The sequence below is a fragment of the Gadus morhua genome, chromosome 2, assembly GCF_902167405.1.
Source record: "Gadus morhua chromosome 2, gadMor3.0, whole genome shotgun sequence".
NCBI lineage: Eukaryota > Metazoa > Chordata > Actinopteri > Gadiformes > Gadidae > Gadus > Gadus morhua.
In genome coordinates this window covers 26,100,937-26,173,025 of record NC_044049.1, presented here as the reverse complement: position 1 = coordinate 26,173,025, position 72,089 = coordinate 26,100,937, and the positions used below count along the sequence as shown (strand labels likewise).

General features: G+C 43.1%; 3 protein-coding genes and 1 long non-coding RNA gene across 8 annotated transcripts in view; 2 read left to right on the top strand and 2 right to left on the bottom strand.

The window, feature by feature from the left end:
• Positions 1 to 42,305: 42,305 nt before the first annotated feature.
• Positions 42,306 to 44,355, bottom strand: LOC115559629 (uncharacterized). Its single transcript, XM_030378596.1, has 3 exons — positions 44,065 to 44,355; positions 43,409 to 43,587; positions 42,306 to 42,819 (listed from the first exon to the last, which is right to left on the bottom strand). The coding sequence occupies exons 1-3, from the start codon at positions 44,216 to 44,218 to the stop codon at positions 42,391 to 42,393; spliced, it is 762 nt and encodes a 253-aa protein (XP_030234456.1). The 5' UTR covers positions 44,219 to 44,355; the 3' UTR covers positions 42,306 to 42,390.
• Positions 44,356 to 48,083: 3,728 nt separating this feature from the next.
• Positions 48,084 to 50,692, top strand: dusp3b (dual specificity phosphatase 3b). The gene is made up of 3 exons (XM_030378607.1): positions 48,084 to 48,615; positions 49,630 to 49,862; positions 50,231 to 50,692. Exons 1-3 carry the CDS (start codon positions 48,494 to 48,496, stop codon positions 50,428 to 50,430), a joined length of 555 nt encoding a protein of 184 aa, XP_030234467.1. The 5' UTR covers positions 48,084 to 48,493; the 3' UTR covers positions 50,431 to 50,692.
• A 32-nt stretch (positions 50,693 to 50,724) lies between these two features.
• LOC115559650 (uncharacterized) lies at positions 50,725 to 57,312 on the top strand. The gene is made up of 4 exons (XR_003979622.1): positions 50,725 to 51,911; positions 52,013 to 52,244; positions 56,075 to 56,224; positions 57,253 to 57,312. It is a non-coding gene; the product is annotated as an uncharacterized LOC115559650 (long non-coding RNA).
• Positions 57,313 to 68,304: 10,992 nt separating this feature from the next.
• The window catches only part of LOC115559564 (cytosolic phospholipase A2 gamma), a 13,361-nt gene continuing 9,576 nt past the window's right edge, over positions 68,305 to 72,089 (bottom strand). For 4 of the 5 annotated variants that reach the window (XM_030378454.1, XM_030378427.1, XM_030378436.1 and 1 more), the window contains 2 exons: positions 71,944 to 72,089; positions 68,305 to 68,625 (listed from right to left, as the gene is read on the bottom strand). The exon at positions 71,944 to 72,089 is cut by the window's right edge and continues 23 nt beyond it. In XM_030378454.1, the coding sequence (XP_030234314.1) occupies positions 68,547 to 68,625; positions 71,944 to 72,089 (225 nt within the window). In that variant the 3' untranslated portion in view covers positions 68,305 to 68,546. Of the gene's footprint in view, positions 68,626 to 71,173; positions 71,396 to 71,943 lie in introns of those variants that run through there. The other variant, XM_030378445.1, reaches the window with a different exon arrangement.

Here is a 72,089-nt window from a genome sequence, read left to right as displayed (position 1 = left end):
CCATTGGTACGGCCAGAGGAGGAGCTGTTTGACAATGCCTCAATTTGCCATGCTCACCGCATCACTTCTGTTGAGAAAACACACGCACACACACACATATAATCCACTCATGCATACACACTACTGATTTACTGACTTCCACATCCCATATTTTGAATCATGATTTGAACCCTTAAATTGGTTTATTTAATAAATACTTAATTTGTTTGGAAAACTGTCTCCCATCTTTTTTGTTGTGTAGCCTGGCGCCCCTAGGCCAGGTGCATAACAAAATCAGACACAAGATTTCTGTGTCTGTGACATCAATTTTCTTGGACAAGTTGAACATCCAAAACTTGGTCAATTTGATCCTCAATAAAGCAGTATGTTAGAGGTTAACGTCTTAAGATCAAGCCTATTTTTTTGGTTTATGCTCGGAAATGACAACCAAAATGAATAGAGAATTTCTCTGCATCTACAAGGTCCATTTGAATAATTGTGGTGTCATTATAAAGGGAACACAATGTGTTCAGATGTTTAGGTATCAGTTTGTCACTGGCTCAGAATAAATGAAGTTGGCATACCAGCATAAATGACATTTCATTTCCGCCTAAAAGGAATCACACTTTTTCTATGAATATCTCTTGCAAATGATGCTGATGAAGCTAAATCAAAATTCGAAATCTAATCATAGCACAATATTTGACCATTATCTCTGCAAAGTTTGATCACAAAAAAGTGAAGCAGAGCAAAATTAGAGGTTTTAGTAAAGACTATTTAGGCGGACTCTCCAAAATGGTCATTTTGGCAAACTTTGGCACCATCTGTGCCATTTGAAGTTTATGATGCACTGAACTATATATTTCACTTTGTCATTATCTGTGATCATCACATACATTACACTTTTTTTTGCATAACCAACCTAACCTGTGTACACTTATCAAAGAAAACCATAAAAAGCTTCTGAAGTTTGAATCAAAATGAAACATTTATTTATCAACAATGATAAAAAACAAGCGCACTCACAACTATTTACACTGGCTGTAAAGTCCAAACTAAAAACGGCCCCTCCCAAGTTTCCTTTTCCCCTCAACTGGTTGTCGTGCCAGAGCTTGAAACAGTTATTTTTTGCACTGAGACACGGTGGCAGCTGACATTTTCTGCAATACACGGCAGTCTTCACCCTCGGTATCCCAGCATTGAGACACCTCTTGCAATGCTTGCGAATTTGCTTGTCCTCACTTGCATAGTAGATGGGCATGCACGTGGTGGGCGCAGAGGCAGGCGGTGGAGTAGCTGCTGCGGTTTTTGTGCTCATACAAAACATATCCCAAATCCATTGTATACTGGAATTATCCTTTAAGATGAGTACTGCCTTGTTTGGAGGTGAATTAGTTTGCCGTTTTCGATTACTGTCAGCCGGTCAGTGGTGGTGGTGGTGGTGCTGCTATGTACCCTACGGGGAAATGGAAGGTCCCCAGACACATCGAGCCTGCTCTGGCTCGACACCATCACGTCAAAGCCCCCTGGATTGCTGTGGCCTACGTAAACAAAAAGAAAAGAAATGCGTGCTTAACACCTGGCCGTAACGCACGGGCTGCCAGTAACTACTCATTAATGGGATCGGTCGCTGAATCTAAACGACAAATAAAAAATGTATACAGTCAGGTCCATAAATATTGGTTAATCGACACAATTCTAATCTTTTTGGCGCTATACACCACCACAATGGATTTGAAATGAAACAAACAAGATGTGCTTTAACTGCTGACTTTCAGCTTTAATTTGAGGGTATTTACATCCACGCTGGATACAACCCGATACGAAAGTCCATGAGCCAGCCAGTACACATAGATGAGGACTTCGAGTTCCTGACCCCAACCATGGTCCTGGTCCCTCTGTAGAAGCCTCTGCAGACCATGCATGGCTCGTCTGCTGAGGCGGAAGTCCCGCTTCTGGGACTTCTGGAAGTCCCTCCCTGGCCATATTGTCCCTGTCCCTCTCTGCTCTCTCTTCTTTCCTCCCTTTGCCTCGCATCCATCCATTCTCGCCACTCTCTCTCTCTCCTGTCTTCCTCCCTCTTTTCTCTCTCCTTCCTCTCTTCTCTCTGTAGTTCCTCTCTCTTTCTGCTCCTCTCTCTCGTCCGCTCTTCTTTCCTTTTCCTCTTCCTTCTCTTCCATTTTCCTAACATAGGAGAGCCACTCAGGCTCCCTCTTTCGTTTGGAGCACGGAGTGGACTCCCCCTCTTTCATTACGGAGATGGGGTTTGGTGGAGTGATCGCTGGGCGGTGCCCCATCACCTCATCCATGAGTACAAACCACTTCCAGTTTGCTGCAGTGGCCTCTCCTCCCTCTGTGCTTATGCCTGTCCTTGGGGCTTTCAATTCCTAAAACAAAGAAACATTTGATAACTGATTCACAGGTTACATTAGTTCGCTGTGGACTTTTTTTTTATTCATCAGATACGTATGTGGTTTACTGGGATCTGAAATGCACTATACAAGCCTCCAGATTTTCTTTTGAAGAGATTACGAATAAACAGTTTTGCTTTTCAGGAGCATTTTTTTTTTTACTATTTTTTTTTTTAAGGTAAAATATGATACCTGGACTCACCTTGTATTTCTGTTTTAAGTTCTCCCACTTCTTTTTTGCCCAGAGGGCCTCTACTTTCCCCTCCAGCTCCATGTCCTTTATATAGGTCCTACACCAATAACATTGGTCAAATTAGCATAAACTTATGAAAGGGGCAACTAAACTAACTCGTCTCATCCAATAGCCTATGTTTACAAACACACTTCTCATGAGAGCACAAAGGTAACCCTCAACCCTTTTGATATATTTTCGTGCCTCTATATTAGGGGTTTGACTTTTGGCCAAAAATCATATTAGAAGTTTGTTTGGTTTATTAATATTAGTATTCGAATATATTCGAATATTTATTAAAAATATTTTGACCATTAAATGCCTTCAGTAATACCTGGGCTGAATCTGAATACTTAGTACACACTATTTATGTTCAGTGTCTACTACTTGACCGTACTACACTTGACAATGTAGTACGGTCTACAGCTATGCGTAGAACGCCTAGAACGGTCTACAGCTATGCGTAGAACGCCTCTGAACTCTTCCGAACACCGCCGTAACTCCACCGGATGTTTGGAGAGGACGTGTCTCCCCTCAGATGCCGGCAAAATTACCTTGATAAGTTACCTGTTTTCCGTCTTGTCATTGTTGCTATTAAATAAAAAATGTCTCTTTTTACTTACTTTACTTTATTACTCTTTTTAATGTCTCTTTTTTTCGCCGCTTTCTATGACGTCTTTCTAAGCCGCTGTTGGTAGTGTCGGGTCAGCCATCTCTTCTTCGTTCGTTACCAGACTCGTAGTCTGGTAACGAACGAAGAAGAGATGGCTGACTCGTAGTCTGGTAACGTAGTGACCTACCGTTGTATACTGTGGCGGTAGTACGCTTTCGGAAACGTTTTCCGTACGCCACAATGCACACTGAGCATTCGGACGCACTATATTTGTGGCGTACTACAAAATGCATACTATAAGTATGAGTATTCGGATTCAGCCCTGGATTGGGCTTTGCGAGGTTTGTTTACAGGTGTTGCTATGGTTACCGGTCTTGCGTGTTCCAACGGTTTATTATGTTTCTAATAAATCGCTGTCTAATCAATACTTATTTCACTGCCTCTTCCGTGGTCATTACAATATTATGAATAGACTGCATGGGTTCTCCGACGTCTCTCCGTCTTGGCCTGCCCATAACGGGTTCGAATATTAAGGGCTGCCTAATATTCGTTCGAATTTTGATTATTTTTTGATATTCGAATTATATTCGAATCACGAAGTTCGAAGTCAAAGCCCTACTCTATATAAAACGTAAGATGACACATAGAAATAACACAATTGAAAAGTGAGTGTCTTACTGAAATCCGGTCACGGAGGCATTGCGCCTCCCCGTGAAGAAGACATCATTGGCCCCTCTCCATCTGATTAGCGCCTCCGGGTCTTCATCAGTCCCTTAAACGATCAATAACGCACATACTTTTTATCGATGGTAGCAGGGGGATAGAAACGCAGCTGGTGACGTTAATTAATTACAACTACGGTGATATCACTTGCATTACTGTTACCCGTGTATTTACATGCTATATAGCTATCAACAGGCTGACCCTTTAGTCATCAAGAACGGTAACTTTAAACACATGTTGGACTACAACAAAGCTACGTTCATCCTAAAAAATCTAATAAATCAAATACATTTTGACCACATACGATCGGTAATAGACGATTCACTTACATCGGTATGGCTGTGGGCTCTGCTGCTGCGGCTCCCCGTTTAGCGCCATTGCTTCCACTGTTCTTTTGAATAGACGCAGTGCATTCTGGGGCGGTTGAGTACGTCTAGTAAGCTAGTGATGCTTACACAAAATCTTTCCGGAAGTAGAAGACATTCGGATACTACTCGCTTCCCTAAAACTCGCTTATTTTAGTCATGCAGGATTAGCACATGGGCATAAAGCCTGCATGTATTTTTATAACCACTGACAGTCATTTAAAAGAAGGTGTACCTCCGTTCCCGTTCTCGTCCATGCAGTCATCGTCATCGATTCTCGTTGAACACAATCTCTGATGCGGGGAATCAGTATCTGATGGGAGGAAAGATCGTTTCCTTTATTTTTCACAATTGGCTAATAGGTGTTATCAAATCCATATTTGAAGACAATCTCTGATCGGAGGAATCGGTATCTGATGACAAATCAAATCCATATTTACAGCTTCTATTGTTATACCTTGGGAGGCGGTCATGCAGTGGAGGTTGTCCAGTTCTAGATAGGAAAGAAAGCAAATGTTAATATTAATTAGTAATTTGGATTGGTATGCATTTTTGTTTGCTTGTGTAAGCGAGGTTAATTTGTAGAGTATAGTCTAATGGGTAAAATCATAAGACTTGAAATCTCTAACCAAATTAAAACACAAAGCCATAATATAAATATGTCTGTTAGTCTACTGATGCTACAAACTCCTTTTGAGATTTCTGTAGGTGGGAGTTGGCTGAAGGCCTCCATGTGATTAAGTTGTTTTCACATGTTGTTGGGTAATTTGCATTTTTTATCAATATTAACACCATGTATTGTCATACCTTGGGAGGCGTTCATGCAGTGGAGGTCATCCAGGTCTAGATAGGAATGAAAGCAAATGTTAATATTCCATTTGTAATCTTCATTTGGATTGGGATGCACATTTTTAGTTGCGTGTGTAAGCTAGGTTAATAAATGAAAATAGAACTGCAAGCAGTTATGCAGGGGTCCAAGAAATGTGAATTTCGCCGGCACAACACGATGCATGTGTTCAAAACGCTACCGTGAACCTGTGGATATGAAGGATTTGACTGTGGGAGGAGTAGCGAGAAGTCAGTGTAGCGTTTCTCGCGATTGGTTTGCTTTACCAGAGCCCCGTTGGCCAGCATGTTTCCAGGTCCATTCAGACAGCGGCTTGGATGGACCTGGAATACAGACGCACTGTTTCCGCCTCTCACGACGTGGACGAGGGGTTGGGTTTTGAGAGACAAAAATATTTGGGTATTCAAATCAAAATGGGATTTTAAAGATTGAATAAAAAGGTAACCTAAATCCATGGTTAACACACTACAATGAGGGTACATCATATATCTGTGGATTAATTCTTACGTAATGTTATCAATGGTTTGTTAATGCGAATTTAACCCTATTAAATAAGTAAAGATTGGTTAGGCATTAAGTATGCTTAGTTAAGGCAAGGCAAGGCAACTTTATTTATATAGCACTTTTCATACACAAGGCAGACTCAAAGTGCTTCACATATAAACATTGTCATAAAATAAAATAAAATAATAGATAAGTAAAAGAAAAACATATGCAAAGAAATGGTTAATATAGAAAAAGGCATTTTAGTATTAAAATAGAAAATAAAGGCAAAGTTAAAAAAGCTTTTTAGAAAGTGCAATGTATTTAAGATTTTAGCAGAAAGCTATAGCAAACATAAAAGTCTTCAGTCTTGTTTTAAAGGTGCTCAGAGTTGGGGCAAGTCTTAAATCCTCTGGGAGTTTATTCCAGCTATTTGTTGCATAGTAACTAAATCCTGCTTTCCCATGTTTTGTGTTTACTCTGGGGATAATTAACAGATTGGTCTCAGAGGATCTTAGTGGTCTAGAAGGCTGATGTAGTGGAAGCATATCAGTTAAATATTTTGGGCCTAAACCATGTAGGGATTTATAGGTTAGCAACATGATTTTAAAATCAATTCTCTGACCTACAGGAAGCCAATGTAACGATTTCAGAATTGGTGTAATATGATCAAATCTTTTGGTCTTTGTTAGAACTCTAGCAGCAGCATTCTGAACAAGCTGAAGCTTCCTCAGAGTTTGTTTTGGAAGACCTGTGAGGAGACCATTGCAGTAATCAAGCTTACTAGTGATAAAGGCATGTACAAGTTTTTGTAAGTCTTCGGTGGACATGAGCCCTCTAAGTCTTGCTACATTTTTAAGGTGATAATATGCCGATTTTGTAACTGATTTGATGTGACTGTCAAAATGTAAATCTGAATCCATGATAACCCCTAGATTTCTGGCTTTGATTGAGGTTTTCAGGGACAGAGAGTGAAGGTGTTGGGTTACTTTAAGCCTTTCCGTTTTAGGACCAAATACAATTATCTCTGTTTTGTCCTCATTTAGTTGAAGGAAATTTCGGCACATCCATTCCTTCACTTGCTCAATGCACTGGCACAGCAGATCTATGGGCCGATAGTCATTTGGTGATAGCGATACATAGATTTGCGTGTCATCAGCATAGCAATGATGGTCAATATTGTTATTTTGCATGATTTGCCCTAGTGGGAGCATGTAGATGTTGAATAAAGAGGGTCCTAAGATCGAACCTTGTGGGACTCCACATGTCACGTTGGTTGATTCTGATACAAAGTCGCCAATGGAAACAAAGTAGTTCCTATTTTGTAGGTAGGACCTGAACCAATTTAAGACAGTGCCTGAAAGCCCCACCCAGTTTTCTAACCTTTCCAGAAGTAATGTATGGTCTACAGTGTCGAATGCAGCACTGAGGTCAAGTAGCATTAGTATTGAGGTTTTGCCAGAGTCTGTGTTAAGACGGATGTCGTTTACAACTTTAATAAGGGCGGTCTCAGTGCTGTGCAGGGGTCGAAATCCTGATTGGAAGGTGTCATAGCAACCAGTTGATGCCAGGAAGTGATTTAGTTGCTGGAGGACAACTTTCTCAATGATTTTACTTATGAAGGGTAGATTTGATATTGGTCTGTAGTTGTTAATAATAGAGGCATCTAGGCTCCGCTTTTTTAAAAGGGGTTTAATAACTGCAGTTTTCAAAGCTTTTGGGAACTTGCCTGACTGGAGAGAGTTGTTAACTATCTGCAATATGTCTACTGCTAGGCAGTCGAAAACATTCTTAAAGAGGTTGGTAGGTATAGTATCAAGGCAACAGGTGGATGGCTTTAGTTGTGTCACAGTTTCCACAAGATTTTGAGAGTCTATAACATTAAAGCATGCCATCCTTGCCACGTAATTTTTGCCTGAACAGGGTGGTAGTCCAACATTTTTGTTTGACGTGGAGATATTGATGGCGCGTCTGATACCTTCAATTTTATCAATATAAAAAGCTGCAAACTCATTGCATTTCTGCGTGGAATGGAGATCAGGTGGAATTTCTGTTGGGGGGTTGGTCAGTCTGTCAACAGTTGCAAATAGGGTTTTTGCATTATTAGTGTTGGTTTTAATGATATTGGAGAAAAATGTTTCTCTAGCATTTTTTAAGTCTAAATTGTAGGCACGGAGGCTCTCTTTATAGATATCATGGTGAATATGAAGTTTTGTTTTACGCCAGATGCGTTCAACCTTCCTGCATTCCTTTTTCTGTGCTGTTACAGAAGCAGCTTTTCTCCAGGGTGCCTTTTGCTTTCCAGAAATCGTTTTAACCTTATAAGGTGCAATGACATCTATGACTTTCAAAATTTTCAAATTAAAGTTTTCTAGAAGATCATCAGCAGTACATGGGTTTAGAGGTGGTAGCAAGGAGATGGCCTTTTTAAAAAGTACATTAGAATCTTCATTGATATACCGTTTTTTGACAGTGTTTGATTTTGTCTGTATGTCGGGAATAAAAGATATGTTAAAGATAGAGATGCACCGATTGCAAAATTCTTGGCCGATACCGATTTCCGGTTTTTAAGGAGGTCTGACCTGCCAAAACCGGTTTTTCCGATACCGATTTTCTAAGAAATAATTATAATCATATAATATGTTGATAGGTTTTCAATGTAGTGAGTCCCCGGGACCCACAGGTGGCGAGTTGGGTGGGTCCCTGAGAAATTCAATGGGTCCCGACTCCCCAGTTTAAAAAATGTGTTTCTTTTTTATTATTATTCTATTTCTTAAATGAAATTAATAGTGTTAAACTCAATACATGAAATTGTCATCTGAAAAGCGCAGCCATTTGTATGTGGTGAGCCACTGCTTCAGAAAAGTTCGCTTTTTTTGGGAGGAACATGTAGAAGGTTGAGGCAATTCTTCTGCAGTGGGCTCATCAGGCTCAGTAGAGGGGGAGGCAGAAGTAGGTACAGGCAATGTTGAGGTACTCTCTCTAGGCTGATCAGAGTCAGGGAGGAGTGCAGAGGTAGTGGGGACAGAAAATGCAGCTGCAATAGTTTGCTGACCTGCAATAGGTTTCATCTTTTTCTTTGGTGGTATTTTTGCGTTCTCTCTTCTCTGCCTGTTTCTCGAGAAAAACGGGATCTCGTTGGAAGCGCGATGTATGCGCAGGCGCCGTTTGGGCATAACAATATGTAGGCTGCCGTTCAATGTAGTTTTCATCACCACCACCGGATTATGTTTCATTTATTTCATTACAGCACGTCCCCTAAACGTTACAACATAATCGACACGAATGAGCACAGCATCGAGCAGTGGAAACGTGGGTTTATTTACTATGAAGTTTGTATTTTTAATTGTTGAAATGAAATCAGCGGTGACGAGCTAGTTGTTTTGGTAGCGGCTAAATTAGCATGTCGCGATACTTTGAACAGGGGATCACGTCTGCGCCGAGTAGATGCGCAGAGGGTTGAAACAGTGCTTGTCTGGTCTGCTCACAAGAAGGTTTCTTTGGCCAGTTACTGTGATTAAACACGAGTTGTTTAATGTTCACAATGTATCGTTTTTCATGGGGAAAATTAGATGCGTCCCCGGGACGCATGGATAGTGAGTTTAGTGCGTCCTTTCAGATTTGAATGCGTCAGGGACGCAGGACGCGTACCTAGCAACATGATCCCCCACGGCTTATTTTTGACTTGCAAGCATTACAAACAGCGTGTTTTGGGTCGTCCTGGCACACAGTGAAATAAGTCCAAATCAGCGACATGTTTTTCTTCCCGCGCTCTGGGCGCCTTGAGCTGCTACGCACCGCGCATGCGGGTGAGTTTGATCGGCCGAAAACCGGAAATTACGACAGTGACCGGCAGGTCACCGATTGTGGCCGATTGGATACAAAACCGGCTTTTTTAATCGGCGGCCGGTTGATCGGTGCATCTCTAGTTAAAGAAAACACAAAAGTGGTCAGACAAGGAAGGATCAGTCACAGAGAGATCAGAAACATTGAGGCCCTTTGTGATAACCAGGTCTAGAGTGTGCCCCTTGCAATGAGTAGCCTCTTTCACATGTTGAGACAGTTCAAATGTGTCCAAAATGGTAAAAAGTTTTTTTGCACACTTGTCATTCAAATCATCAGTATGAAAATTGAAGTCACCAGTTATAACTAGACAGTCAAATTCTGTGGAGATGCTAGACAATAATTCTGTGAATTCATCGAAAAAATTTGCAGAATATGTGGGTGGCCTGTAAATAATTAATAGGAGAACTCTGGGGGAGCATTTCAATACAGCACTAAGGTATTCGAACGATGGAAAATCCCCAAATAACATCTGTTTCCCCTGAAATACATTTTTAAATATAGCAGCAACCCCTCCACCTCTTTTTCCAGATCTACATGCATCAAAAAAGTTATAGTCGGGAGGAGCTGTCTCTATCAGAATGGTTGCACTGTTATTTTGTTCCAGCCATGTTTCAATTAAAAACATAAAATCCAGTTTGGAAGTGTTAATAAAATCATTAACTAAAAATGATTTGTTATTAAGAGACCTCACATTAAGTAGAGCCATCCTGATGGTGCTGTTGATAGGCTTTAAGGTTGTTTTTGGTTTGGAGGCAATAGATATGAGATTTGTGAGGTTAGCAGTGTGACTAAGTTTCCCTTTGTTTACTCTCTTAGTGGTGACAGCATGAATGCGAAAGTTGCCCTGCTTTGACGTAGGCAACCTTGGGTTCAGCAGATTATGAGAAACTTCCTTTATACTGTGTCTACGGCTGAACCCTTTTTTGTCTCAGTAATACTCAGGACTACTATCGGGGCGGGGGCGGGGCGCCGTCCTCCTGGGTGTTAGCAGTGTTAGCAGCCTGCGGCCATGACGTGGCGATGCTATCATTGACACAGATGCAAGTTTGATGCCAGCATGTTCCAGTTTCTTAAATTCGGCTGGAAAATCGCAAAGGGAGACATCGGAGCTGGAGTTGTTGTTGTGGCTATGGGAGAGATGAGGCTGGAGGTCATCATCGATGGGGGAATGCAGAGGAGGGGGGTGGCCGTTCCTCGCCAAGCCAGCATCAGCGATGGGGGAGGGCACAGTGTTGATGGCGTCGGGCGGGCTGTTGTCTCTCTTCAAGGTCTGTGGGCTGTCTGCTATATGTGTGTCCGATAGTGGCAGAGTAGTTGTGTGGGGGAGGCTGTAGTCTCGCTTCTTCTCAACCTGTGCTCTGATTGTGGCCTGTGCGTCAGACCATGGCAAGATTGTGGCCTGTGCGTAAAGCGAGAAGAGTAGATTGTCACTCAACAGTTTTGAGCCTAACCTGTTTGGGTGTAGGCCATCTGCTCTGAAAAGATATTTGCGCCCCCAGAATAAGTTGAAATTGTCAATAAAGTCCCTTCCTCTTTCATTGCAGACTCTGGAAAGCCATGTATTCAGTGCAAGTAGACGACTGAATCTGTTTATTCCCCTGTCAACAGTTGGTATGGGTCCACTGATGGAAGACTTGATGTGTATTTTGTCCAGTGTATCCAATAGATCAGTGTAATCCCTCTTCAGAAGTTCTGACTGTTCTCTTTGAATATCATTAAATCCTGCATGCACAACAATCTGTGAGATTTTGGGGTTTTCCAATATGATTTTGGCTAGTTTATGGTTGATATTACTAACCATTCCATATGGGAAGATGCATGTTTTGATCTTCTTACCGGTTATATCCTTGATAGTTGAGTCTCCTATAATCAGAGTGTCTGGTTCATCTGCTTTCTCTGAGATGGGCCCTTGTTGGACGGTGGCAGACACATGCGCAGCCCGCCTCCGTGGCGACTGGTTGTTCCGTTTCTGTCCGCACTGTCCGTCCGGACGCATCTCGGGGCTCAGGGGTGCATCGGTGGCAGGCGCGTTCGTGGACTCTTGAAGTGGCAGGAACCGGTTCTTCAGTGGCAGGGTTGATTTGAGTAACGGGCTAATCCGGCTGATAACTTTAGCTTTGGGTAGCTTAGCATTTGGTGTTGAGTGAACTTGTTGATTTACTTTGGTATGTTGCTTTGGCTTAGCGCCGACTCTGTTCCAGTGAGACGCAGCTGGAACTGTCTCTCTCATGTCCAGCTTCGGGAAGGATACAGTGTAGCTTTGATCATCTTGCTGTATCTGAGTGAGCTCAGCGAACTCACCCATCGGCACTGTATCCTGTGATAGTCCTTTGCATTTTTCTACTGCTGCTAGTCTCGTTTCAATTAAAGCCAATGTCTGTTTCAGTTTGGAGATATCCGAATACAGAGGCATGTTGCCGATAGGAAAGTCCAAGGCTTTTTCTGCGGTCTGATCCGGGAGTAAAAAGTGCCAAAATGTATTGTTGAATCGAGCGATTGAGGACGACGGAAACAAACTATATACTGTTAGGTAAATAAAATAAGATAAAGTAGATCTGAACGATGAATTAAGTAGTTCTTTCCAATGCCCAGCGGAGCTTCGGGAAACATGACCTCTCTCTCCAAAAGATTAGCAGCGGTCTCTAGGGCCTCCGTGGGCCTCTAGTCTCTCGCGGATCACAGCGCTACCTTCTTCCTAGCTCCTGTCCCTGGTTTACTTACCTTAACTATACTTACCTTAGCATTAACCAAGCATAACATACAGTTTTACTCAGTTAATACTTATCTTAGCATTAATTAAGCATTAGTTAGTTTTACTTGGTTAATGCTTAGATTATCATTAACTAAGGAAAACAGTTAGTTTGACTTAGTTAATGCTTATCAAGCATTACCTAAGTATTTAGGAATGGTTAGTTAGCTATGAGTTATTAACTAAGCATTAACAAATAGTTGATCAATGTACCCTTATTGTAAATTGTAAGTTATAGATGAATAGGGAAAAAATGCTGAAAAAGGGACAACATGACTTTGATTAGAGGGTCAATTCCGTGAAAAAAAAAATGGGGAGAAAAGTTAGAGTTAAAATCAAAAAAGTTAAAAATTGACAATATTTATTAAGTATAATATTTATTTATATTAAAAATAGAAAAGACAAAACATTTAAAACATTGGGTAGTGCTAAAAAACACCGCGCTAACCAGATAGAGAAGGCTCTAGTCGGCATAGAGGAAATCTAAACAGAGGCATTCATGATCGCTGTAGTACGTGGACAGAATTTGTACTTTGATATCTGTAGGATTAATGTCACAAATGTATACGTGATCAATTGTTGTGTCGTTTTCTGTTGTTGGCGAAGAGACAATTTGGGTGTAACCTTGCTGTTGCATGAAATCTTCTGCAGATTTAGAAACAAGGGCGTTGTCGTTGAAGTCGCCCATAATTACCTTTCCTCCTGAAAGTTGGTTAAAGTGTTGCATTACCAAAGCGAGATTTTGTTTGAATAAGGAGTTTGTACAGCACAATGTAATTGTAATTCAAAGGCTGAACATTAAACATGATGGCTTCCAAGTCACTGCATGGCATGTGTATAATGTTACAAGTGATGTGGTCTTTGTGATAGTAGCCCACTCCACCGTGCCGTTTGTTTACCAAGTCTTGGAATTGGGTCATGTTATGGTAGGATTGGGACCGGAGTTTGTAATTAAAAGTCCAACCTGGCATTTCAATGGAATCGACTAAGGTGTTATGTTCCAGCCATGTTTCTGTCACGCAAATGATGTCAGCACAAGGTCTTCCATGTGTTGACATAGACCTTGAATGTTGTGGAGAAATATTTTGAGGGTTGAAGTTATTTCTGCTGGTGGAGTTGCAATGAATGGTTCCATTTTTTGCAGGGAAATGTCAATGTCTGGTTTTGAATAGAAGGCTTTGGCTGCGTAGTCTTGAATGATAAGGTTTTCCTCACACGTTACTCGGCTTAATGCTACATATGCTTGGCCAGCTGCAAATATCCTTTTAAGGGACACTACAGCTTTCTGAAGTTAAACCTTGAACTTTGTATGGTACAGGCCCATGCTAGGCGTAACGGGAATTGGCGTCTAGATCCACCAGTCATTACTTTGTCTTCCACAGCATCTATGGGTGTTGCTTGTTGAAATTGAGGCTCAAAGCATATAGACCTACTCCTCAGTTTCCTGCCGATTGTGTCATTGTCAAAGTTAACCAAAATGGTTTTGGGAAACTGAACGTTCCCTTCAAATGTGATTTTGCAAACAGTACCGAATACACCATTGACCAATCCGTCTGACAGATCTATATTTTTGATGAGCATAACGCGAGCTGATGGACCAACGATTAACGTTCTGCTTAAGCATGTCTGACTATCAAAAGTTTTTGGACTATTTTTTCTTTTTACTTCTCCTGTGGTAGGGTTTCTCTGAGTATCTTGAGCTTTAATTTGCACCAAATCCGTACACGTCTTGTGTAACATGGCGATGTTATGGTCTGCCACTTCATCGTTTCTGGGGAAAATGTGAAGGTCCTGTGTCAGTTCCCCCTCGCCTGTCTCGCGTTGTCTTAGTAAGACTTCATCTCGCTCATAAAGATTGTCTCCTTTTCTGTGTTTTCTAAGACGATTTAATGTTTCAGCAAACTCTTTGTATTTTTGTCGCATTATCTTTGTCAACTCAATGTGAGTGAAATGATTGTTCCACAGATCGGTCACCAATTGCTCGTGGTAAAGATGTGTTCCCCTTACAGGGCCGAGCTGGAAGAAGTCACCAACTGCCATAATTGATACATTCCCAAACAATGCATAATCTCCTTTAGGGCTGCTCGATTATGGGAAAAATCATAATCACGATTATTTTGGTCAATATTGATATCACGATTATTCAAACGATTATTTTTGAGTTTGAAAACATGCATTTATTGACACAATCAATTATGACATAGAAACACGTGTAAGTATCCAAAATAAAAACTTTTTCGTGTGTAAGTGTACTGTCTGCCACAACATTCTGAATCTAACATTTGATTTTTATAAAACATTTCATGAATACAATATATTCAGCCAAATGCACTGACGAATGACTCGACTGAAATAATACATTCCCTATTTAATGTCTAGAGAACAACGGTCCCAGCATTTCTCCATAGCAAAGTTAAGTCACAAAGCCATAACAAACACATGGCTAATAAAAATCATATTGTTGTTAAACAGAAATATATATATACAAGATGTACTTGGCAGTTCTGCCTTAAAGAACTCTTAGTTAAAGTCTGCTATAGGAGCTTGTTATCGTTCATCAAACTGTAACGTTACTGAAACTTTAATATTCCACACGGTAGGTCTACTACAACATGTCTGTCAACAGTCGATGCTGCTGATTGGCGGTTCACTGGCATGTCCCGCCTCCTGCCAACGGCATACTTCCTGATGCAGCACGCCTGTTAGATTGTACTCCCTCTCGCCGCGTTGAATGCTTTCGCATGCGCGTCTCTTTTGCGCGTCTCTTTTTTTTTTTGGAGATCGTTAAACCCCAAAATCGATATCGCGATTGAAATTCGATTAATTGCACAGCCCTAATCTCCTTGTTGCTTTATTTGTCGTAATCTGCCATGGACATATGTCAGGATTTTATGATCAACCATACTCACCTCGTCCAAAATGAGTATTTGTAAGTCTTTCATGGTGGCTCTTAACAAACTGTTTATTTCATCTCCTAGAGGTTGATATGGCAGTTTGGCCGTGGTAGTAATAGCAAAGGTGCTGTGTATTGTGCTTCCGTTGATATTATATGCTGCTACTCCTGTAGGAGCAGCTAGCAGAACATGAGTGTCGTCTGGATTACTTGACATTCTTGCAAAGAGTCTGCATGACTCGTAGTACACAGCTTTAATCAGGTGGGACTTTCCTGTGCCTGCGCCCCCTGAAATGAATACGCGAAACGGGTCAGGGTTTTTGCCATTGACTTTGTCAAGGCACCATGCGCGGATTTTGTAAAATATTTGAGTCTGTTCGTTTAAAGTGCGCATAATGGACAGACCTTCAGCTCTTTGTATTGAGTGCGTGGGAAATTCTTTAGACAGTGACGCGTTAGTGTCCGACTGCAAGTCCGGTATGGCTTCTCTTTCGTTTGGATTTGTGTCGTTGTTATTAGTCATCTCCTCGTGACATTCTAATCGCTCCAACTCTGATTCAGGACAAAGGTCTACCCATGCCTCGTCGTGAGCCCCGTGGTGCCCTGCAACCTCTTGGCATCTGTCGAGCTCATCTGCCTCTACTTCAAACAGGGATCTGTTCAAATCTACAACTTCCTTAACACTTTGCGTTGTATTGCTGCTGTTAGTGATGGAACCGGTCCTGTAAAACTGCTCATAACTGTTGTATGGTGGAGGTTTTATCTCATCTGTTGAATAATGAGGCAAAAACAATTGTAGCAAACTTTGGTGGTGTTTTTCTGGATATTTGGTTTGTGAGAAACAAGCGTATCTAACAGCATCAGATGTCCTAGTTCTCATCTTAACAAAGCCAGTGTTATTTTCCAGTTTAACAGAGCCCTTGCTGTGCTGCTCTTTCCCGTACAGAACTCTGTATTTTGAAACAAATGTGGCTAGACAAATATCATGGAAAATTGCGCCCTGGGGGCGGTTTTTGTAGCGGTCAGTTATGCTCGTCATCCATATTTGGTCTGTTGATGTGTCACCCTGTTCTGCTTTGCGTTGAATGACACTGAGAGGAAGACTCATTCTGACGGTATTTTCACCAGTAGGGATAAATGTGACCAGTCTTGAGCATTCGTTGAGATTCATGTTTGTAACTCGATAAACACTTCCCAACTTATTGAGTGTTTGTTTTGCATCTAAATAGCCATCTTTTTTCATTTAATTTTGAGTATGTTGTAACAATAAGCCCATGTCTTGTTCTGCTTTTGAGATGTAGGATATTATGTATACTACACAAGCAAAAGCATCGCAGACATATTGTGTGTCCATGTTGGCATCCCAGCATCGCAAAAGGTCTTTCTTTGTTGTATTGATTAACGTAAACATCTGATGGGTTGCGTTTGTGTACAACCGAGTTTTTATTGGTTGTCAATCGGTAGGCATTTTGAAACATTTCCTGGGTGATGTTAATGGAAGCAAATAGCTTCCATTAACATGGTTCTCGTCTGTTTTACTTCTACAAAGAAAGGTGTGGTTGCTTGGAGGACGTGGAAAGTTAAATCTGCATGTTGTGCCTTTTTTCCTACAACTCTTTGAGTGTTTGGAGCTGTGTTTTTGAACACTGGAAACAACTTCATGCAATGCGTCGGTTGCTGGCGGGAGTTTACAACTGATGTATTTATCAATAAATTGTGTGACTTCTTGGTCTGTGTTTTTGCCTATTTTTGTGCATTTTCCACCCAGAACAGACAATGTGTATGGGGTGAGCCGCGTTGTTGGAATTCAACTCTAAAAAAATGTCTCTGACTTTACCAATGGGATTAGCTGGTGACTTGATGACGTCATTTAGGAAAGTGTGAAACCTGTGTTGGAACATTCTTGCCGCGGTAACCGGATTAGTTTTGAGTAAATTGCACCTCTGTGACCAGTCCAGGTCGTTGACATTTCCCTGTATGTTCTGTATTCTCATGAAAACATCTGAGTTCAGTCCAGCTTAAATCAGCACATGAAAATGAACAGAACCAAGTAGGGATACCAAGCTGACGAACGATGGCAAATAGATTTTTCTGTAAACCTTGCCAAAAAACTGGAGTCCCTCGGATCGGTTTAAGGAACTTGTAACCAAGATCGGTTTTTAAGACATTTTGTACATAGTCTTTGTTTGAAAGCATGGTGGAAGTTATAGCCAATGATTCCCCTGCATGGTAACCTTTTCTCAATGCTATGGACACATTGGAAACAACCTGATTGACCTCAGATAAATATTGGGTATAGAAAATGTAGTCCAAGTTGCTGCTAAACCTCCCATCAGCATTTAGGATTCGTGTGTTTATGCATCTACTGAGAGTGAGCCTGTGGTGCCGTGTATCATGGAATGTACCCGTCCCTTTGGGGAAAAGAGTTGGAAAACATTTTGCTTCATTGCCCTCATCTGTCAGCAGCCTTACAGGACTGTTTCCTTCAGCTGGAGCTATTGATAAAACACTTTCGAAATGCTGATCAAATATTTCTTGTGCGATATCAATTGGTTGTAAACATGTGTCCAAGAGTAAAATGAGTTGAAAACATGCATCATTGTATATTTACAACTACATACCAGGCTCGAAGCCTTTAGCCAGAGTCGTTGCCATTGGAAGAACCGTCTTCCTCCTCATCTTGGCTGCAGACGAGGCACGTCTGTCTGAAATCTAATGATTTCAGACAGACAAGCTCACAGCTGCAGACAAGCTGGCCTGGGATGTCCTGAGATTCTGTCCCAACTTGTCGATGGTTTTGCCGTTCTCCACCGCTGTTTGGCCAAGTCGTTCGACCTCCCTCCGCAGGAACTCAAGTTGCTTCCTGTGCACTTTCTCTCGTGCTTCGGAGTGCTTCGCCTGCTCGGTGTAGCATATGGTCTGCTTGCAGACCATCATCCCAAACGTGTAGGCGTGCTCCATTTTCTGGACCTATGTGTAGACCTCATCTACACAAATTTGCTATTATAAAAAAAATGCTATGAGCTGTCAGTTAAACGCGTTATTAACGGCGTTAACGCAAACCAATTTTAACGGCGTTAAAAAATGTATCGCGCGATTAACGCAATTATTTTATTTAAAAAAAAAAACATTTTTTCAAAACAAAGAAGCAGTTGCCTGACTGCTATGTTCAAATGACATTTGTTCAAAGCAGTCGTTTAATTGCACGATAGGCTCTTTTGTATCGTCCTGTTTTGATCAGTATATGCCAATGTTGTTATCAATAAAAAATCATTTGCACAAGGCAAGCCGATGCACTTCACCATTTTGATAAGAGAATTAAAATGAGAAGAATTATGGGACAAAAAAATCAAGGGATATTTAGCATAGAAAAATAATTTGCGATTAATCGCGAGTTAACTATGACATTAATGCGATTAATCACGATTAAATATTTTAATCGCTTGACAGCTCTAGTATTAAATGGAATTTTCTTAATTTAGGCTTGCAAAGACGCAAATGTTGATAACTTGCATAGTTCTTGCAGGCCAGATCCCTCATGGCAATCGTATCCGGGCGGTCGGAGGATACAAAGTCTGCCGGGGACTCACGAATTCCAGACATTATTCTGTAGAAAATAAAAATCATTACAATTAGATATTAACGCTGGTATACATACAGCCCCAGAAAATACAGTATTTGTTAATTTAACCTTCCGTTTCACTTTATCTTTCATCTCTGTCTCAAACAGCTGTTTTCCGATCAGCTGTTCGGCTCGTGAGCTCAACGATATATGATCGCATTGGCGAGGAACTTAACATAGATGAACATTGAACATAGATGATCGCTAGGCTAGCTATTATTCAAAGCCACAATCCAAATTATGAAATAAAGCTATTTCCGAATCCATGTATGGTTCGTTAAATTGTAATATTCAAACAACGAACCATACAGAGTTCTCTGTCTCTCTTTGACCATTGTTTGATTTGAATTCGCAGGCTTTTTTCCCAACATTCATTGCGGTTTTATCAAACTTTCACGCAAACAAAACGGCCAACTAATATTCAGTCCTCCCGTTTTGGACATCCGGCAATCTTACCTTTTTTACTTTGGTGGGCAAGAAGTCGGGAGATAGAAGTCAGGAGGTGTTGTCCTGTGGCCTCAGCAGTGGATAATGTGTTTCAGAGACTTTGCGATGATTATTTATCTGTTCAGGTGTGGGCGTGGTCTACGGCCCAGTTTCTCAATTTCCCTATATAGCCTATTATTGGAGAGTAGGCTATTGATATAAGAATTACGAACGAGCGAGAATAGAATAGAAACACGCACACACACACCAGATGGATCCGATCGGGATTTCCGTTGCGATGGGTTTCCTCCAGCGATTTATACAATATAAACAAATTATATAAAGCAAAACCCCTTTCATTTTAAAATAGGCCTCCATCTTTGTTATACTTTGAAAATGTCCCTATGTAGCCTATTTTACAGCTTACACTGATATTTTAAAACAGGAATGCGAAATGCATCCTGGGATATTTGACGGTCCCAAGTCCACACAAGTCACCATCGATGCAGGCTCGATATTTCGGCCGATTTAAGAACGCATCAAGAACACTTCCGGGTTTTACGACAGTACTTGCATGGATTAAAGTTCTCCGTCGCTACGACGGATTTCCGTCATTTGGAGTTCACAGAGGCCACTTCACATCTCCGATAACGTCGGGACAAATTTACAAACAGGCGTCATTTGGATAAACTCATCGCATATTAAGGATCTAAATAGGTACTTTTTCGCATAAAAAATATTAAAACTTAAGAAAGTGATGTATTAACAGCACTGAAGCGAGAATTAAAACAGCTTTTAGCAGCTTTACCGCTGCCGCGAAATGCATTCTGGGAAACTTGCATACTGTATACTGCGGTGCAGTCGGTCTGCTGTATACTGCATACTGAATCCCACATTCAGTATGCAGTATACAGTACATACCGCGCAGTATGTAGTCGGCAGTACGGTAGTATGCAGTTTCGAACATGGACATAATACACGCGTGTATTATGTCGTCATACGTCAACGCCGGTAAAATTGTGAAATTATATAGTGACTATTTAAAAGGTCTACCGTTAAAATTGACTGAAAACACAAGCATTTTAATGTACATCCCGATTATATATTAAATATATATTAAATATATTATATACAAATGTATATATATACACACCATTTTCGCGCCACATCTTACGTCTCTTTGTTGTGTTAGTGTTGAGTGTCAGAGCGAAAGTTAAGCTAGTATGAACTCCCTTATAATGATTGACGGCTCTGATGTATCGGATATTGATAAAACACAAAAAAATAAATGGAGATGGGCATGGCTGACGGAAACGGAACGATGGCAAGCCTTTTTTAGAGAGTAAAATATGAGACAAGCTTTGCAAAAAAAAAATCTTAGAGTCTAATTGAAAAGACAACAAAACAATTGCAATAGATGCAAAAGAACAGCTGTTTAAAATCCTCCTCCTGTAAAACAGTATTGGTCGAGCATTTAAACGTGATGGCTGCATTTGGTGCTGACGTCTTATACATTTGTATTTCTTAAGCAGGTGTCAAGTAACCTAACCTGGAACATGTTTCACACACTGCACGTGACTTGGCTGTAGCGCGAATAAAATTTCAGTCAGAAGATTTTTTTTCACTTTAATCCCTGTACTTGGCCTGATGCGTACTTTGAATTGGAACAGTACTTGGGCTACGACTGACGTTTCACAAGAACGCAAGCACACAAGTACAGAAAAGAACGCGAATTGAGAAACATTCCTTTGTGCATGGGCAATTTGTGTAAATATGAAACCATATCAGATGTTTTTGAGTTTTTATTGAAGTTTACAAATAAAAAAAATCACACTATTTACAATATCACACTATGTAGTAGCCTGGTAGTAGTTTTACAGGGGCCTGGTAGTGGATCTGCAAAATGTAAAGAAAAAAGTATCAGTTTTCCGAGCACATGGACATAAAGCCTGCATGTATTTTTATAACCACGACAGTCATTTGAAAGAAGGTGTACCTCCGTTCCCGTTCTCGTCCATGTAGTCATCGACCCTCGTCGAACACAATCTCGGATGGGACGAATCAGTATCTGATGGGAGGAAAGATCGTTTTAATTATTTTTCACATTTGGCTAATAGGTGTTATACATGACAAATCAAATCCATATTTGAAGACAATCTCTGATGGGAGGAATCAGTATCTGATGACAAATCAAATCCATATTAACACCATGTATTGTCATACCTTGGGAGGCGGTCGTGCAGTCGAGGTTGTCCAGTTCTAGATAGGAATGAAAGCAAATGTTAATATTAATTAGTCATTTGGATTGGTATGCATTTTTGCTTGTGTAAGCTAGGTTAATTTGTAGAGTATAGTCTAATGGGTAAAATCATAAGAGTTGAGATCTCTAACCAAATTAAATCACATAGCCATAATATAATTATGTCCGTTAGTCTACTGATGCTATAAACACATTTTGAGATTTCTTTAGGTGGGAGTTGGCTGAAGGCCTTCATGTGATTAAGTTGTTTTCACATTTTGTTGGGTAATTTGCATTTTTTTATCAATATTAAGTATTGTGATACCTTGGGAGGCATTCGTGAAGTGGAGGTCATCAAGTTCGTTTTGTGTGGCGTCCAGATCGGTGTCTGTAGCAGACAAGCTGGCCTGGGATGTCCTGAGATCCCGTCCCAACTTGTCGATGGTTTTGCCGTTCTCCACCGCTGTTTGGCCAAGTCGTTCGACCTCCCTCCGCAGGAACTCAAGTTGCTTCCTGTGCACTTTCTCTCGGAACCATCATCCCAAACGTGTAGGCGTGCTCCATTTTCTGGGCCTTTGTGTAGACCTCATCTACACAAATGTGCTATTATAAAAAAAATGCTATGTTAGTATTAAATGGAATTTTCTTCATTTAGGCTTGCAAAGGCGCAAATGTTAACTTGCATAGTTCTTGCAGGCCAGATCCCTCATGGCAATCGTGTCCGGGTGGTCGGAGGATACAAAGTCTGCCGGGGACTTACGAATTCCAGACATTATTCTGTAGAAAATAAAAATCATTACAATTAGATATTAACGCTGGTATACATACTACGGACTCGCAGACTTGGAATTATTTAATGAAAAAAAAAAAGTCAATGCTACAATCGTTTACGGGAGTTGTGCATAGTACGGTATGTAATAGAACAACGTAAGATATCGATTAGAGTAGGCCTGGGGAAAACACTGACTGTGGAGTGGAGGACCCGGGTTCGAATCACATTCCTGGGGGGAAAGTTTTTATATGCTGTTTCAATTATATCCTAGCCTACATCAGTTAGCCTATCTGGACAGAAGGCTAGGCATATCCCTTTAAGAACAATTTAGACATCTGTGTTTAGATCAATCTTTATTCGTGAAAATATCATGCTATTAAGTATTTGAGTTTGTCTTTGTGCGTCAAATAGTTTTCAAAGCAGGGATACGTTGAATCCACTGCAGCCTCGAACTTCGCCAGCAGAGGTCACTGTCACTGAAGCTTCGAGTAATGAACCCATTTTCGAAACATTGGCTCAACGCTTTATAAAAGCTTCATTTGCCCATCACTAAGAATTACAAACGAGCGAGAATAGAATAGAAACACGCACACACACACCGATGGATCCGATCGGGATTTCCGTTGCGATGGGTTTCCATCAGCGATTTATACAATATAAACAAATTATATAAAGCAAAACCCCTCTTTCATTTTAAAATAGTATGTAAATAATAGGCCTCCATCTTTGTTATACTTTTAAAATGTCCCTATATAGCCTATTTTATAGCTTACACTGATATTGTAAAACAGGAATGCGAAATGCATCCTGGGATATTTGACGGTCCCAAATTAGGGCTGGACGATTAATCGAATTTTGATCACGATTTTGATTTTGGCTTCTCACGATCATGAAAACACTGTAATCGAAGAAAAACGATTACAGTAATGTGCCGCCGCGCGGCGAGTATGCAAATTACTGCGCTGTGAACGCACAGTGAACGCACCTGTGTCGCATGCAACAATAGCAGTGAGTTTGTGGAACGAGCGATTGACAACATGGCAGAAAAGCAGCCTGAGACTTTAGTTGAAAAGAAAGGTAGGACAAGTTCGGTCATTTGGAGACATTTTGGCTTCAAATCGTCGGACGTAGAGCAGAAAGAAATTGTTTGCAAAGTGTGTCACGCCGTCGTGTCTGCACCCCAGGGCAACACGACAAATGTGTTTAACCACTTGAAGTTCAGCCATAAAGTGGTCTACGACAAAGTATTGACGGAGCAAAAGACCCAAAAAAGTGCAAGACCGTCAACTTCAACCACCGCCGCAACTCAGTCCTCCATTGAGGACACTCTTTACAATGCCGCTCCATATCCCACCGGCTCCCGGCGACATCGAGAGATAACGGATTTATTACTGGTTGTTTTTCTAAAAGTTATATTTAAAGTTGAGTTTTGGTGGCGCAATAAACACTTTTTTTTTTAAAGTGAATGAATAATCGTGTTTATTAATCGTGATTTCAATATTAATCAAAATAATCGTGATTATTATTTTTTCCATAATCGTCCAGCCCTATCCCAAATCCACACAAGTCACCATCGATGCAGGCTCGATATTTCGGCCAATTTAAGAACGCATCAAGAACACTTCCGGGTTTTACGACGGTACTTGGCCTGATGCGTACTTTGAATTGGAACAGTACTTGGGCTACGACTGACGTTTCACAAGAACGCAAGCACACAAGTACGGAAAAGAACGTGAATTGAGAAACATTCCTTTTTGCATGGGCAATTTGTGTAAATATGAAATAATATCAGATGTTTGAGTTTTTATTGAAGTTTAAAAATAAAAAAATCACACTATTTACAATATCGCACTATATAAAAAAATCACACTATTTACAATATCACACTACACCCTACTTTACAGGGGCCTGGTAGTAGTTTTTCAGGGGCCTGGTAGTGGATCTGCAAAATGTAAAGAAAAAAGTATCAGTTTTCCGAGCACATGGACATAAAGCCTGCATGTATTTTTATAACCACGACAGTCATTTGAAAGATGAAGGTGTACCTCCGTTCTCGTCCATGTCATCGACCCTCGTCGAACACAATCTCGGATGGGACGAATCAGTATCTGATGGGAGGAAAGATCGTTTCCATTATTTTTCACATTTGGCTAATAGGTGTTATACATGACAAATCAAATCCATATTTGAAGACAATCTCTGATGGGAGGAATCAGTATCTGATGACAAATCAAATCCATATTAACACCATGTATTGTCATACCTTGGGAGGCGGTCGTGCAGTTCAGGTTGTCGTGTTCTAGAAATGAAAGCAAATGTTAATATTAATTAGTAATTTGGATTGGTATGCATTTTTGTTTGCTTGCGTAAGCTAGGTTAATTTGTAGAGTATAGTCTAATAGGTAAAATCATAAGACTTGAAATCTCTAACCAAATTAAAACCCATGTTGTTGGGTAATTTGCATTACCTTGGGAGGCGTTGATGAGGTGGAGGTCATCCAGTTCTAGATAGGAATGAAAGAAATGTTAATATTCCATTTGTAATCGTCCTTTGGATTGGGATGCACATTTTGTAAGCTAGGTTAATAAATGAGTTGGTAGAGTATAGTCTAATGGGTAAAATCATAATCATAACACATAGGCATAATATAAATATGTCTGTTAGTCTGAGTGTTCTGTAGTTGGGAGTTGGCTGAAGGCCTTCATGTAATTAAGTTGTTTTCACATGTTGGGTAATCTGCATTTTTTTTTACCGTTTTGTGTGACGTTCAAATCGGTCTGCATAGCAGACAAGCTGGCCTGGGATGTCGCCTGATCCAGTCCCAACTGGAGGATGATTTCGCCAAGTCTTTACACCTCCCTCCGCAGGAATTCTACTTTCTGGTGTACTTTCTCCCGCTCGGTGTACCGGATGGTCTGCTTGCAAACCAGCGTACCAAACTTGTACGCATGGTCCATCTTTTGGACCCTGGTGTAGATGTGGTCTACACGGATGTGCTATTAAAAAAAAAAATCTATCCAAGACGCTGTCTGAATGGACCTGGAAACATGCTGGCCAACGGGGCTCTGGTAAAGCAAACCAATCGAAAAGGTAGGAGACAATGCGTTTGGGGCTATAACTCCCACACCGAACCTCCCACAGTCGAAACCTTTATAAACACAGGTTCGCGGTAGCGTTTTGAACGCGTGCTTCGCGTTTTGCTGGCGAAATGCACATTTCTTGGACCCCTGCATAACTGCTTGCAGTTCTAGTTATTATTATACTTCCCCCCCCTAAAAGTGGGTCCACAGCCCAAACCGTAAAGGTTGCAGACATGCCAATTGCATGACTAGGCCCTCTCAGATGCCAGGTCGAAACATTTGTTTCACTAAGACTCCTTTCAGCTGCACACCCCTCCTTCTCCAGCAAACTATAATTAGAGAACGGCTAAGAAAAGCTTTTTGAAAAGAACAACTTACATTTTTTTTAGGACATGGCATGAAGATAATTATGAGCCTTTGATTGATATCCAGTAGGGATGGGCGTGAGGAATCGATTACTCGAGTACTCCTCGTTACAAATGAACTCGGTTGGGGGACAGGCAAACTCGAGTTTGCATATACACACAAAGTTTTCTGGAGCAAATGTATCAATTTTCTGTGCGGCGCCACTAACGCATGCCGTGGGCACAAAGTAAATGAAATGTATCAAATTTCTGTGTGGCGCGTTCCGTGCCGAGTGCAGGCACGCCAGAATTAAAAAAGTTAAGAGATGGCGGTTAAAGCAAAGCGCAGCGAAGAATTGAAATAATTTAAAGAAATGGCAGCTCATAAGGTGAAATGTAAAATATGCCAAGCGAAATCGAGCTACCAGAGTACTACAAGTACTATGCGGCAACATATGCTCCTGAAACACAACAGTGAGTTCGGGAAAGCAGACCCGCAGCAACCAAGTGTGTCGGCTATTTTCACCGCCGCAAGACGCAGCTGTAGTCCCGGCCGTGTAGAGAACATCACAACGCCGAGTATTTCCATAGTCCATTTGCTGCCGTTTTATTTGCAGCTTTAAATTATTTGCAATGGTTAGGCTACTTGTTTCGTTTTTGTTTTTTTTAAACTGTTACAGGCCTTGGTTCGACGTGATTTAAATTGTGAGACGCATATTTATTTTTGTAAGGAAAATGTGTTTTGAACGTTTGCAAAAATAAATGACGAATACTTAAATAACTGACTGTTTTGATGGAGAATAAGCATTACATGTTTGGTTGGTAATATTGGCGTTCATCAGGCCTATTCCTGCTGCAGATGCGTTGCATTCTAAAAATAGATTTGATTAAACAAGTACTCGATTGATCCTCGAGGAATTCCTTCGATCACTCGAGTTTGGAATTTACTACTCGTGCCCATCCCTAATATCCAGACATTTTTTGCGGAGACACATTCCTGTTCCCCACTTGTATTGGAGTGAACGGAGATATCTACTTCTGGGTCCCTTGAATCGAGGGACCCGTCCACAGCCCGCTTAAACAGCTGCAATACCAGGCTTGGCCGCTGAGCACTGGTGGATTGCGGAAGTATGCACTGTTCCTGGGGGCTTGGTGTAACCTGCTGAAGCCATTTTTTTTCAAGGACGGCAGGTTTTCTTCTTCAGCGCCGCTGACTGCTCTGTGCTAGTCACACGCGTTTACAGCCCCCGTCAGTTCCGCCGAGAATCAACATGGCTCGCCGAGTGGAAAGTTGTATATTCGGTTCTGACGAAAAAAAGCAAGTATCTAATTATTTTTTCCGTGTCTGCATCGAATTAGTACCGAAGTATCAGTTCTTGTGAGAACCCTAGTCTCTGTAGCATCGGGCTAGGGCTGCCTCTGTAGAGGGAAAAAAACACGCAGCAAGAGAAAACAGGACTGCAAATTAATGACACTAATGATTGAGTTATTGGAAAAATTGATCTGGATATAATGTATAAATGCTATGTATTTTTCTTTCACTCACGCATTCACTTTTCGGAGGTCCATCAGCTCCCTCTCTAGTTCTAAAGTAAAACAATAAAAAAATGTTTTTTAAGGTAAACGTAAATGGATGCATTTATATAGCGCTTTTCTAACCATTGGTCACCCAAAGCGCTTAATGTCTTTATGTGGTCCTCCGGGCCCTGGGTATCAGTCCTCCTCCTCCACCTGAGAGACGACTCAGTCCGCCGCTGAACACCCAACACTCAGTACACACCACCACACAGCAGAGTTTAAAGCTTTTGCTGCCATATGAAATAATGATAGTCACGTGGCGCCACATTACAACATGTAGTTCTAATCAGGGAGTCGGGCCTCCGCCACTGGCGGAGGCCCTGACTGGCGAACGCAGATCGAGGAGTGGCTCAACGTTGGAGGAGCTAATCGTTTGACTCCGCCCAATAGAAACCGGAATAGGAAGAATGTGAGTCCATAATGTTACACGCTTTTCTGCATAGAAGTTAGTTGCGTACCCTGTCTAAATTATACACTAATTTATGGAGGAACCAACAAGTAGGTCATTCAACTATTCAAGTCGTTTTTTTTTTTATGTCATTAATCGTATTGGTCGGACGTATACGGAGGAAGAGACCGGAAATTCTGCAAACGAAGACTGGGATAACGCTGTGGTTCAGAATCCTTTCTCAGCGCATCACAGTATTTTAATAAAGGCCTATCCGTAAAATATATACCACCGGGGAAAGGGGGCAGGGTCCGCCGGGGACCACGGTCCTTCCGGTGGCCAGTTTACTGAGGATGCCCCTTTCCCTGGTGTTCTTGAGGCCGTGGCTTTCCCAGACGTGTTTGGTGTTAAAGAGCAGGGCCTGGTTCCCCCATAACGTTCACTCTTGGCGCGCTACTTCCAGACATGACTTGCTATTTTTTTTTTTAGGCGAGTCGAGGCGGAGCTGTCGCATTCGCTGCAGTTGCGATCTTGCCCACGTGATTTCCGGAGGAATTGCATCCCCGGTACCTACGGTACTGTAGAAAAATGAGTTCCGTCACGTTTTTTTTAATTTTCGTATCGACTTGGTACCGAAGTATCGGTTCTTGTGACACGCCTACCACCGTTAACTTTTCCCCCGACTTTTTGAACAGATTAGCAAACTTGTTTAACAGTCATTTAAGACATGTCCAGGTCCGTGGCCACCCCTGACAGAGCAACCCTTAGTTCACCTCCGCAGTTCTCAATCACTCACTCACTCGCACACTGTTTAACCAATCAGAGGCCCCACTACTTCTGGGCACAGACCGGAAGTACGAGCCATCAAAAGTACCCCTATCTGGGGTATGTTATTCACTACTACTACTACTACACCCTAATAAGCCTACAGAAGGCCTGACTTCAACAACCACTAGTGTGCGTTTCATTTTCTACTTTTACTTTTTTATTTTAAAAGTGGATCCAGTAGTCCAGTTTTCGCGGCTTTATTTCTGGTAGTTTGAGTTTCTATTAATGATTTGGTAGTTCAGGGGACAGTCAAGGGTCCGACGGCCCAATGCGTGGTTGGCCCAGGACTGTTCCACCCTTCTGTTTATTTTGGCTGGATCTGCTTTGTAAAACATTTGAGTGCAATGGATGTGCCCCTGTAGGAGCGTCTGTTGGATTAATGGGCGGGGGGGCATGCAGTTGACATGATGGCTCAAAGACTAATATCTAATGCAAAAAATTTGCATGGGTGTTGAGTAGGGCTGGGCGATATGGACCAAAAGTCATATCTCGATATCTTCAAGCAGAATATCGATATAAGATAAATATCTATATTTGTGGACGGGACGGGTCGCGCATGCGCACGTGCTCTGGGCACCGCACGCCGATTTAACATTATTATTCCTACCGTTCGGAATTAAATACAGTTTGATGGTTGAATAAAACATGAACTAGACACTGCCTCCGCTATTATGAATCGTAACGACTGCGTGGGGGGGGCGTGGCTAGGTTACTTGTTTACGTTTTATGTTTGGGTCTCGCGGAGTGAGAGTTAGTTACTGTGGAGTTACCGTTATTACTATGCCTACCTTACGTTTGGATTTACCATTATTCCTACTAGGGCTGGGCGATATGGAAAAAATCTTGTGTCACGATATGAGTAATTTTCTATCACGATATGGATATATATCACGATATGGTATTTTTGAAGTAAATTAAAATAATAAATGGCTTAAAATATCCATACTTAACATTTGATCAGTTTTTTCTTTTATTTTGAACTTGAATTTCCATGCTTACAAAGGAGTAAGTAGCGAACAATCTGTCATTAACTGCAGTGTCATATAGTGCAAACATCTTGTAAACATTGAACTTGAATCATTGAATGCACACAATGATTGGGATGCCTCCGGCTCCGCCTGCTCGGTAGGCATAGTGGCAAAACTTTCACTTTCCTCCGCCATGATTCCTGCCTTCCTCACCTCAAATTACGTGCAGGTTACGTTACCTGAAAGCACATTGGCTGGTGAAGTTTCTTCTTGGAATAGTTAAATGTCTTACAGCTAAGCACTCTGCTGCAGGGCCCCGTTGTGGCGCAACTACAGTTAACTGCAGTTCCATCCACCGCCATTTTTTTTTTTTTTTTTTTTTCTCGGTATAAACGATATGGCCAAATCTCTCCCGGTATGATATCGTCATATCGCCCAGCCCTAATTCCTACCGTTCAGAATTGAATACAGTTTGATTGTTGTATACACCGTGGACTAGACACTGCCTCCACCTCGTATTTGAGAACATTATAATATCACGGCCAAAAGCTGTGTGAGCCTCTGTAATATTATGCACAGAATTGAATCGCGACATGGAGCGGGAGTCCGCAATGATTTGGGGAAAAATGCTTTCACTGTGCACGTTGTACACAGTTGTATGATGTTTAAATAAATGTAACTTAAAACATAAACACAGAAATCTCTGAAATGTAAACAAATGTTTAAATTAGGCCCCATTCTTAAAAATATATAACAGGTTATTGGATAACAAAAACAGAACAATATGCATAGTGCATCTCTGGAAAGTGCAAATGTCATTAATAGGTTCAATAAAATGCAATTTTTCTTTTTAACAGCATGTTAACTGATTACAGAAACCAAGAGAATACAACTAGAACAATGTATCTCTAATTTGTGCAAAACTCATTGAACAAATTACAAAAGACCAAATCACATGACTGGGTCGGGCCAGGCCAGCAGTTAGCCTACTCCAGATTTCTGGCTAGGAAAACAAGCCTGTCCACGGTGTCAGGGTTTAGCGATGCCCTATGAAAGGTGACAATGTTCCCACTACAACTAAAAACCCTTTCAGAGGGGGAGCTGGTGGCTGGCACACAGAGGTATTTTTTTGCCAGTCAACTCAGAGCTGGAAAGGCCACCTCATGGTCTTTCCACCACTGGAGAGGGTTGGCCTCACTGTCAATGCAGGCTGCCGTAAGGTAGCTGGAGAGCTCATTTTCAACAGCCTCCCTTGTTGTGACAGTGGTGGTGCAAGATGCTGTGGACTTCTTGAAGAAGCTGGACAGGGTTTTCCTCTTCTTGGCTGGTGGCTCATCAAGCTGAGGCTCAGCTGCTGGGCCAGGCAGCTCATGTGAAGTGCCACCCTGATCACGGAGCAAAGCCTCTGCTTCTTGGACTGCTGTGCATTTCAGCCCTTCAAGCTTCTCTTTGGCGATGTAACTCGCCCTGAATTGGGTATCCAGTAGGGAGGCAATGTCCAACAGGTCACTGGTTTTTTGCTCTGAATATTTAATATTCAGGTACTCCAATTGATATGTCTGAAAAGGAGTAGGAAGAAGTGTAACAGCTATGTGACTTTTGTTGTTGGACCGCCTACTCAACTTCAGCCCCTTTCCTGAGCGGAATTTATAGAAAATGCATCACTGGCGGCTGCAACCATGGCTGCAACTAAAGGTTTTATTGTGAGCACAGTTAGAAGTATTGCAAATAAAAAACTTTCTGTCTGTTTTTTATTTCACCGTGTACATCTAATTATACCGAAGTCGCTGCTTTTGACTGGTGCCCCTGCAGGCCTGCAGCTAACTTCCTAATAAAAAAATGTCATAGGGGGGCTAATAATTTTGTCCTCAACTGTATAATGTATGTATCTTTAACAAGGATGATCTTACTTGTCAGGAGGTGCTCATAACATTTGCTCATTTTGGAAATAATATCCTTCACCAAGACGTTATCTGTGCGGATGAATTGAATCATGTCCCCCAAAGATTTTCCTTTGCGGCCAGGATTTCCCAGAAATAGTAGGGGTGTCGAGCCTCGGGACGGACTTGTCAACGCGCTGTGGCATAGCTTACTTGATGTTGTTTTGTGGGGGTGGGGGTGTGGGTGGGTGGGTGTGTGTCAACACGCCAACAATCTCAAAGCCGATGCATACATCCAAAACTTTCTGTTCAAAACCAAATATACAAATCAATAACAGAGTTGTTATTCGCTTCAAATACTTTTTCTTTTCAAAACTTGGGAATTAATACAGCGGGGTACCGAGCGGTTGAAAACAATGTTGGCGTCTCCTGTGGCTGCCTTGCGGACCAGAGTTATATTACTTAATAAGACTTTGGCAGTAATGTTGCGCCATGATGCGTGCCTGCCTGCTTTCAGCAAGTAATTAATATTATTTGTAATTCTTTTTTAAAAAGATATTCATCAGTCACAGCACTCACAGCAGCCTCTTCGGGTAAGTCGAGTAATTTAATGCCAACCGTAAATCTTGCGTATCAAGTAGCCTAGCAAACACCGCTGCCATTCAACTCAGTGTCCGCTGACTTTCTGCTTAATGTGAAACTCATAACAAGTCGTGCATGTATGCAAGTGTGTGCAGTTTCGTTTTTTTAAGTTCCCAACCCTAATTAAGAGATGATGATAAATGGTTTGCATATTCAGGCCCCGCCACATACACAAGATAAACTGAATATGCCATCCTGAGCAGATAATCAGGACACCAGAAAATATGTGAAGCTGCATGTGGCGACATAGTCATGAACAAAGGTGGGGGTGTTTGTCCACTCTGTAAAAGGCAGCTGTTGAATTTTAGATTTATTCGGAAAAAATTATGGGTCATTTTTAATTAATTCGTATTTATTTTTTAAAGAGGCAGCCTATTATGTTAAGTGATCAGGTGCTTAGTGTATCAGGCATATTGATCAATGATGAAAGTCATGGTTTGTTACGGCATTTATGGTGGTTTCACTTTACCTAAAAGGAAGGCAAATTGACAAATAAGAACATTATGTTATTCTCTCAGAGGCCAAAACCTTTGTTGAATTACAGTAATTTAACCTCACAGATAGCTGGGCCGAATTTACAGCCCTGGCACCGTTTCTGTAGGATTTTGCAGATGCTGCCCATCTTCAAACTATCTGGCAGCTTGTTCTTCCGGGGAAGGGTGAGGAGACATTGGCAACATGTCTTCCTCCCAACGGAATTCTCGGACTGGCATGAGGGCCATAGCTTCTTCTTGCGCTTTGTCATTTGTCAAATGACAAAGCGCAAGAACCCCTACAGGGTTTTAAGTGTATTCTATGTATAATATGTGTTGAGATTAATTTGACCATTACTTTTCCTAATTAAAAATGTCACTTGATCAGTAAACAAGACGATAAGACGGTCAACAATCAAACATTTATTTATTAATACTATGACAATGGAACATTTAGCGAACAACAACCATCTCCTGGCTCCTTCTTTTGTTAAAAAGCTCCGTGTATGTGGGTGACAAACTGTGGAGGTCCTCTTCCCAGAAGAACAAATTTGAAAAGAGTTCGGAGGGTTGGGGCTGTGGACTCGGCGCCACAGTCGGCCCAGTGTTCAGGCACTCCTCCCACCTATACCCTTGCAGTGAGGCGGGTGATGCAGGTGACCTTGGTGCGGACGGGGTCTCCCTGTCAAGGCAATGTGTTATTCCAGGACTGGGGCTGGCAAGTGCGGCTGAAGAGGTGGCCTGCGCTGGAGCCGTGCTGCTATCATGCTGCAGGGACATCGTGGCCTGCAGCTGACGGACTGCCAACTCCAGCCCTTCCACTCTCTTCTCCAGTGCAGTGCATGACATGCACTGCACTGCACTGGAGCGGGTCACATCCAACCTGGACACCATTGATAAAGTTGGGCTTGTTGCCCTCAGCTCCCTGAGCTTCTCCACAATAAGCCGCTGCTTGGACAGAAGCATCTGCTCTTCGACCTCCTGCAAGTTTACTAATCACGGCAGCGCAGCATCGCTCAGTCCATTTAAATAAACACTTACTGATGCTCTTCTGAGTATTCACCAGCTTTACCGCTTGTCTGTGCTCCGCGGCATGAACAAACTCGTCCCGCTTCTTGGAGGAGAAGCGGATCACTCGTTTGAAGTCCTCCCGTCCAATCTGCAGTGTGGCCTCAAAATATCGCCTGCTGTCTTCATGGGAGACAGGGCGTGTAGATGTCCTGAAACTGTCTCCCAGTCACTCTTCGGTTGCTTCCTTGGACTTGCCATGTTGCGATGTGATCTTGGGGCAGTGGCTTGGGCTACAAATGTATGCAGAAAATCCAGAGTTCTCACGAGAGCACAACACCAGCAAATTAACCAATCACATTGGTGTTTCTGATAAGGGCGGCCCAAAAGCGTTGCCGTTCTCTTCAAGTGTCTGGATGGAAATACTTCACCTCAATAATGAAATAATTTGTGGAAAACCGTTCATTATAGGTCAATTTATCAACCAGGCCCCCGGGAATACTGCATAGTTGTGCAATCCACCAGTACTCAGAGGCCAAGCCTGGTTGATTTAACGAACTGTGGACGGGCCCCCCGATTTCTCAGGGTCCGGAAGTACATATCCCCGTTTACTATAATCAAAACGGGGAACAGGAATGCGTCTCTGCAGAGATAGTTATTCTGGATATCAATCAAAGGCTTATAATTATCTTTATACGATGTACTTATAAAATGTACGTTTCCTCTTTTCAAAACGCTGCCTCAAAATAAAAGTGCCTTTTATTTTGTGCAGAAGATGGAGCGATAGGCAGCTGAAAGGAGTCGTAGTGAAACAAATGGCATCCGAGAGGGCCCAGTGCCCCTTCCATTTACTTAACATGATTATGGATAGATGACAGTTTTTAGAGAAATTTCTAAAGATCTTAAAGGTCGATGTGGTATTGCTATATATATTGCAGGATTTCAAAAACAATATAGATATTGTTCCGAATACCCCTATGTATTTGTGTGATTTGTTAATTCTGTAAGCCAGACGATAATGCGCCCTTAACACTAGGTGGGGATAGTAATGAGACTGTACTAGCTGAACACCGCTGGCAGCCTGCAATGGCCATGACAAAGTATCCAGGCTCAGTTTGCCGCCTTTGCATTGCATGTAGAATTGCTTACGATATTTATAAAAAGATTTGCCTACACACGTTTACTTCTTGTGTTCGTTCCAGGCACGGCGTCAGGATTCCAGTTGTGGGTGGGCCAGACCAATTGTGGGTGGTCCTTAAATTAAAAATGTTATCAAATCCCTGTTTAACCTAATACAAATGACTGACTAATATACTGTTATATTATCTGTGCATAATAGATTTTAATAGCTTGATGCTCATTAATATTTTGTTGCATTGTAAAAGTTATGTTGCATAGGACGGACCCATCCGCGATCGCTCTCCTTGGATCTGAACAAAGAAGAGCGCTTTTGGAATCTCAATTAAGCATCATGCTTTAGCGCGTCACTTTATAGACTTAAGGCCTATAGATGGACTGTAAAAGTGGTCAGGAATCGAATATTTCCCTCGTAGTTTAGTTCTGCTCGTATAACATGAGGCAGACTATTTCATAATTCTGTTGAATTGTTTAAAGTTTTCAACAATATTTCGATATCGCAACAGACTGACTGAGCTTGGCTTATTATACAAGAACATGCATTCAAATTTAGGCTACTACGAGATAATAACTAATACAATAGTCTACTGCCAATTCACGGTCATCCGAAGTCAAAAGGTTAACAGCCCTTTAACGCAAATGTAGTTTTGCGCCAACAGGCAGGCTTAAAAGATTTGCCAAACATGAAAATATATAGGCATGGGAAGAAGAGCATGAGAATGAATGAAATGTATTAATTCATTTACAGGAGTAATCGGCGGGGTTTGCTCTTGAAAATGTCACTCATTTCATCGAAGTCGAGAGTTACTGTAAGCTCTCTCTCAAATGTCAATAGACAGAGGGACATAAGGCGAGTTGTAAGCATGGTGCTCCTATTTGCTGTTTTAATTCGGTTGACACTGGAAAAGACGCGTTCAACTGAACAGGATGTCATTGGTAGTGTAATCAGAGCTTGAAAGCATGGATATTCTGGAAAACGTCCTCATTGCATGTGTCCATCACTTCAAGAATACTTTTGAGATGTTCTCCTGTTTTTCTTCCTCTCTATGAGTTTCACGAACACTACGAGCTCCGACTCTGATATGGTTAACTGGAAGCGCTTTCCTGTATCATTGAGAGAGTTCGCTTTAGCAGCCAAAGTGGTGTCATTTATATCGAGGCTAGGGGACATCAGGATTGCTGCCGATGCCATGAGCCCATGGGTGTCACTGTGGAATCGGGTGTTGAGTTCATTAAGCTGGCAGTCTATTAGCGTGTTGGAAATGTTGCGCAGGTCACTGTCACTCCTCTCTCTTGTCGATTTCCCCAGCGTGCATGTGACGATACTTCCCTCAAATCGGCCTGGGAGATTTCTTGAGCGGGAGGGCAAACTGGGTACATCCCAGTTCTTGACATCATGATCCTCCGTCATCTTATTTGTTGTTGCCAACATGTTTAAGAACGCACGTCACCTGAGCGAATGTCTGTCAGATCTTGTTTGAGGTTCTCGTTCAAATCAATCGTGTCTGTCACTGATGCGTTGATGGACTGGAGGCTATAAGACGTGAAGTTAAAGGCTAAATTGCCAAAGCGAAAAAATAACTTCACAAGGTGTCTTTTTATAATTACCATTCGTAGCGTTGATTAGCAGATAAATAATGGTCACAATAGTCTGTTCCCTAAAAATAGGATGACAATTAAATGTGAAACAGCACAGTGATGAACTAAATATTATTGTTAAAGCTAATGTCTCAGTTTCCCGTGCGAAACTGACTTTCCTTGTCTTCTAAGATGAAACATATAGTATAGAGTAGAGTACAATGATGTGAGAATTATATTTTTGAAAAACTAAAATTGATGGTTTGGTTGACAGACTGCTGTTTTGGAACAGCCTCGCTCGCTGCTGCTGACAGCTGCGGTAGGACGGCGGCCAAAACTTGTTGCTGCGCGCATTTTCATACTTTCTGTGTAGTCGCTGGGATGGTACGTTTTCAGATGTTGAAATAAATTAGTTGTGTTTCCCAATTATGCTGGCACCAACCGACGGCATAATTTACAGACGGTCTTATCCTGTGCATCCTCAGTTTTGAGATAGCCAAACCACTTCCGTATGATGGACGTCTTGTAACCTTTTACATCGACTAATTCACCCTCCGTTGTTCCACTCATTTTTATTCTGTCGCAAAACGCTCCTCTCCTCTCGTCTTTCCTTACCGCGGTGCTGGAACGGAAGCTCAAACACGCACCAGGAAATGGGTGTGTACTAAGACATTAACCGCAGAACTGCGATCTGAATATTGTTTATTTCTGCTGTGTGTTTGGCTGTTAGGTAAATCCATATAAGAACTGTTTTTATTTTATTTATTTTATTATATCAAGCATTTATGTGTAATGCTTATCGTTTTATTGGGATTAATAACGTAATCGAGTTATCGCCCAATACATACATTCATACATACACACGTACCATCCTTCATTCATTCACGCCTCTCAACCAAACGCTCAAGGAGAGGGAAGAAACGGTCAAACCGCTCCCTTGACTCCACCTCTCTCCTCTCATCCGCCTGCCGCTGGTAAAGGATATCCTCCATCACCAGAAGCAGGAAGGGATCCTCCCTCCCTCTTCTTCCTGCTCCGGCCCCTGCTGCACCCGCTGCTCCTTCCCCTGCGGCTGTCGCTGTGCTGGCTCCTGCTCTCCCTCCTCTCACCACCTCCACTCTGACCCTAACCTGGCCTGGCCTGGCTGGGAGAGAGCCCACTACCACTGGCGGTGACACGGCTGCTGACCTGCCAATGAGCTCGTCCATTAAGGCAAACCAGCGCCATGCCCCTGCTGTGGGCCTGCCATCCTCTGTGCCTTGACCTGAGGCAGGGCACTCGCAATCCTGACAATAAAAATATGATAAACAACTAGGCCACTAGCAATCTAATATTTCCCTGTTATACCTACAACTAGGGCACAGCAAGAAGGCACTTAATGTCAAAACAATATTGCTGTCATCTTACTCCTCACCTTATATTTTGTTTTAAGGTTATCCCACTCTCTTTTGGCCTGCAGTGGGGTCACCCGGCCTGTCAACTCTAGCTGTTCAATCAAAGTGCTAAGAACACAAGTCAATTATATAAATTACAATTATATACGTTCATTAAAAATTACAAACATTGCAAATGATCGGTGGTGCATTTATTAACAACATTGGATCCCAAAAGAGCTTCTCACCGATAGCCATTAATGGCAGCATCCCGTCCACCTGTAAACAGATGTTGGTGCGCTTCATCAAACATTATAAATTTAGTTGCCCTTTTCCCATCTGACACCCCAGCGGCATAGTTTTTGAGTGTGGTGACGGCCAATGCCTCCTTATCCGAGATGTGCCACTCCTTCACCTTCGTCTGTTCTCGCAAAATTACGACTTTGACGGTGTTGGTGTATAGCTTCTCATATGTCCTTTTGTTGAAAGCCATTTTCTGAAAATAATTTTAATCAATATATCTATGATGGCTCTGACTGTAGGATGCTAATACACATGTAACATTAGCATGAGAATGGTCAGGAAAATGTACTTCTCTGTTGCTGTCAGGATCACAATTCTGCACATGTTCAGCTTGCGTTTTGAGCGGAAACTCACCAGACTTACTCCACCTTACTTTAGCCGCTTGGGATCTTTTGCTTTTCTTTGGCATCTCTTCAGCGTGAACTACAGGGAGCGTGAAAAAAGGGAGTGACAACAGGTAGAGAAGGAGATTTCTCAAAACAAACCAGTTTGTAGTGAGATGGTACTTTCTATTTCAAAAAGAAAGTTTTTTTTTTTTTTTTTTTTCAAAGGGTCTGTTTGTTTCAAAGGGTCTGTTTGTTTCAAAGGGTCTGTTTGTTTCAAGGGTCTGTTTGTTTGTTTTTCGTGTGCATTTCCGGAGAAATTAGAAACCAATCAAGATAGCAGTAAATAAGGTGGAGAGAAATAGGGTAGAGACAGGTAGAGGATAGGCAAGCCGTTTTACTGAGCGGTCTCAAAAAAGAGACGTCAAAAACACCACAAGAGGAGATGGGGTTTGGGGGTAGCGAGAAAGATGGGGTAGGGGGGTTTGAATGGTAAAACAGCAGGCTGCAGGGCCAATAGACGTCTTCTTTGTTCATGCATAGTGTTTAAACTGGAAAGAAAAGAAAACAAACATTAACTTAATTAAAGGGGTTATTGCATGAATCTGCTCAGCATGTCTGTCAACATTGGCTGGTATACACAGTACTTAGTTATAATGATAAAAGGCAGACATACACACAAGAAAAGAATCAGTTAACTAATGTCAGTTACAAACACTGCCCAGTATATAATAGAGGGACTGCAATACAAATGGTTCCTCTGTGCTTAATATTAGCCTATATTAATGAGCCCCAGATAATTGTATATTATCAGGGTATTCCTCTCTTAAGCCCAGTTCAGACCAAAGATTCACCAGATTCACGGCTTGCAACTCGCAACGCCTTGCAACGCCTTGCAACGAGACGGGCTGCGACGTTATAAAACTGGGCAGTTCACACCGCTGCAACGGGCTGCGACGCTAGGTGGTTTCCATAGCAACTGTGAACGCTCTGGCACATGCTGAGAGCCGCAACATCATAATTTGCGTAGGTTAGGTTAGATTAGTTAAGGTTTGCAATTAGTTTTATTTTTATTTTACTTGAGAGTAGGCTAGAGTTACTATGTTTTGTCATTCTCCACTACATCTGCATTGGAGTAAATAGCTGGAGTTTACAGTTAGTTTAGATTACCCGTTGTTGGATAAATTGCATTTTCCGTGTTGAATTTCAGTTTGATCTGTCTTTGTTCACCATCGGCTCAACTACTACTTGGAGATGGATAGTTTAATTATAAACAGGCCTAATTATGTTAGTGAGAGTGAAATGGTCGCAGTTTTTGCTGTGGCTTTAATCATGAAAAGGAGAAGACGGCGAGTTATAAAGCCAAGAATATGGAGCCGCAGTTGGGTACTTCAGCGGCAGAAACAGGGTGCCTACGCCAATCTGTGTAGAGAGCGGGAAGTCGGGGATATGTCAGCTTTCACCAATTTTACACGCCTGTCCCCGGTCCTATTCCATCATCTGGAGGATCTGGTGAGGCCTTTAATTCAGAAGACGAACACCAATTACCGGGACTGCATTTCAGCTGGCGAGAGACTTATGATAACTCTCCGCTTCTTGGCAACAGGTGAGTGAACATACTGTCATATTTACAGTTGCGCTTAAAAACTGCAAGGCATTTGTAAATGTCAACAGATGAGCGCAACAAGCACGCGTTAACCATAGATATATATAGGCCTACTGACAGTAGGCTATATCTATCTATGCACGTTAACAGCCTATACTACATACTACCAATCATATAGTGCTGCTGTCAAAATGCATACTCATATATTGGCTTGTCATTTATAAGTCATGTCAACCACAATAAAATACACTTTCTCTATAGGCGAGAGCTTCAAGAGCCTGGCCTACCTGTTCCGCATGGGTCACTCTACTGTTGCAGAGATCATTCCGGCAACATGCAGCGCAATCTGCAGTGTCCTAAAGGATGACTACCTGAAGGCAAGTTCTTTATCGTGTGTAAAATAGCATTTAGTGAAACTTTTTACTTTTGGTTAATGTAGGCTATCAATTGTTGTTACAAAAAAGAAAAGAAAATACTTCAAAATCCAATATCAATGAGTTTCTCTCCTCTACTTCCTCTTCCTCGTCCAGTCCCTCCACATCATCACTCTCTCTTTCAACAATCTGTAAAAGAAAAATAATAGATCAATACAAATGACACATTATTAAAAAAATAATCTTTGTTTTTCAGTGCCCCAACACCACAGAGGAGTGGAAGAAGGTGGCAAAGGGATTCCAGGACCAGTGGCAATTTCCTAACTGCCTCGGTGCCTTGGATGGGAAACACATCTCAATTATCCCTCCACCATCCTCAGGGTCTACTTTTTATAACTATAAACACAGCTTCTCTGTTGTGTTGATGGCCCTGGTGGACAGCAACTACCGCTTCCTTTATGTGGTGTGGGGTGCAACGGCAGGGTGTCTGATGGTGGGGTTCTCAGGGGCTGCTCACTCCAGCAGGCCCTTGAGCAGAAGACAGCCAACATCCCGACCCTGCACCACTTTCTGGTACAGAGCTGCTCTCACCCTACACCATAGTGGCCGATGAGGCTTTCCCGCTCAAGGAGTATATCCTGAAGCCCTACTCTAGCCGCGGCCTCACCCAGGAGCAGAGGATTTTCAATTTCCGGTAGGGGATATAACAATTAACCGTTTCAATGACAATAGTGGTCGAATTTTTCATCCTTCTAAAAATCATAAAAACAGGCCTATTTAGTTGCTTTCAGTACTTTTTGAACAATTCAGCACATTGTAACAAAACAACGTTGAAAATGTTGGTAATGACTATCTTACTAGGAAGAAATAATACCATTATATCTCTAATTACAGGCTTTCAAGAGCACGGAGGGTGTTGGAAAATGCCTTTGGCATACTAGCAAACCGCTGGCGTGTCTTCACCACAAAAATCCACCTGCAGCCAGAGACTGTGGACAAGATTGTCCTCGCCTGCACCGTGCTGCACAATGTCCTACGTGACCAGTGTGGTGATGGCTACACCCAGCTTCCCAGCGAGCGGGATGGCCCTGGTGAACATGGTCCAACCTTTGCCCAGGCTGCACTACCACGCAGCACAAACACCACTCTGCAGGCTAAGAGGAACAGAGACATCCTCTGCAATTACATGTGCTCAGACGCTGGTGCTGTAGCATGGCAGTGGGACAAAATTTAATCATGTGTGTGGGTGTAATTAATAATCAAGCTGTATTATATTCAATTGTTTTATATTTCATATTCCAGCACAGATCAATTGTATATAGTTATATGTAGCCTATTCTATTATCCATCTCCAAGTAGTAGTTGAGCCGATTGTAAACAAAGACAGATAAAACTGAAATTTAACTAACAGGAAATGCAATGTATCCAACAACGGGTAATTTAAACAAACTGTAAACTCCAGCTATTTACTCCAATGCAGATGTAGTGAAGAATGACAAGACACAGTAACTCTAGCCTACTCTTGATATAGGCCCATATATGTGTTAATGTTAATTAATATGTGTGATAAGTTTTACTTTAAATAAAATGAAGGAAAAATGAGACAAACCCCAACCAAATCTTTTCAGGTAATTTGTCGTCCTCATATCTGTATTTGGACACAATTATTCGTCGTAGAATTCAGCAAGATTAAAAGTGCAAATACATCAACAAAATTCATATAAATTGGCAACCTTGTGTGGTTGTTCAAGACTCACTGAAGGCATGATGCCACCATAGGTTTGCAGAGAACTATATACAATATGCACACTGAAGGCATGATGCCACCATAGGTTTGCAGAGAACTATATACAATATGCACACTTGAAAGGGGTGGGGTGGTGATGAGGGTTGTGAGGGCCGCTGAAACCCCAGTGTCCATCCTCACGGGAAGGGGGGGGGGGGTGGGGTGGTGATGAGGGTTGTGAGGGCCGCTGAAACCCCAGTGTCCATCCTCACGGGAAGGGGGGGTGGGGGGGGGGTTGGTGATGAGGGTTGTGAGGGCCGCTGAAACCCCAGTGTCCATCCTCACGGGAAGGGGGGGTGGGGGAGGGGGTGGGGTGGTGATGAGGGTTGTGAGGGCCGCTGAAACCCCAGTGTCCATCCTCACGGGAAGGGGGGGAAAAATCCATAAAATCAGCACCTCGAGATGAAAATGAGGCAAAGGTAAGAGAAGGGGCGATTCAAATTTGCAATAACCAATTAAATATCTAAAAATGAATAAAACAAATTTAGCGATTAATATAAAATGGCCGAATTCAAAGTGACTATGTTTGGGGGTAATAATAGGTGTGAGAGGCTTGGGGGGGGGGGGCTTGCATGTCTCTATCTTTGAGTGAAGCCTGGTAGCAGGCTTCCTCCAGCTGGTGCTCTAAATCGAATAAAATATTTGGGTCCTTGATTCGCCTCATTTTCATCTCGAGGTTCCTACAAAAGACTGAAATTGTGTCCTCCTCCCTCTGTTCCGTCCTGTTTTTAAGAAAATTGCCAACTGCAGTTAGCATCTCATCTTCTTGCTTTTCTTGCCTCTTTCTTTTACTGCCTGTGACAGAACGATTAGACGCCTGCGTCTGAACCTGAGGGACAAGGCAGGTGCTGCCTTGTCCCTCAGGTTCACTGCTCTCCTCTATTTCCACGTCCTCTTCCACGTCCTCTTCCTCGTCCAGTCCCTCCACATCATTCTCTCTTTCAACAATCTGTAAAAGAAAAATAATATATATAATAATATCAATACAAATGACACATTATTAATCGCCTGCACCGTGCTGCACAATGTCCTACGTGACATGTCCTACATGGTCCAACCCTTGCCCAGGCTGCACTACCACGCAGCACAAACACCACTCTGCAGGCTAAAGAGGAACAGAGACATCCTCTGCAATTACATGTGCTCAGACGCTGGTGCTGTAGCATGGCAGTGGGACAAAATGTAATCATGTGTGTGGGAGTAATTAATAATCAAGCTGTATTATATTCAATTGTTTTATATTTCATATTCCAGCACAGATCAATTGTATGTAGTTATATGTAGCCTATTCTATTATCCATCTCCAAGTTGTAGTTGAGCCGATTGTAAACAAAGACGGATAAAACTGAAATTTAACTAACAGGAAATGCAATGTATCCAACAACGGGTAATTTAAACAAACTGTAAACTCCAGCTATTTACTCCAATGCAGATGTAGTGAAGAATGACAAGAATGAATGACAAGACACAGTAACTCTAGCCTACTCTTGATACCTAGGCCCATAATATGTGTGATAAGTTTTACTTTAAATAAATACCTTTTCATTCACGTTGGAAGAAGAAGCTCTCTTCCTTATATATGGCTCCAGGAAAGAGAGCCTCCTGAGAACCCAGTCCTGCCTGCCAGTTCTCCTACCGGCACTCCCCGAAGCTGGTGCCTTGCTGTACCGATTGTACTGAGTCCTGAGGGAGTGGATTTTCTTTCCCACCTCTTTTTCTGAAAAAGAGAGTAGCCTAATGTTAGCAAAAAAACATCGCACATTTTAAACTAAAGACTATTTGTCAAACATCTTTGACCCCACAAAGCATTAGCGGATGGAGTAGGACTATTACCAGCAGTAAATATTTATTTATTAAGCCTACCCGCTTTCCAATAGGCATTTTTAGTCCCTTGTTTTTACACAGGAAACATACATATAGAAAAAATATAAAGATACTGAGATACCGTTGGGAACCGTTGGTCCCGTTAAAATAACTGTTTTAAATCAGCTCGAGCCTAACGTTATCTACAATCGTTATCTACAATCGTTCTTCAGAAACAAAGATAAATACCGTTAGCATCTACAACTTGTGTTTAATAAGCCTATATATTAGGCCTACAGCCTAAGCTATGCTTTTATGAAACGAAAATAAAAACAGGAAACAAGGAAAGGAAAAAGTAAGAGAAAAGAAAAACAAAGTATCGCCTCCTTACCGGATACACCAATTGCCACCGCAATCTCACAACAGGCTCTCCTCTTGGTGTCCCTGTTGCTGTACCCCTTGCTGGCAACATCGTACAACACAGGTTGATCCTCCAACAACCAAATTAATATTTCCTCCCTCTCCTCGGACCAGAAGTCTGCCATCTTCGGATATTTGTGTGGAGTGGACAGTACGGTACCTGGACGGAGTAAGGCCGTGACGTACAAGTTGTTCTGTGCTGTGATTGGCTGAAGAGGAATAGTTAAATCGCCGCGTTCTAAAACTGGACCTTGCGATTTGACATGTTCATTCTCTGGCGACTCCTTGCAACGCCTTGCGACGCCTTGCAACGGCTTGCAACGACCCGTTCACACCGCCCCTGCGACGTTCTAAAACCGTCTCGTTGCAAGCCGTTGCAAGGTGAATCTTTGGTCTGAACTGGGCTTTAAATTAATTTGGAGTAATTTGGCCCTTTCAAATGTAAATAATAAATGGAAAGGTATGGCTGGGACGGTCTTGCCAATGACTGCATCCCACATGGCCTGTGGAACGAGGTGTTCGTTGTCACTGGGGTCCAGGACCTCCATGTCCCCGTCTAGGAGGGTCCTGTACCCCATGACCTGGACCTCCTTGTCTCCATTGATAACCTACAGGAAATTAATATATTAGTTTTTGCTTGGACGCGCCTGTTGGATGCAGAGTAAAAAAGTTACACCTAAATGCTTTACAATCAATACAATGTATAGCCTATTGTCACTGACTCACTTCCACTGAAGTGTGCCCTGACGAGTGGAGGCTCAGTCCCCAGCTGCTCCTTTTCGCCCGCAGATGGGTCACTCTTATAAGGAGGCCAACCTCTAACTGTGTGAGGTTGGCCTCCCTCCAGAGTACCAATTCCACCTCTGTCTCCCCCTACCACAATAAAACAGGCTACGTAAGCAGTGCTTATTTAAGGCCGACACTGATTTGAACTTTTACTTCAACTGCTGAAAAGATATGCAATTGTATAAAAGGAGCTATCAAAATGAGTAATTTAACAAAGTGACTACTGAGCACACTGTACGATCAGTTCCTTACATCTTTCAGCACCACGGCCCTTCGAGGCACTGGCGGGTCACCGGCTGCTGTTTGCGGGTGGAACGCACCTAGCTAAATGAGAAATGGGAAAATGGCATTACTACCACACAACTCGGATAGCTTTCTATCTGAGCGATGACAGTAAAACAAAGTTTCATGCATGATAAGCGGTATGATTTTTAAGTATAGATTTTTCTTTTCTAAACTTTATTCCAATATAGGTCACCTTTATCCAATACCATTGTAAGATGTTTAATGACTGATTCCAATGTAAGCTATAGAAAATAATGTCACAGAGAAAGTGGTTTTAGTATTTTGTGTTTGTTTTTATAGAATTGCTGCAACCATTATAAGAGAGGGTTTCTGCAAACTGTGCCAGTCAAGGGGTTAAATTTGAATTATAATTCAACATTTTTAATTATAATTTAATTCAAATTAAATTATAACTTACTTCTTTGACCCAGGCCTGGACAGTCAGCAGCGTCATCTCCTCGACCTCTGCCATCTCCCGCAGAGGGACGAGCATCGACTCGGGACATATTAAGTCCCGAGCCTCTGCCTCCAGGTGGGCGGGGACTTGGACCGCGGCAGCGATATAGGCCACGGTCTGATGCCTTGTCAGCATTGTTCTAATATCCCCATAATTGCTCCACCCAAAAATGTTTATCCTATAAGACTTCCCCTCCTCTATTCCCTTAGCCAATTCATCAAACATTATAAATTTAGTTGCCCTCTTCCCATCTGACACCCCAGCGGCATAGTTTCTCAGTGTGTGGACGGCCAATGCCTCCTCATCCGAGATGTTCCACTCCTTCACCTTTATCCTCTCTTGCAAAATCACCACTTTGAAGGTGTCGGTGTATAGCTTCTCTGTCCTTTTGTTTAAAGCCATTTTCTGAAAATACATAAAAGAGAAAAAAAACAGTTTTTAGAGGCAAGTTTAATATTCAAGCTAAGATTAAATAAGTAAAAGCACACCCTAGTAGCATATAAAGTTATGCGTAAAGAACGACCCAGATAATAAAGATATCACGTTGTTGTCCCCTCCTGCCAACAGAGGGCGCCACCCTCTTTTCGCGTTTATTTAAGAGGTGAAATTATGCTGTTACAGAAGTTCCGGAGTTACTGCTGCAGACAGTGCATGCATGCTTCATGGGAGCACTACTGTCTTATCCAGCGGCCCTTTTAACGTCCATGGCAAGCAGCTGTGTTCAGTATTTTAAGTGACTCCTGAAGTTAGTTTATTCGCTCTATGCTTACAATTCCAAACAACGGTTGGTAAAGGCTACTGTTAACATTAGCATAGATAAGACTAGCTCCGTTGAAGTAGGCCAGTTAGACCTCCCCCGCCCACGAGGTAGACGCTAACGGAGCATAGCATAAGATAAGATAAGATAGTCCTTTATTAATCCCCCTTGGGAGAAATTCACAGGTGACCAGCAGTACAGTGGGAAAAGAGAAGTGCGAAAAGCAGTATATATACAATAGATTTACTAATTTAAAATAAAATTATAGTACAAAGCTATTTGAATAAGATAAAATAAAGATAAGATAAAACAAACATACTATATACATGTAGCTGTCCGTTTGTAGGTGACCTGTGTGTTAAGTAAATAAATAAATAAGTGAAGAAATATGAGGTATAATATAAATATAAATATAAATGTGCCAAATGTGCAGGGTCCCTGAAGTTATCGAAAGATTAATTAAATGAATAACAAATAACAAGGTTAACAATAGGTGCAGTCCTTAGATGTGGGGTTTAGACCTTAATCAGGTCGGGAAAAAAGTGGCGCATGTGGCGCATTCAGCAAAGATAACTAAGTAAGATATATATATATTTTAATTATTATTATTTTTAAATGCACAAATGTTTTTTCTACTCCATTTAAGGTGTTCATTTATGACCATTACCGTCAAACTTAAATTAAAAGCCAGGGTTACTTTATTTGTTTCAATCGCTGAAAATTCTTGCTCAGCAAAGATGGGGAATACTATCACATTTATTATTTGAACCAGTATGAATATTACCGTACATGCATTAACATTAACCAATAACCAGCGCATTATTCGAATAATGCGCGCAAACTTTCCGGTGGCCGAGTAGTATAACTGCGTTTGGTCAGAAAGACGTAACCGCTATGACAACAGCAGACTGGCTTTGGTCTGCTGATGCCAGGGATGGACTTCCCGCGTGCCGTGTTTCCCCGCCGATGTTTTATGGTTATGCTGTTGACGGCTTAAATAAATGCACTTTATAAATTGAGCAGTGAACGCAAACTAAGAACTTCTGACATATCTCTCGACTTGTACCTAGAATTTGAATATCTATTCCTCTCAGTAATAATTGGTTGTTACCACAACAACTCTTCATAGTGTGGGTGGGGGTGAAAGAGGATGGTGTTTCCATGGATGGGCTTTGCGCGTGCTGTGTTTTCCCGCCGATGTGTTATGGTTATGCTGTTGAGAGCTTAAATAAATGGACTTTATAAATGACTACGAACAATTATTGAAGTTTAACACTTTGTACAGCAAACTTGACCACTGACGGCTTGAACTTTAGGTTGTACTCTTTTTTCTCAGACTCGGCTCTTGTTTGTTTGTTTTTTACGGGTAAACTAATCTGACGTGACTGCGCAAACTTTGGCCTACTGATTTTATGTTCGAATGTTCCGCCGCCGTTCACAACATTTACTTTGCGAATATCATTTTAGTTTGGTTTTATTATATCAATTAAATACTTTCGAGTTTTTAAAGTAGATTATCGAAATAAACTCTGTATAAAGACAGGTTAATATATTTCAGTTACTTAATCTGTCGTCTTTTATTCCGTGGAATGATGCTCATGACGTCTGGGCTTGTATTTAAGGCCTGTCACGGCACGACATGTCCATCTCTCCTATATACACCGACAGCCCGTCTGAACTAACTAATGAAATACCGATTTTGTTAGCCAGGTTCTTTGAAGCATCTGTCTGAATCTGAACACATCTTTCTATACATGTCTATTACTTGTGGGTGTAAAATAATTTTTTTGTCAAGCAATGTGAGATCAACAATAGGATCAGGAGGTATCCATGGATGTATTGCAACCCCAGCTGTTGCGATTTACCGCTAATGAGCACCTCAACACCGCCCCCTTTGTGATGTCAGTACTGACCATATGCCCACTAAAGCTAACCCTATTCCTAATATCGTAACAGCCACGCACAGGGCAGGCGTCTCTCCCTAGTCGTGCGTCTGAACACGCTGTAAATCGAGACCTGTTAGCCACGTTTGGTGCTGGCGTTACCAGCTGTTTGTTTCTCTCTACTGGACGCGAGCAGAAAGCTAAATCGGTCGAGCAGACAGCTTGAGTAGACATGACAGAGTTCAGCGTGACAGTGGAGCATCTCAATGATTTGTTAACGGATGAGAGGGGGTTTTATTGCTGGCCAACGAAACCCGTGGACGAGGTCTGCACTGGGATTTACGTCGGCAACGAGTGAGTTAGTGTTTACCTTTTAGGTTTTGATGAATACATGGTGGACGCCTTGATCTTGTCTTGACATTTTGTCTATTTAGTAACATGAAAAGTTGTCAGTTTCTGACGGCCTACATTCAAATATTGGCAGATTTGTTTCATCGAAGTATGGAGCATGTTATTGTTGCAGCCTTGCAGGGTGTCTTAGTAAATTGTATTGAAGCGGTCAATAACTGCATTGGCGTCCAATGCTTTGGTCCTTAAATAAAACTGATCGCCAGCACAACCAGGTTGCTGGTCGGATCGTCTTCACTTCTATTCCGTAGATGGGCTCCTCTCGAACTAGCAACAGTAATGCGTTCCAGTAACGCATCACTTCAAGCAGCATTTGGACTTAACCTTTGGAACTCCCTCCTGACCCCGCCGTAATCATCCGCCATTTCATTGACGAATTCAATGTGTGGCTCTCTTTGCCAATTGAAGTACGGCCGGCTCAGCACCGAGCCGGCACTTTTTAAAATATTTTGATGGTGTGCGACGACTGTTAATGGCCACTCCTGGTCAATGTGCTCCAGTGCAAAATCTGTAAGGAGCTGATCATTATTAGTGACAAAAAAATAAGAACCACAAAGTTACTGGGCAATGTCCTTTGTGCCATCAAAAGTATCATTACACCCTAATAAGCCTACAGAAGGCCGACTTAAAGTAACACTACTTGTGTTTCATTTTTTACTTTTACTTTATTTTGGGAGTGGATCCAGTAGTCCGGTTTTCGCGGCTTTATTTCTGGTAGTTTAAGTTTGTATTAATGTTTTGGTAGTTCAGGGGACAGTCAAGGGTCCGACGGCCCAATGCGTGGTTGGCCCAGGACTGTTCCACCCTTCTGTTTATTTTGGCTGGATCTGCTTTGTTAAACAAATGAGTGCAATGGATGACCCCTTGTTTGTAGAATATCCCAAACGCTGCTTTTCCTCCCCCAAGTGTTAATCATCATCCTGAAGTGGTCACTCTAAACCCTGCCACATCCCACTGCAGGTCTGCGGCCATGAACGTGGCGTGTCTGCAGCGCCTGGGCATCACTCACGTGCTCAACGCAGCTGAGGGAGTCTCCCTCATGCACGTCAACACCGACGCAGAGTTCTACGCCGGCACCGCCATCACCTACCACGGCGTGGCGGCCAGCGACACCGACCACTTCGACCTCAGCCCTTTCTTTGAGGAGGCGGCGGACTTCATGGCGAGAGCCTTGGCGCACAACGACGGAAGAGGTACTGGAGCTGAGAAGCATAGTGCATGGTTTCCCCTGACAACAATAAGTTCACTGTGTTTACTCACTGGGTGCATATATGGTTGGTGTATATATTATATGGTTTTATTTAGAGTGTGTTGGCATTGAGTTCTTTAAGTGTTCACCAAAACCTAGAAATGACCATGCAAAGGGGGTCGTCAATGGCTTGTTTAATCAATTAAAACTAGGGCTGTGATGATTAGACGATGAATCAATTTGTTTGAATGACAGTAATGTATTTGATTCAATTATGATCATCGATGATAAGTTATCATATACGATTGATTTAAACTTGTTTGTTGGACTCATGGTTCTACGGATATGGACTCAGAGCTGGTTTCTATGCAGGCAAGGTGTTGGTCCACTGCAGGGAGGGCTACAGCCGCTCGCCCGCCCTGGTCATCGCCTTCCTCATGCTGCGCCGGAGCCTCGACGTCCACTCCGCCCTGGCAACCGTGCGCCACCAGAGGGAGATCGGCCCCAACGACGGCTTCCTGCGACAGCTCTGTCGGCTCAACCAGAGGCTGCTTGCCACGGGCACGTCCTGAAGAGAGTGAGACAGCCGGGAGGGAGTGAGACAGCCGGGAGGGAGTGAGACAGCCGGGAGGGAGTGAGACAGCCGGGAGGGAGTGAGACAGCCGGGAGGGAGTGGCACGTCCTGAAGAGAGTGGCACGTCCTGAAGAGAGTGAGACAGCCGGGAGGGAGTGGCACGTCCTGAAGAGAGTGGCACGTCCTGAAGAGAGTGGCACGTCCTGAAGAGAGTGAGACAGCCGGGAGGGAGTGAGACAGCCGGGAGGGAGTGAGACAGCCGGGAGGGAGGGAGACAGCCTGGAGAGAGTGGCACGTCCTGAAGAGAGTGAGACAGCCGGGAGGGAGTGAGACAGCCGGGAGGGAGTGAGACAGCCTGGAGGGAGTGGCACGTCCTGAAGAGAGTGAGACAGCCGGGAGGGAGTGAGACAGCCGGGAGGGAGTGAGACAGCCTGGAGGGAGTGGCACGTCCTGAAGAGAGTGAGACAGCCGGGAGGGAGTGAGACAGCCGGGAGGGAGTGAGACAGCCTGGAGGGAGTGGCACGTCCTGAAAAGAGTGAGACAGCCTGGAGGGAGTGGCACGTCCTGAAGAGAGTGAGACAGCCGGGAGGGAGTGGCACGTCCTGAAGAGAGTGAGACAGCCTGGCGGAAGTGAGACAGCCTGGAGGGAGTGACGCACGCACAGAAGCGGGATGAGGCCGAACGAGAAGGCCAGATGGAGAGGAATGTAAATGTACTGCCTTTATGTAGCACTCCAACCTATTGGACAGTCAAAGCGCTTTACAATATTGCCTCTCATTCACCATAACACACACATTCACACACCGACGGCGGAGTCAGACGTGCAAGGCGACAGCCAGCTCGGCGGGAGCATTTAGGGTTAGGTGCCTTGCTCAAGGACACTCGGCTAGGAGGAGCCGGGGATCCAACTAGCAACCTTTCAGTTACAAGGCAACTGCTCTACCTCCTGAGCTAAGCCGACCCTGCATGGAGCTGACGCCGGTTGCACCAACGGGACTTGCGCCTGGTCTTAACTACGCACGGCCTTAGCCATGTGAATGGCACCGCGTTGCTAGGATACCTCGTGCCAACAGGTATTTACTATTTTACTTAACATCCGATATGATGGAGGAAAACCGCAAGAGGAAAGGCAACTTTACTGATGTTGAAATAAAAAATTGATCGAGTTGTACAGTGACAACTAGACGCTCTGACTGCCAAGCAGTCCAATGTAAATACAAACAAAAAAGCAGGAGACATGGCGATTTGTAATGGAGAGCTTGAACAGCTGTTCGGACTCATCGGGCAGATGCCGGCATTAAGAAAAGACCTCCTGTCCCGGGCCAAGAAGGACATGTCTGCCCCAAAGAACCGGCGGTGGTCCTCCCCCGAAAACGTCACCTTACAGCGACATTATTGTCACTATTTTTGGGGAGGATTCACCAGCCTTCGTCGGGGTGGACAGCGGCTGTCATCAACCGCCGGAGCCGTTGGATGAAGGTATGTAGCCTAGCATATTTATTGAGGATGGTTTGTTAGTCCAATAAGCAGGGCAATAATTCCTTATTGCTCAGAATTAATAAATTCACATTTTGTTTCAGACTTGGCAAGTGCCCAATCAGCGTTGAGCTTGACCCGACTTCACTGGCAGAGAGACGGAGAGGACAGAACAGAAATGGAGGAACAAAACCTGATAGTCGCAGTGTGCAGCCGTCCTGTCCTGTACGACACCACGATGGTGTCGTACTGAACTCCTCCACCAGGCAGTCCCATATAGCCGTCACCCCATCGGACACGATGGAAGCCACGGTGGAGGCCCCGACCCGGAAGCTGGTAGGTATCGTCCGGAACGAATCGCCAGTAGCCAGGAATCTGCAACACATGAATAATTTATTTTAGCCTTATTGAGAATTTTAGTTGTATACCAAATATGTAGGCCAATTATCTTACTGATATCACTGCACAGGTATATGTCTTAACTAGTGTTTACAGTGGATTTGCATTAGCTTATTTGACTTTCAAGCATGACGAGGAGGTCAAGAATGAATATGTTGGAGCCATGATGCATTTATTTATTTTGTTTATATAAAACTCAGGTGACATGCATGTATATGAAGATTTGCGTTTAGGTTGAAACCATAGATAATATATAAAAACACTGTTGAAACACTGGGTGGAGCATTGACAGGAAATGCATAGCAGATAGGTAGGTGCAAGAGGGGAAACGGATGTGCAAAGCAAACTGCTTTATCACCATGTTGTCAGCACGCTTTCGTTTGACTTGTGTTGAATTTAACCCAATGAATATTGACTGATGTCACAATGGCCTATGCTCCCCCGTGCTTAGTTGAGCATAGTGCACGATGCTTGAATAAATGGGTCACTACTCAAATATAAACAGTGCATTGGAAATAGATGTATGCACTATCAGAACACGCGCCCGAACAATTTCTCCCCGTTATGTATATAGTTTTTGACTACAGGATGTGCTGATTGAGTAATTAGGCTATGAAACCGCAACTTACCGGAGACGGATAGACAGGCGCTCAGCAGCTGATATGGAGCGCCTGTAGTTGGTGTCCTGACGGGAGATCCTGGCATCAACCCGGGCTAGCAGGTCATCGAACTGGGCCCAACTCAGTCGAAAGTACCGCTGAAACCGGCCGTCATCCAGGCGGAGTTCTTGGAGCAAGTGGTGAAACTCAGCTGTGGCCGTCTCCGGAGGATAATAATAATAAATAATAATACATTTAATTTAGAGGCGCCTTTCAAGACACCCAAGGTCACCTTACAGAGCATATAGTCATCATACATTTTTTAAAGCAAGACATTGTGGAAAAAAATAAATAAACATAAGCAACAAGAAATAAATAAAACAAACAATCAAAACAGTGATCAGTTAGACGTTGTGTGCGAGTTTGAACAAGTGAGTTTTGAGTTGTGACTTGAAGGTTGAAATGGTGTCTGACTGTTTTATGTGTGGGGGGAGGGAGTTCCAGAGCCTGGGTGCTGCTGCCAGGATGTCGTGCACCCAATCACGACGGCGTTTGCGACGCTCCTCGGACTCTCACAGCAAATAAAGCACAGCGATGGTGGCGATGCAGCCATGTTTCAGCAAAAGAAAAATAGCGGGGGAAAAAAAGTTTTGGGCGGTCTCATCTAGGAGCGTAGGCGCGTAGCTGCGTAGGACAATTTTTGACACAAAATGGTCAAGCAACATTTTAGCTGCGTTACACGCGTAAATCTTACGCGGGTTACGCGTTTGGTGTGTTCGTACCTTAACCGTTCTATACAAACATTTAAATAAATATTTTAGAGTTAAAGGATAATTATTTTATTATAGGCCTTTTTTTTCTTACTGTGTTTTAATGTTTTACTTTTTACTGATCAAATTAAGATTCTGTCGGACACCGAAATAAATAATTATTTCGTTCATTCTTTCATTCATTTTCATTCATCAATTGTGTTGATGCATAACAAAACACTGCAAACGAATGTAAGTAAAATAAGTAATTGTAATTTGTCTGGTTACAACGAGCAGGCATTTAGACGGAAATGGTTATTTTTGACAGAAGCAATAATTTGAACATACTCAAATGGAGGAGGAGCTAATTGAGGTGTTTCGATTCTGTAGGAGAGATTTTTTCGAATAAAAAGAAGAGCCGTCACCGGATTCACAGTTTGTGTCGCCCTATATAAAACATAGCCTATATACATAATTAAAACAATATTCACAACTGATTAATGAGTTGACAAACAAATACTCGTTCTCAGATGGGGCCTGGATCTGCACATGGCTTCCGTCTATGCAGCCCACGATCCCAGGAATGCCGGACGCCTATGAACCCTAACCATGTCGCTGACTGTATTTTGAAATGCCCCGTTTGCGAAGAAACGAAGCGCAATGAGCAGTTGTAAAGATGGTGGTAGGTGGCGCTATACCAAGGAAAACGCGTTTGGGGCTATAACTCCCACACCGAACCTCCCACAGTCCAAAACGTTATACCCACTGGAGTCTGCTGCATTATGGACGCCCATTTGCGTCCATAATTTTTTCTTGCAAAATCGCGAAAACCGCTAAACTGCCTTTTCCCTACTCCTCCCACATTTCTTGTTTTTATTATTTTATTTTTATTTTATTTTTATCAATTGTATTGACAATTAGCAGCCAGGGGGTACAGTAATGGCAGACATAAAATACAGACACAAAAAATACAAAATGCAGCATTAAATTAAATAGCTTTCCCATTTCTAGAACATAGAATATTCCCCATGTATTGCCTGGTTTCCTCAACACAACAAAAAGCGGTTGCTGATTCGAGTATTTACATTTATGAATATGCCATTTAGCTAATAAAATAATAAGGTTTATAATAAAATATTGGTTTGCTTGACTAGAGGTGCAATTGAAGAAAGCAAACAATACATGTTCAATACAACAAACAATACATGTTCAATACATGTTCAATACAAGACACATACGAACGTGAACAAGGACATTACGAGCAAGTGACGTAGTTCACGCCCAGACACTGATTGGCTGATACGTTTGCCACTTTGCAAATTGACTTTTTGGAAAACGTTTTGGATTACGTTTTGGAAAACGTTTTGCCAAATCTTTTGCAAAGCGTTTTGCGGATTGAAATGTCATTTGAATATCGTAACACACTGTGGCATCCAGCCTCGGCTCGGATCAGCCCGAGGGTTGGTCCTGGACGGCGTGTACCGCCGTCACCCACCAGACTGCGGCCGAGAGCAGCCCTTTCGGCTCCCCAATCAGGGTGATTGGGGGACACCTGGCCGAAAGCCGAGGAGGAGATATAAAAGGACTGACATTTGGACAGCAGGGGATGGGAGAGCAAGGAAGAAGGTAGCGCTCTGGTGCGAGAGAGCCTAGAGGCCCAGGGAGGCCCTAGAGACCGCGTCTCCTTCGTTGTTTGATTTAAGTTGATTGTTAATAAATGCCTGCAGTGGCTTATCCCGCACACCAAAGTGTCGTTTATCCGTGGAACCCGCCCCATTCGAGTACCGGGTTACCACAACACGCAGCGTGGCGAAGTGGATTGCAATCACGGGGACGCTATAGCTTTTCAATTTGAATAAAGGAACTCAAGAATTTGACAAAATGTCTTTCTATTTTTATTGTTATAACTTTTGCAAATTTAATTGAGGATTGCAATGTCCCTTTGCATATTAAAATACACTTTGAATAACGTATTTAAAAATTACATTATAAAATTGCATAATGAATTGTCAAATGCATTGCCATTTGAATTTTGCTATAGTATATGCTTCCATAGTTGTCTTCTTTTAAGCAGTCAAGTGCACCACATCAGTTTGTTAGAAATCGCCTTTTCTACTAGGCCTACATAACAATTGGGTTCATATATTTGTAAATCGGACTCTGAAGAGGTCAGTGCCTCACCAGCCAGGGGCCTCACTACACGTCTCTGATACCTATGTACGTTGTGTCTTTATATTCAATGAAAAATAATCTTGTTTGTGTTTGCATGCGTCCGTGAGTCTGTGTGTCAACTGAAGACATCTGATAAGAGTGTCTTCACTCTGATATGAGTGTCAACTGTCACTTCCTGACACTGATGATATCAGACTTGCAGGCTGACGACTGCTCGGAATTAAAACATGCAACGTGTTTTTTCCAGCTGATATATCAGAGCCGACTCCTGAGAGCAGACGTATCTGAAGCTGTCAGGGAGGAACCATGGCTACCATCTCTGAACCGGACCCTGGACTCTCTGAGGAACCTGGGGACGCGTCTTTGGACCGAAGGGAGCGCAGGAAGAGAGGATCTGGTAGGTGCCCTTTTGAGAGGATTTCAAATAAATAATCCAGTAAAAAAAAAATGCATTTTCATCTGCATACGTTTAAAATGTACTTTTAGAAAAAGTTTTAAGTCAAACAGGCCGACCTGATGAACCAGTGACCGTATAGACAGATTTATTCTCCTAAATAACGAAATGTGTGTGTTTGAGACAAAAAGCTTGTATTTACCTTACTTGACGTGAGATTACGCCCATGAGCTACGGACTATTGATAGGCATCTCAAGTAGTTGTGTGTTTCCTGTTATATGTCCGTTATATACGTGGAACAGAGTGCAGAGTAACTTTAGGGAGCAGAACACAAGTTTAGTTGTTTCATGACTTATTATTAATGGTAGTGCAACGTAACATTAGATTGACAATGGTTTATTTAATCAACGATTTTGTGTTTTAATAAGGGCGGCTCATTTAACTGAAGCGATATCAGGTGAACTTATGAATTTAACATAATTCTATAAAGTTTGTCATTAATATGACCATATCTCAAGTTATCCCACAATGCATGTCCTCATATTTTCTGCGTGGGCCGATGTGAAAGACCCTGGTGACACGTAGGCCACATGTTGTCCCCCCTCCATTACTGTGTGTGTACGTATGTGATTCTGTGTGTATTACTGTATAACTATGAGCGCGTATATGTCAATAATTAGGGAATGATAACATGTATGCTAGAGACCAGAACTTGCTCTGCTTAAGTGTGCTCGAAACACGAGAGGCACAGTACCAGTCATCACTTACTGAGGTGTTCTCAGTAGATGTCTTCAGGTGATTCTTCAAGACGGGGATGGATTCTGCAGACCGTAGGGAGTCTGGACTGTGAATGACAGCCACGCAGTATGAATATATCTGTGTGTACATTACTCTGTGTGTCAGTGTGTGTGTGCTTGAGTGCGTTCGTGAGTCTGTGTGCAGTAGAAGAAAAACATTTCCTTACACTGATGGTATCGGAGTGCACGCTGATAATTGGTCAGAATGAAAACAAGTGACGTTGTTTTTTCAGCTGGTAGAGCAAAGAAGAAGGCTAACTTCAGACGCCGTGGAAGCCGTCAGAGAGTAACAATGGTCACCATCTCTGAACCGGACCCTGGACTCTCTGAGGACCCTGAGGACACGTCTTTGGACCGGGAGGAGACCAGGAAGAGAAGATTTGGTAGGTGCCCCTTTATACAGAATTTAAAAGAAATAATCCAGTCCAAAATAATGATCAAAAAAAGTATGATTTCCTCCAAATACATTTAAGATTTACGTTTATAAAACTTTTTTGGTCGAAGTGACCAAGTGTGTGTGTGTGTGTGTGTGTGTGTGTGTCCTACCCCTGAACAGCTCTATGGTTTCACATCACTGTCATTGTGAGCATCGGACTGCTGAGTATTCTCCTCATCTCCCTGCGCTTCAGTGAGTCTCAATCATATCCTCCTAAATAGAATTACAATACAGAATAATCATATCATTGATTGTATTAATAGCAAAGATAATGTTAAATATTGTTTTTGTTAGACTTAGTGATAATATTAGGGTTAGCACACATACACCGCACGCACACACATAAACACAGCATACACACACACAAACAATCCACACGCACGTGCACGAACACACATGCACATGCACACACACTGCAGACGTTTCAAGACAAGGGCAGCGCAGGACACCGCATACACACACACCACACACACATGCACACACGCACGCACACACTGCACACACGCGGATGCAGATGTTTCAAAACAACGGCAAGATTGAGATAACAGCCCCGCCGTCGACACACTCTCCCACCTGAGCCTTATGGGTTCATCATAGACACTTTTTTGCAAAACGTTATTTTTCTTTAAACATTATCCACCACATTGAGCCTCCCGAAATGTCTTGTGATATTGAAATCCCCCCTCGCCCCTGCCGACTGTATTAGTTGTTTTATTTTTCTTATGTTTTATGTGTAGGCTATGTGTGACTGTAGGCTACTGCTGCCTCTTTTGCCCAGATCACTTGAAGAGATGTTTAATCTCAATGACGCATTCCTCTGTTAACAATAAAAAAACATCTCTCACGTCAGGTAGCCAATGTACAATCTGTAATCTTGCCCTCACCCCCCCCCCCCCCCTCACCCTCCCCCTCCCCCACACAAGCCCGTGCTTTAGTTCACTATAGTTAGGTAGGTTGCTGCCTTAGCTGTTAGCTGATGGCGATGAGTTCTGCCCGTTCTGCCTCCGTGCTGTCTGCGATCAAACCAAAACAAACTATAGTGTCAGCGGCCGCACTTATCCCGCCTCTTGCAAACTTAGACCGTACGTAATATCCCGCCCCTTGCAGGCCCACCCCCCTTGATTCTACTGATGTCTGAACGACATCGATGTCCGCATATAAAGCATCAAGTGTGAATCACCCTCAGGGTCTAATCTTATGATATACAAACGCTGCGAACTTAAAATGATTATGCTTGCTTCATAAAGTAAGAAGAAGATGATCATGCTTGCTTCATTACGTTATGGGTGAACCAATATGTTGGTTCACCCATGTATGTACGCAAACGCATACATACAGCGAAAGTACACAGATACACACCGCATCCACACACACCGAACACACACACCGCACACATACGCAGCTGTGCACAAACATACACGAAAGCACGCACACACACCGCTAGCCAATACAAAGGCAGCGACACACTCGCCCAGGTAAGAGGTTACGTTTTTAACCGTAATGGCTCCGCCATCGACACACGTGCAGGTAAGAACACACACGCTCGTTGTTGGCTCGTTCGTTCGCGAACCGGTTCAAATGAACGAGTCTTTAGGACGAATGAACCGAACCGGTTCGTTTCTCTCGTTCGTTCGGTCGTCTCGTTCACCATTCGATTCACCGGAAACTCGACTGAACGAACGAACGAGTTTCCGGTAGCACTAACTCCACTGAGTCTGACTGACTCAGCTGAGAACCGCGCAATGGCGTGCATTACCTGATGCGATTCACCTCTACCGGAAACTAGGCTCATTCGCGAACGACTCCTCCACCTCCTCCACTGAGCTGGGAGGAGTCGTTCGCGAACCGTTTGTTCGCTCAGCCTGGTTTCCGGTAGCGGTAAATCGCATCAGGTAATGGACGCCATTGCACGGTTCTCAGCTGAGTCAGTCAGACTCAGTGGAGTTAGTGCTACCGGAAACTCGACTGAACGAACAAACTGACGAACGATTCACGAACGACTCCTCTCGGCGAACTGAGTCACGCGAACGGGGTCACGTAAACGAATCATTAAATCCACCACTAACACGCACACACCGCAGCGACACACGCCCAGGTAACACGTTATGTTTTCAAACATAACGGCTCCGTCATCGACACACGCGCCCAGGTAAGAACACACACACACACACCGCGACTCGCCCAGGTTAGACGTTATGTTTTTAAACATCTTACTGCTATAGAATAGCAGGCCTTTCGCACAAGTGAAGGTGCGTCTACACCAAACGCGAAGGGGCGACATGACTCCATACAAATTCAACGTAGAGACGCGAATCGGGCAGATTTTTTGCTAGAAAAATCCTGCTACAAGATTTGATTTGTAGCACCCTGCACCGGCAAGCGCGTTCATGAGGATTTGCAATGCGACACTTTGGCTGTCTCCCGAAGTGAAGGCTGCAGCCTTTCACTCGAGTTGAAATATTTGAACTTTGCCGCGACATTCGTGTGATGACAGCCAATCAGCATTCAACAGCGTGGCCACTGAGTGACATAACGTAACAGCCAATCAGCTTTCAACAGCGTGGCCACTGAGGGACGTAACGTAACAGCCAATCAGCATTCAACAGCGTGGCCACTGAGGGACGTAACGTAACAGCCAATCAGCGTTGAACAGCGTGGCCACTGAGGGACGTAACGTAACAGCCAATCAGCGTTCAACAGCGTGGCCACTGAGGGACGTAACGTAACAGCCAATCAGCATTCAACAGCGTGGCCACTGAGTGACATAACGTAACAGCCAATCAGCTTTCAACAGCGTGGCCACTGAGGGACGTAACGTAACAGCCAATCAGCGTTCAACCGGCCAACCGTTCCCCGCAGTGCCGTCCGGTGTGAACCGCAGCATGGAGGAGAAAGGGATTGTTGCCGTTTGCACTCCCGGAGCTCTATATCTAATAGTGTATAATATTATATAATTTAATGTGTTATATTACGGCCAAAAGCTGTGTGAGCCTCCGGATGGCCGTTGCGCGTAGGGGTTTGTTTACTGGCGTTGCTATGGTTACCGGTCTTGCGCGTTCCAACGGTTTAGCGGTGGTATCTAATAATTCGCTGTCTGATCAATACTTCATTCACTGCCTCTTCCGTGGTCATTACGATATTATGGACCGACTGCGTCCTGTTCTCCTCTGGGGTTTCCACATTATAGCTATGGGTTTAATTACAACTAGAGGTTGAGTTTGCAATGCGCGCGCTCAACCTGGAATGATAGCAATGATAATGATCATTATTTTACTTGTTAGAATTTGTGTTAGGCCTACTAATATGAATAATTGTAACAATAGCAATAATGATATTGATAACTGTAGTTATTGCTATTTTAATTAGTATTAATATTATGGACTTTGTGTTTGGTTGGCTGTGGGTCCTGTGATGTTCAGAGACGATGTCGTTCTGTTTTAGAGCTCATATCTTCTGTATTCCTCTGTCCTGTCCTAGACTCACCGTCACCCTGGATAGAGGGGAGAGAGAACTTACTGGATGAACTCGGTGAGGGTTTTATCCAAGTTATTAAATCAATCGCGTCATCAACATTCATTTCAAAAACACCCTCTGCTTCTGTGATTCATATTGTGGTCTACTAAGGTCAGGTTTCTATCGTCATCTATTAAGGTCATGCTTCTATGTGGTCTGTTAAGGTCAGGTCTCAGGGTTGTGTGTCTGTAACGAAGACCGTAAGATAAGCAGTTCTGTTTGTTCAGGATGTTCTTTTACATTCAACAGATGAATTGACACTTCAGGGCTGGATGCTTCACGACAAGAGTCTCTACCTTGTTTCTACTACTAAGAAGGGCTGGAGGGCCAGTAGAGAAGACTGTCAGAAGAGAAAGGCAGACCTGGTGGTCATCAACAGCAGAGAAGAACTGGTGTGTGTGTGTGTGTGTGTGTGTGTGTGTGTGTGTGTGTGTGTGTGTGTGTGTGTGTGTGTGTGTGTGTGTGTGTGTGTGTGTGTGTGTGTGTGTGTGTGTGTGTGTGTGTGTGTGTGTGTGTGTTCATAACAACAGATGCATTTACCTTTAGAACCAGGTTTCCAGGTTTGTCAGCAGATTGGTGGGTTCTTCCTGGATTGGACTGAGTGATCGAGAGAAAGAGGGGACCCACAAGTGGGTGGATGGTACCCCCATGACCTCAAGGTAAGGCTGAAGACTCTGTTCAGCAGCATCTCTTCTCTGAGAGTGACAGACTGATCTCCACTGTCTCCTCGTGGTTCTCAGTTGGAGACACGTTAAACCACGCGATGACGGCGGAGCAAGAGACTGTGTCGTAGCAGGGGAGGACGGCTGGTCTGAAGAGCCGTGTAACAGACTGCACCACTGGATCTGTGAGAAGAGCGTAGACCTGGATCATCTGGAGGCTGAGCGGAACAAAGAGGGTCCGTAGACTTTGTTTGTGTTCAAGAGTGGAGAAGGGTTCCTCCTTTCTGTTCTCTGTGCCGTAGATACAGTAAATACACTCTTTAAGAGTTGAAAGGTTGTTGGATGTGCTTAGGTCTACTGAGGTCAGGTTTATATTGTGGTCTACTAAATTCAGGTTTCTATGGTGGTCTACTGAGGTCAGGTTTCTATTGTGGTCTACTGAGGTCAGATCACAAGGGTCAACCCTTTCTGGGTTCACTTGCACTAGTTTCTATTGGAGCTGCTGAACGGTTTTGCGTTCTCCTCCACAAGCTCCGCCCCCGACTCGTTAATCTCTTCGTGGAGTGACTTCCCCTCCCTGGGTAATCTTTGTAGACACTGCTGTGATACTCAATCATGTATGAAAAGGCAGGCCAGAATACTGGGTGTGAATCCCCTGGTCGCCCTCTAGTGGACAGGTGTCAGGAGAGAGTGAAGGGAGTGTCTGACGCTGCATCTCTAGATCCGTGTTGTAGACGTTCGCTCCTCTCCTCCTGGTTTCTTCAGGTTCAGTGATGCCCACGGAGGAGGAGGAGGAGGCCCCCAGCATCACAGAGTTCCACTCCTCTACCCACCTGTTGCCCGTGGGCCAAACGGCCCGCTACACCTGCCACGCCGGCGGCACGCCGGAGCCCACAGTAGAGTGGCTCCACAACGGCAGGCCCCTGGAGAGGGACGGCACAGACGACCAATCAGAGGCCTGGGTGGAGAGGGGCTTCCTCTTCGTCAGAGGTGGGAGGTACGGCGTGAACACGGTCTGCTGCGTGGCGAGCAACAGCGCTGGCACGGCCAATCACAGCGCTGAGCTGCTTGTCTTTGGTAAGTCCTGGATCCAAGGAGAGACGTTTGTTGATGTATTCATCCTATTTTTAATTGATCACTTATGTCCCTGCTTGTTTATATTGTGTTATATGTATGTCACTGTTTGTTCTTTGTTCATTGTTATTGTCTTAATGTATGCACCTTACTCACCAAGCCAAATTCCTGGTTGGTGTAAAACCCTTCTTGGCAATTAAATCCTTTCTGATTCTGATTGTTGATGTTTTCTTAACATGGTTGTTGATGTATTCATAATATTGTTGTTGATGTATTCATAACGTTATTGTTGAGGTGTGTGTATCTATGTATGTGTACATATGTATATGTATGTATGTGTTCATATCTATGTATATGTACACAGAGCGCAGGAGAACAGTACTAGTGATGATGATGATGAGGATGAAGAGCGGTTCAGCAGCTCATCATGTCTGGTTCTCCCTCAGATGCCTGTGACCTCACACTGGACCCCAACACGGCCCACAGAGGAATCTCTCTGTCTGAGGACAACAGGAAGGTGACGTGGGTTGGATGGGACCAGCCGTATCCGGATCACCCAGACAGATTTGACCACTGGTCCCAGGTGTTGGGTAGAGAGGCTCTGACTGGCCGCTGTTACTGGGAGGTAGAGTGGAGAGGATGGGTTGATATAGGAGTGACATACAGAGGAATCACAAGGAGAGGAGAGGGTGGTGACAGCGGGCTTGGACGGAACAACAAGTCCTGGAGTCTTTATTGTTCTGATGATCGTTACTATGTCTGGTACAACGGTAGACGGACAGACCTCCCTCTCCACCCCGCTGGCTCCACCAGAGTAGGAGTGTACCTGGACCGGCCTGCTGGCTCTCTGTCCTTCTACAGAGTGTCCCCAGGTGGAGGAGGGTCCTCAGACACACTGACACACCTCCACACCTTCTGGTCCTCCTTCACCCAGGAGGACCTCCTCCCGGGGGTGGTGGTCTGGCGGCGGCGGACCCCAGGGTCCTCAGCCTCTCTGTGTCGGTTGTAGAAAGAGAGCGGGGGCAGCAGGAGCCTCCCGGGGCTCTGGGGGGCGTCTCGGTGGTCCCTCAGTTGTAGAGAAATGGGGGGGGGGGGGGGTCTGCGGGGTGCCTCAGGGGTGGAGGGGGGAGGGGGGGAGGGGTGGGGGGGGGGGGGGGGGGGGGTGGAGGGAGGGAGGGGGGAGGGGATGAGGGGTGGAGGGGGTGAGGGGTCGATGGGGGAGGATGCAGGGGGGGCACTTTGCACACACGCACACATACGCACACACACAGACACACACACAGACACAGACACACACACACACAGACACAGAAACACACACACACACACAAATACAGTCACACACACACACACACAATACAGTCACACACGAAGGGTGCTGAGGGGGGTCGGTGGGGCCGCTCCGTCTCTCTCTCTCTCTCTCTCTCTCTCTGTCTCTGTCTCTGTCTCTGTCTCTCTCTGTCTCTCTCTCTGTCTCTCTCTCTCTCTCTCTCTCTCTCTTCCCCCCCCCCCCCCTCCCGGGGGTGTTGGTAGGGGGGTGGAGGCGGCGGACCTCAGGGGTGGGGGGGGAGAGGTGAGGGGTGGAAGGGGGAGGGTGCAGGGGGGGCACTTTGCACATACGCATGCACACACACACACACAGACACAGACAGACACACACAAAAACAAACCCATACGCATGCAAACACACACAGAAACACACACACCAAAAACACACACACACGCACACTCCAAAAACACACACACACGCACACACAGACAGATACACACACGTGCACACACACAAAAACAAACCTACATAAAAACACACACACTGAGAGGACTGACGGTGTCTCTGTGGCAGTTATTGTCTCTCTGTCTCTCTCTCTCTCTCTTCTGGTATAGCATGATAAACCATGAAAAGGCTTTTAAGATCTCCCATAGTTAGATAAGCACATTTATTACTTGAAATGTACGTAAAATACCTATTGATGGTCAATCTTTATATATTTTCAGACTTCACCAGTTTAAGTCTTAAAGGCCCACTATGCAACTTTTTTAGCCAAAATTACATTAAGTATGCAGGTTGAGAGTTATGCTGATGGTTCTGCATCAATTTCTGGGTCGATTGGTGGGTGTGTCATTTACCCATGTCGCCTCTCCAGTGAAAAAGCGCATATGCAACTTGCTCTGTTCGGACCGACACAATCCGGATGTGACGCAACGGAAGTATCCTCGAAAATGTAGTCAGATTGTAGTTTCGAAAATGCTTTACGGCACAGACACACACCCAAACATGGCACCGGCTAGATATAAACAGCCAGTTGCGAGGCAATTGTTGCATTCGTCATGGATCAGCTGGTACGGCCACACCAAACGCGTTACTCGCGTTCGATAACGCGAGTAACCTGACGCTTGATCATTGTGTGGTGGTTACTCGGTTCAACGCTTCCAACGCGTCAACGCGCCAAAGCAGCTAGATGAGTCCATGTCCATGCAAGTGAACGGAGCGTTCCCTCTTCGTCATAACTATCAAACCAAACATCCTTCACATTCACCGAGCGAGTATTATGAAAGTAAAATGCACATTTCTCGCTAAAAATGTTTCCATAAACGCATTTAATGGCGTAACTATGTTACTATTTCCACCCTGAATAAAGATAGTTGTCGGCCGTGGCTGCGCTGGAGTCCGAGGTAGGAAACACAAACGCCGCCGTGTTTGGGTGATAGAGCTTAGATCGGGTTAGATTAAATAATCTCTGATATAAATAACAATAATCGGGTTGAATAACTTCACATGGTGTGTCTGGTGTGTTTCCAGCATTCGTAGTGTTGATCAGGAGAGAAATAGTCCGCCAAGACGTTTAGGTTGCTTAGCATCCAGAGACTCTGTCCATGCAAGTGAACGGAGCGTTCCCTCTCCGTCATAACTATCAAACCAAACATCCTTCACATTCACCGAGCGAACATAATGAAAGTAAAATGCACATTTCTCGCTAAAAATGTTTCCATAAACGCATTTAATGGCGTAACTATGTTACTATTTCCACCCCCAGAATAAAGAAAGATGTCGGCCGTATGCTTCTGTGCAAGGGTCACTACTCTCTGTCGGTGATGTCGGGTCAAGCTCCACGCTGATTGGCTATCGTGGCTAAGCGTCACGCGTTGGAGCGTTGAAAGTTCTGAACTCCGGGCGTTGGTGCTTTACGGCACAGACCCCCAAACGCGGAACCGGCTCGATATAAACACAAGTAACTAAGGGATTGTTATATTCATCATAGATCAGCCGACTAAAAAGAGACAGAGAAACCCAATGTCGGAGGAACAGAAGAAGAGAAAAGGGAGACTGACCGACAGAGAGGCCAGACACGAGTAAACGTTGAGCAAGCTTTTCAGGAATAGCGTGAACTGAAAGAAAAAGAAGACTGCAAATCAGACGCCGACTCGGCCGTGTTGCTTTTGAAATTGAAAGTACCTTTGGGTGATCTTTGTCTTCGTGGTATTCTTGATGTTGATAGTCTCTGTACAAATGTGTTTGCTCAACCATTTTGTTGTGAGCCCTGTAAAAATTGTTTTCTCGACCGTTTTGTTGAGCCCTGTATGTTTCTAGCTTGCTTGGTTGCAACCATATTAAACACCTTTGTTTCCATGGGTGTTTTGCTGTTCGTCCGTCTCGTCCCCCAGATACAGACTGAATCCCCGAATCCAGGTTCTTGTTTATTTAGATTATTATGTTGGCCAAACCTCTTACACTGATTGTTCTGTTCAACCTAAGATATAACAATTATAATCTAGGATAAACATTCTCCCCGTCAACTATAAAAAAGGATGGATTTATGTTTATTGCAATACAAATACACCTTTTTAAAAATGTATAACCATGCCTACACTTTATGAACATCTACTTCGGACATGGCTCCACGCATTCGCCGGCTTCTTTGTAAACAAATGCACATGGCTCGCGTAGAAGTGCATGGGGAAGGGTCGTCAACGAGTTGTTACGACAGTGTTGTGAAATATCTACTACGAAGCTGTAGGGGGCGCTGTGTAGAGAAATATGCGTGCCAAAACCAAGAAAACAGCCAAGAAATGCCCGAAGTTGCATAGTGGGCCTTTAAGGGCTCTTATATCATCATTTTTGTCATAATCCTGATTCGCGACCTGATTTAAAGCAGATGTTATGTTTTATTCATAATAACCAAGATGTCTATGGGATAATGTTGCATGTTGTAAATGACTTTAAACTGAATCTTGATTTTTTGTGTTCTGTTGGGAAGCAAGCGGCCGCAGAACATGTTCAGTTATTAAAGATATGTGCTCACCTGTTGATGATTTGTAAAGTCTGCTGTTTCTATTGTTTTAGTCCTCGTGTTTATTGTGTACATGTATGGGACTATTTTTCTGTCTTTTTTGTTAATGAAGCATAATTGTAATAAACAACTCAGTGGATCCAACTGAATGTTCTCGTGTGTTCAGCCGATGATTTCTTGTTTTATTAGTGAATAATGCTTCCATAAGCGCCTTAAGAGTAATAATATATTAATCAGAAATTATACATAAAACAAATGTTATTCCGATTTTATTCTGGGACCTCCTCCCTGGGTTTTGGTTGGGGGGGGGGGATGCCTCAGTGTTGGTTGTAGAAAGAAACCACAGACAGACGGCCGGACACACTCTCACTGCCCTTCTTCCTCTTCTGTTGGGTAATATCCTACCCATGATGCTTTGCGCGAGAATATAGACCTGATTGGATGAGGCTACCCTATGTGAAATGAACTAGAATGCTAAAATCAATACATATCAAAATAATTTCACACAAAAAAAAGACGAAAAACGCAAAAGGCATATCCATATTTGACTTTCAAATGTTTTTTGGCTTTCAGACTGACTATCTGTCTATCTGACCCCGGATCTGCCGACACCAGAACATTACATTGCAGCAGCCAGGGATTATTGAAGCATATATGTAGCAAAATTCAAATGGCAATGCAATGTGCAATTAAATTATGCAATTGACAGTTCATTATGCAATTTGATAATGTAGTTTGTAAATACGTTATTCAAAGTGTATTTTAATATGCAAAGGGACAATGCAATCCTCAATTAAATTTGCAAAAGTTAAAACAATGAAAATAGAATAACATTTCGTCAAATTCTTTGAGTTCCTTTATTCAAATTGAAAAGCTATAGCGTCCCCGTGATTGCAATCCACTTCGCCACGCTCCGTGGGGAGCGATAATCAAATGACATTTCAATCCGCAAAACGAACGCTTTGCAAAAGATTTGGCAAAACGTTTCCAAAACGTAATCCAAAACGTTTTCCAAAAAGTCAATATGCAAAGTGGCAAACGTATCAGCCAATCAGCGTCTGGGCGGGAACTACGTCACTTCCTATTGCCTCCAAGGGTATCTCCACGGTGGGTCTCTCGACCCTATGTTTCGCACCCAGTGCCTGTAGCACTTGGGAAATCTTTGTGTTTACCACACTGGCCTCAAAACGTACCAGTGAGGATAAGTCGTCTATCCTATCTCCCAGAACACGCACTCTATCGACTGCATCTGTGTCTTCAACACGATTGTTCTCCACATCATCGGCCGAACTTCGGAGCATATATCAATAATTCAATTCAATTACATTTTATTTGTATTGCCCTTAATCACCATTACAGTCCCAAAGGACTTAACGGGCCAAATATTTGTGCCACCCCCCTTTACCCATGCCCCCACACGGGCAAGAAAAAACTCCCTTGAATCAGCAAGGAAGAAATCTTGAGAAGAAACGCAGTGTAGGGGATCCCTTCTTCCAGGGATGGTCAGGAGTGCAATGGGTGCCACAATTGACATACAGGTAAATACATGCACATCATATTAAAATGGTGATGGGGTTCTGGCCGGTTATCCATGAGGAGAGTCCAGGCATCCAGTCCAGTACCCGCAACACGCTAGAACAGACAGAATAGTGAATTAGAACGGAAAATTACATAGTGGGAATGTATAATGTAATAAGAAAAGCACAAGCAAACAGAGTGGTCTTCACTTCGCATCTGTCGTTTTCACACTCCAAATGCAAGATTATAGAGGTGCGTTTTGAGCTTTCCTTTGAATAGCTCCATTGAGTCAGCTTCCCTGATCACTGATGGCAGCCTATTCCATAGGAAGGGGGCTCGATAGGCAAACGCTCTCTGTCCAGCCGATTTCTTTTTAACCTTCGGCAATGAAAGAAGGCCGGCTCCCGAAGACCGGAGGGACCGAGAAGGACTATAAGGCCTACAATTTTTTTTTGTTTGGTTACGGTTTCCGACCGACCCTGTCAAATTTATGTGGGACCCAAATTATTTTATGAGCTATATAAAAAAAAATAATAATAATAATTCCCTACCTACCCATGACCTCAACTGACAACCAACAGGAACCAAACTTTTTTTTTTTTAGGCCTAAGGAATAATCAGGTCCTTCAGGATGGTAAGATAATCCATGCAAGTGTAACCAGCATCAGCTCTAACCCTCGATGGTAAAGACTGGGAGATACAGATACAGATACATACTGGGTAGCTACCCCGCTAACAACACCGGTGAGTCTTAGGATAAATGTCCCGTAAAATGGGTAGGGCTCGTAACAATAGCTTTTTAAAAAATGTAATTCAGGGCTCCAGACTTCGACCAAATGGTTGCATTTTGCGACGAAAATCTGAGAGTGTGCGACTGAATTTTCCATCTGGTCGCGCATGTGCTACCAATAAATTTACACTTTTTTTTTTACACGTTAAACGTCGAAGGGGCGCGTCAATGAATCCTGAATCTTTAGCAGGCCAATCAGTGTAAGAAGGATGGGGAATGGCCACTGTAAGTGGCTAATGTGTCGAGGGGAAGGGTCCTAGAGATTATCGAGCGAGCGTAAACGTCTGTGCGAAGGAGAAAGATTTCACAACCTGCTACGTGCGTTTACAATAAGCAAGCAAACGATTGACTCGTTCTTCTGACCTTCGGCTAGTGTGCCAGTGCAAGTCAGTCCTGCACGGGTCTTATTTTACAAACGCCGCACCCGCCCGTACCCACAATACTTCAAACCGCATCCGACCCGTGTTCCGACAGTAGCCCGACCAGACCGGCTATAAATTAATATCGACACCCGACCCGCACCCGATGGAAAATTAGAAACATGGGAATTACACTATCTGATGTTTGGCTTGGTGCTTTAGATTATTTTGCTAAAACAACACATCCACTGTTGACGGTTTGAGTTGACTACTCCTGTCAAGCGGCACGACAAGCAGGCGCACTCCTGTGAAACTGTTAACGGTGTGTGCCCCTACAATTTCTGGTTGCGCCCCTAAAATTTTCAGTTAGGGGGCCACAGTGCTCCTAGTGAAAAAAATAAGTCTGGAGCCCTGTAAATAATAAAAGTGCAAAAACACAGGAAAAACTATTTTGACAGTCACAAAATCGAAAAAGATCGTGGGCAGAGAAGCGGCCAACCAACAACGCCAGCGTCCTCTCTGGTAGCCTCTGGTGCTAGCGACGTCTTAAATAACAATTCAGTTGCTCTCCCATGTCTGACAAATATAAAACTATCACCAAAGTAATGCATGTGTTTATATTCATATGTTGTGAATGTACAGAGCCCAACGGTTTGAGGAGATTGTTTTTGATATTGAATGTATTGTACATCAACATGCTAAATAAACGTTTGTTTTATTTATACAATTTGTGTTGTAATGTTCTGCGTTGATTTGGTATGGTACCAGTCACTGTTCAACGCGCCTGCTGTCTCATGCTCAGCTGTGGTCACTCACAGCTACTCGCACATTAACAACGTTTGGTGTTTCATATCAGCTCATCAAATTACAATCTAACCCAAGTGTATATTTATTTAAATATTTTACTCATGTTTATTCATCATTGCTGTTGTGTGCATGTCCCTTGCTGTAAACTCATCGTCATTGTAAATGAGGGAAACCTTAACGTAATTAAAGGTTTGAAACATGCTATACTTAATCGTTAACGTGTTATTCGATGAAGTAGTAAACTATTAACACTGAACATGGAATGCGTTTATTAATTTGACCTGCATGATAACACTTATAAAGTAAATACAAGTTTTCACAGTTCAGGCGCAAGTTACATGGGGGTACTTGAAGGCAGCCTTCTACCCCCACCCATATGATCGATGGGGGTAGAACTATGCACTCTTGTCACTTTGGTTTGTTACGCTCTAATAGAAGTGGACTGATACTCTGGGAAATTTGGCCAGTGGGTGGGAGAATATTTAGTAGCTTGTACCATTGTGTAAACCACGGTGAGGATTTTCTTTTAATACCAACAAATCATGGCACCCATGTTTGACGAGGAAAGCAATCCTGCTCATCCAGTATCAAAAGGTACTGAGCTTTGAGAGGGATGACCCAACCTAGAACCCGAAGACGTCAAATCAATTAAATTGCTCTCTCTCTCTCTCTTTCTCTCTCGCAGACATGGAAAGATGCAAACAACCTTTCTTTCCATTTTATTTGCATAAAATACAGCAGAAAATAAGGGTTTCACATCAAGAGCAATAACGCTGCTTTGGTAATAAGTGTGACATAAATGTTGTGGGTCCGTTTACGCTCTAGACGAGTGATTCTAGCATTGCAGCGTTCTGAGGGAAACTTTACTGAGGATGGCTGCACTTTGTAAATCATCCGCTTTACTCTGTCCTGGACTTTGAGCTATGATCTGTGATAATGAAGAAAGAAAGATGTCAAAACACTGGAAGGATTCATCATTCAAGTCATCGTCATCCACCATCATATACATCATGCAACCTCCCCCCTCCCTCCAAGGTTCACTTTGTACAAACTCATGCAAATCCTTTGGAGCCAGCTGAGTGTGACGTAACACTGATCTTCAATGTTTTCGGTCAAATTGATTCTGCTCTCGGTTCTTTATGTGAAATCGACAAAACAATACTGTTCCCTGCCTGCATCCCTACTTTTCTAACCTCCAAATGTACAACATGGTTCCCTGCTTTTTCCCTTCTGTAGTTTTTACAAAGAGTTAAATTGTCACTGCGATGGGCACAGCTTTGAAACTTTGCAACAGAAGAACTGGGAAAAACAGTCTATTAAGCCTTGCTCCAATTGGCCCAGTGAAGCGTGTCAATGGACATATCCTGATCCAAAGAAAAAGGGTTTGCAATGGAAGTAAACTGCCACAGCAGTCGGAAGACTTTGCCTTCTTAACAAGAACCAGTCAGACCCCCACACAAGCACACGCCCTTTTACCTGCGTTCCTGCTTGCGAACAGCAGCACTGTGCATCTCGAGCATCAGTTTGTTTTTGTTGTTCTTCATGTTGTCCATGGCTATCTTCAACATGCCAGCTATCTTCTTCTGGTTGTATGGCATCTGGACTGTAGTGTACTCCGCCAT

Coding starts and splice junctions, on each gene's coding strand:
- LOC115559629 (XM_030378596.1), bottom strand. CDS start 44,218: ATGGCAGACTTCTGGTCCGAGGAGAGGGAGGAAATATTAATTTGGTTG. Junction 43,588..44,064: donor GGTGGCAATTGGTGTATCCG/GTAAGGAGGCGA, acceptor TCTCTTTTTCAG/AAAAAGAGGTGGGAAAGAAA. Junction 42,820..43,408: donor CTTCCAACGTGAATGAAAAG/GTATTTATTTAA, acceptor TTTCTTTTACAG/ATTGTTGAAAGAGAGAATGA.
- dusp3b (XM_030378607.1), top strand. CDS start 48,494: ATGACAGAGTTCAGCGTGACAGTGGAGCATCTCAATGATTTGTTAACG. Junction 48,616..49,629: donor GGGATTTACGTCGGCAACGA/GTGAGTTAGTGT, acceptor ATCCCACTGCAG/GTCTGCGGCCATGAACGTGG. Junction 49,863..50,230: donor GGCGCACAACGACGGAAGAG/GTACTGGAGCTG, acceptor GTTTCTATGCAG/GCAAGGTGTTGGTCCACTGC.